Below are 72089 nucleotides of genomic sequence, written 5' to 3'. Positions count from 1 at the left end.
TCAAAAATATAATCCCCTTCAAGCGTGCTCTCTGAATTCAAGCCAAGTAAATTTAGAGACATCTTGCTGAGACTGTGAGAAAAAGATACCACAAGTTTTCAGAGGAGACAGGATGGTAAATGAAATTAATTATAAGCTTCCTGCTATCATAAATTTGTGATGTGTAAGAGGCCAATGCCTTTGTCCCTGGTTTACTGTATTGAGAATTTTTTAATGTATAAATATGCAAATGCCCTCAGCCCTCACCCCAATTTTTCTTAAAAGCATCCCAAAAGGGGTTTTCAGGAAAATCACCTCTAGGGCTATGCACAGATTGCAAGCTCTGTGTTGTTAAGATGGCGTGCCCAGCCATTGAACTACACATGGTTTGGCAATTGCACTATTGTCTTGCACCACAGTGAGGGGGAATGTGGAGATGGGAGACTTCCAGACACAGCATTGTGTAGCTCTGTAAGTAAACATTGTAAGTTCATCCTTGAAGTGTTATCTTTCCACCCGACTCCCACTCTTTCCCAGCCAGGATGCCCTCTTAGAGAGAAATCTCCCAGATCCCCATGCACTGTCTATCATCCAAGCTCTTGGGCTGAGGAAGGGGAACTCGGACCCAGCAGGACTTACTTAGCTCTGGGATGAGCTCACACAGTTTGAATGTCGATGAGAAAGTGGACTAGCCCTCCACCACCACTGGGTGGTAAGTAAATTCCACAAGAAAGATAATGGAATGACTTGCTTGATGGGGAATGGCACATAGTCTCACCTACCGCACAGTCTCAGGAATCAAAGCAGGTTCCCAGCCCTGATGCATGGCCACGGAACCTCTCCCAGTCACTCCCTTTCAGCGCATTGGCTTATTATGAGTATAGTGACCAGTAGGAGATGGATGCGGACTTTGAGCAGGTTGTCCAGGAGCTGACAGCGATTTCATAATTACATAGGTCTGAGCGAGAAGCTGTCTACCTGGAGGCTTCCCTGGGAATCCTTGCTGGTGCTACACACTACATACAACATACATACCCTAATGATAGGCACTTTTGGTTCTTAGAGTCATGACAAGAATATACCAACATAGCATTATCTTAGACTCTCAGCTCAAACTTTCAGCTTTTGTGGGTCTGATGCATACAAGGAAGTAGAAGAGACTATATCATAGCACCTACATGGGCCATGCAATCCTTCACCCTCTCTTTGGCATTCCGAGATTGACGTGGGCTCCTCTAGGCACTGTGACTCCAGACACCCCGGTGGTCTTCCCTCAGCTCCTCCAGCATTCTAAAGGCTTCCCTCCCTCAGGCATTTACACGTACTCTTCCTCCCACCTCTCCTATGCCCATTATCTTTAGTAGTATTATTATTAATTTATTTTACATACAGACCACAGTTTCCCCTCCCTCCTCTCCTCCTGTTCCCTCTCCCTACCTCCTTTCCATCCCCATTCAAAAAGGGCAGGCCTGCCATGGGAGTGAACAAAGCAAGCCTGTCTTATCAGCTGCTCCACTCTTTAAGATTCTGCCATGATGACCCAAAGTTTTATCTCTTTGTTTCACAACCAAATCTGTTGTTCCTAAAGTTGTGCCTGCTCTGTGGGAGTTACCCAGGGTATGTAAGGAGTAAGGTTTTTTCCGCCCGCCACTGAGTCTTGTCCCGCCGCCGCACCAGCCCCAAATAATGCACAGAGACTCTTTATTTGATATAATTCTGTTGGCCCATTACTAGTTTCTTATTGGCTAGCTCTGCCTTAAATATTAACCCATTTCTATGTATTTCCACGTGGTCTTACCGAGAGCGGAGGAATGGCGGTTCTGTTCTCTCCAGACTCTCCATCTTGACCCTCCTTTCTACTTCCTTTTTCCTCCTTGTCTCCTAGTCCCTCCTATCTTCCTTTCATATTGGCCAACAGTGCTTTATTCATTAACCAGTATGAGAAACATATATACATAATGGCATCTCCCATCAAGGGTAACTACCTGTTAGTTAAGAAAACTATGAAATGGATATGTCAGAACAGAGTGGATTCCAATCAGTGTGGCTTAGTAATACCATTATTAATTGCTTTTGTGTCATTGTGACCATGCTACCTGAACGAAGCAACTTACAGAAGCAAAGATGTACTTCTTCTGGCTCACAGTTCCTTTGTGGGGTGGTTGAGAAACACAGAAGAGTCCATGAGGAGGGAGAATGTGGGAGACCCCTCACATCACCTACATAACAGCAAACCAGAATCAGACACCATGCTGTCATAGTGTACTAGCTAACCACCTCTTAAAGGCTCCACAGCTTCCCCAAATAATGTCACCCACACACAAAACATGAGAATATGGGGGATATTTCTAATGCAAGCCATGACACCTCTTAAGGGAAATTGTGGTGGGTGTAGCCTGTTACTTTCACATTTCATTCTACTGACCACAGGCATGCTCAAGTCTTCCTTGAAGCTAAGGAGGTTCCAGCCACTGCAGTATTTAGAGCTCAGGGTGTTGAGCCAAACTGGCTCCCTTTGATTTCCTTCAATGCCTTCATGGCAGCCATGCTCACTGCTGTATTCCCAATTGACCACCGAGGACCAGCGCTTCAGGACATTAGGAAATGTGCTTAGTGGCTCAGTTCTTATAAATTGCACACTTAGGTTCAGACTCTAAAACCAGCACTTGATCTTTTATGTCCCAGCACCTCATAACTCTGGGGTGCCCCTGGAATGTCACCCAGGCGCTGGTGACAACAGCCCCTCATGGGGCGCCTTCCTGGAAGACCATAGGTTGATGACAAGCCTCTATGAAATGACCTGTGAAGCTACTTACGGGTGTAGGCAGAGCCAGCAACTCAGGCCCATAGCTCTGAACCATCAAGAGTGGGTCACCTTGGGCTAGACAACTGGCCTCCCCTGATCCCAGCAACCTCATTTCCAGGCGGGAGTGGATGGCAACTGAAGTTTGCTGACAGCTTCAGAGTGCTGGGAGAATTAACTACTAAATGATGGGGAAGCACTCAGCAATGTAAAGTGCTATATAAATGCTTAATAGTAACAACCACCCTGTCAGGCATCCAGGGCCGTTTCTGAGCTCTGTGGTCCCTGTGTAATGATACCGAACCCTATAAAGTGCTTTACAAATAGTGAATAATTCATTCTCAGGGCACCCCAGGGAAGTGAGAAAGTACTCCTCTTACTTCAGAGGAGTTCAGATCCAATATTTTCTGGGGATGCTCAGCTAGGAGGCCTTGCTAAGCCAGGTTTGGATCATTATGGCCTCTGGCTTAGGTCAGGCTGAGCCCAGCTGCTTCAAGCTAGGAGGGCCAAGATCAAACCTTGGAGCAAGCCTACACTCCCTGGGACTCTGGTCAGGCCCTTGTAGATGATGTGTGTGGCTTGGAAGAATGAGAAGCATGAGAAGTGAATGAATGTAGCCTGGACACAGGGCAGGTGCACTGGCCACCTGTCGGCCAGATACACACACAGCCTCTAGGTAAGATGTGTGCATCTGCCTGCAGAGGACAGAAGTCAAGGTGAGGAGCCTGAAGAATGAGCTGACTGGAAAGAGAATGCAAAGACTTTAGCCACCTCATGGAAGGCTGGGGTTTTTTCCCTATTAGGGACAGAGCTACTGTGTCCCTGGCCTAACATGTAGATGAACTTTGGTCAGAGTGACAGAACTGGGGGCAACAGGAGAAACGCAGCTCCCCACAGCCAGGGCAGAAGCTTGGGCTCCAAAGAGACTGAGAAACAGCAGCCAGACCTTCAAGTCCAAGATCAATGGTGCCTTGAACAGAGAAGCTGAATAAAGGCACCCTAGGGCCTAATCTGGGGGCATAGGAACTCAGGGCTCCAGGACTCTGTCTCAGAAAGGCCCAGACCTCTGCTTGGATTCCTTCTTCCTAAAACTGGGGGTCAAGACCCCTGACCACCACCACCCCCAAAAGCAGAAAGGCACTTGTAGCTACAGAGTCATATGTGGCTGTCTCCCCAGCATCCATGATGCTGAAGATGTAGACTAGGGGTCTTAGACCAGAAGATACCCAGCTTCTCTGAAGAGGGGCCCCAAGTTAACTGAAGCTATTATCTGTTTCCCTGCCAGCTCTCTGCAGCACCTGGGCAGGAGAATTTCTCAGCCTCCCTCTCAACAATAGAACAAGGATAACTTCTGCTGTCAGGTTGCCACCCCTGCAGGAAGCAGATGCCCTGACATGCAAAGGAGCGGTGAGTCACAGTGCCCTGGTGTCCCATCAGCACCTGGTTCCAGGACAGCACTCATATCCCCTTCCCAGGCCCAGCAATCCTAAGACCTCAGGCCCATCCATGGCCCATTAACAACCTTCTAGCAGATGGCATTTTTATTGTTGTCCTTCCCTTGGGGACAGGTCTGGAAAGCAGTCTTGGGGATGTGACACAGGTTCAGTCTCACATGCGTGACCTCACTTTTCCTCACAGACTTAAGGAAGCAGGTGGAGGAGTGAACTGCTGGCCCTGGGGTTGTTCAGTTAGCCAAGATGTCTAGACACTCTTCCTAGTCCAAGACTCTGCTCTGCCCTATGCCTACCAGGGTAGAGAAGCAATGAAAGAACAGGCCAGCCAGAGGTGGGATCAACAGAAGGTGAACAGCCTTGTTTAGTGGAAGTCAAGATGAAAATGGAGTTCTAGCCAGGCATTGGTGGCACACACCTTTACTCCTAACACTCGGGAGGCAGAGGCAGGCAGATCACTGTGAGTTCGAGGCCAGCCTGGTCTACAAAGCTACACAGAGAAACCCTCACTTGAAAAATCCAAAAAAGAAAAGAAGGAAGGAAGGAAAAAAGGAAGAAAGAAAGACAGAAAGAAGAAAAATGGAGTTCTTGGGCCTTCTCCTCTCCCAGGTGCCAGAAAGGGCAGAATCCCCATGTTTTTTTCAATACATCAAATGCAAATTCAAAGTTAGGAGGGGTGGCACAGACCTGTAATCCTAGTACTCCTGAGATCGAGGTTAGCCTGGGCTACATAGCAAGTTCCTGTCTCAAAAGCATAACAAGATGTAATGAGAACGTTCTGTCCCAGATGATCTCATGGCCCTTGAGCCCTAAATAAACACACAGATGCTATTAGTTATAAAGCTATTGGCCAATGACTAGGGCTTCTTATTGGCTGGCTCTGTTTTTATTATTTAACCCATTTTTATTAATCTAAGTAATTCTACATGGCCTTATCTTACTGAAGAATGCCTGACATGTCCAATCCTCCCTGTCCCTCATGGGGACTTTGTCTGCCTACATTTCCCAGAATTCTCATCTCCTAGTACTGTCTACCTTCCTGCCTTATTGGCCAACAATGTTTTATTCATCACCCAATAAGAGAAACATATATACAGAGGGAAATCCCCCATCAACAGGACAAAATAGGATGGAAAATTATTTAGCCTATCCAAGAATACTGACTATATTGACTACCTATTTATTGAATGTTGTACATATATACAGTGCTGGGCCTGACATTGGGCTGTCACACAGGAGAGAATGATGATCAAGCAAAAGATGCTGCTTTGGACAGATAAGGGAACTAGATCAGAAGAGGTCATTCCAGCCAAGGAAATCAGTAGGCTAACTGCAGATCTTCACTCTCTTTCCTCTCCTCCAAATCCAAGCCCCCAGTCTCATTCTGAGCTCTATAGCAGAATACCTGCGGTGGCCTCTCCTCCCTCTCTGACCAAGCAGATCCTGGTGGAACACCTTGCTTTTCTCCCTCCTATGGACCCTTTTAACCCCACCCCCTACTCCTAACCCATCCCCATTTCTAAGTGTCCTTTCCCAATATCTAGGAACACGTTTTATCAGAGCCCACAGTGCCCATACCTACCAGGATCCCAGAAGAATTTCCTACAGGCAACACACTCTTCTTAGAACCAGAGAGGAAACAGCAACCAAGGAACAAAACACCCACCCAACAAAAACAGGACCAAATATCAGCAGCTAGAAAACAACCTTCCCAAATCCAGATGCCAAGATCCACTGTAAAAACACAATCAATAAAACCCAGGAAAACATATCTCTACTAGAGGCTAACAACTTTACCAGAGTAGGCCTTAAGTATTGCAACATAGCTGAACACAAGACAAAGACCTTAAAATTGCCTTTAAGAGTATGATAGAGGTCTTTGAAAAGAAAATAAATATCCTTTAAAGATATTTATGAAAATACAAACAGTAGAAGGAATGAATAAAACAGTTCAAGACTTGAAAGTGAAAATTAAACAAGTAAATCTGGAAATGAAAAATTTATGAACTCAAAGAGGAACCTCAGAGGCAAGCCTTACCAACAGAATACAAGAGATAGAAGAGAGAAACCTGGGCATTGAAGACATGATAGGAAAAAAAGAAAAAGAAAAACTTAAATCTGAAAAATTCTGACACAAAACATCTAGGAAATCTGGGACACTATGAAAAGACTAAGCCTAAGAATAAAAAGAATAGAAGATAAAGAAGAAACTTAGTTCAAAGGCACAGAAATATTTCCAAATTTCCTCTAAATCATAGAGGAAAAAAAAAAGTCCTAAAAAAGCCTCTCAAAGTACATCACACAAAACACTAAATAGACTGTTCAAGAAAATAAATTCCCATAAGCACATAATGATGAAAACACCAAACTTAACAAAGAAAGAATATTCAAAGCTGCAAAGGAAAAAGACCAAGTAGCATATAAAGGGAGATCTATTAGAATAAACAAGACTTCTCAATGGAGACTCTCAAAGCCAGAAGGGCCTGAAGAGATGTGATACAAAATCTAAAGACCACAAATGCTAGCTTAGACTACTATATCCAGCAAAAATATCAATCACAATTAATGGAGAACCTAAGGCATTCCACAATAAAAACAAATTTAAGCAATATCTATCTGCAACTCCAGTCCTACAAAAAGTGCTAGAAAACCTAAGGAATAAATAATTCCAGACCAGCAGATCAAAATAGGACACACACATGCACATAAACACATACACACATACACACCACCACCACCACCATGAACAACAACAACAATAACAGTCATCAACAAACACTGCTCATTGAAACCTCACATTATAATGGTCTCAACTGTCTAATAAAAGGACACAGACTAAACAACAAGTTGTGAAAACAAGATCCATCTATCTGTTGCATCCATGCATCTGTTGCATCTAAACATCAAGAATAAACATCACTTAAAAGGTGAAGAGAGAAGATCTAAATCAACAAATCTAGAAATGAAAGGGAACATAACAACAGACACTGAAGAAATCCATACTCCACCAAATTGGAAAATCTAAAAGAAATGGATAATTTCCTCAATATATACCACTTACCAAAGTTAAAGCAAGTTCATATAACCAATTTAAACAGAACTATAGTCCCTAGTGAAATAGAAGAAATGACTAAAAGTCTTCCAACTTAAAAAAAAAATGTTACCAGACTTTCAAAGAAGAGTTAGTACCAATACTCCTCAAATTATTCCACAAACTAGAAACAGAAGGAACATTGCACAATTCATCTTAAGAGGCTACAATTACCCTGTCACCTAAACCACATAAAGAACCAGCAAAGAAAAGAAGATTAGAGACCATTTTCCCTTGCATAGATGCAAAATTTTTCAGTAAAATATTTTCAAACCAAATCCAAGAACACATTAAAAAGAACATCCACCATTATCACATAGGTTTCATTCCAGAGATGCAGGAGTAGTTCAAATATGTAAATCAATAAATACAATCCACCATATAAACAAACAAAAAGAAAAAAAATACACATGACCTTTGAGAAAATCCAACATTCCTTCATAATAAAAGTCCCAGAGAGATTAGGGACATAGGGGACATACTTCAACATAATAAAGGCAGTTTCCATCAAGCCCCTAGACAAAAATCAACTTAAATAGAGAGAAAATCAAAGCAATTCTACTAAAACCAGGAACAAGACAAGGTTGTTCATTCTCTCCATACCTGTTCAATATAGTACTTGAAATCTTGGCTAGAGAAATAAGACACCTGAAGAAGATCAAGGGAATACAAACTGGAAAGAAAGAACTCAAAGTATCTTTATTTGTAGATGATATGATAGTATACATAAGTGACCCTAAAAATTCCACTGGGAACTTCTACAGCTGATAAACACATTCAGTAAAGTGTCAGGGTACAAGATTAACCCACAAAAAGTCAGTAGCCCTCCAGCATAAAAATGACAAGTGGACTAAGAAAGAAATCTTGGAAACAACACCTTTCACAATAGCCTCAAATAACTCTAACTAAGCAAATGAAGCACTGGGTAATAAAAATTGAAGACATTGAAGAAAGAAATTGAAAATGACATCATTTCAAACAATGGAAAAGATTCATTAAAAAATGGCCATCTTACTAAAAGTAATCTACAAATCCAATGCAATCTCCATCAAAATTCCAACACAATTCTTCACAGACCTTGAAATGATAACCTTCAGCTATATGTGGAAAATACAAAAAAAAAAAAAATCCCGGATAGTTAAAACAATCCTGAATAATAAAAGGACTGCTGGAGATATTACTCTCCCTGATTCCAAGTTGTACTACAAAGCTATAGTAATACAAACAACATGGTATTAGCACAAAAACAGACACATCAGCCAATGGAATCAAATAGGATACCTAGACATAAATCCACACCCTATGGACAACTGATTTTTCATAAAGAAACCAGAAATATGCACTTGAAAAAAAAAGACAGCATCTCAAATGTTGCTGGTTTAATTGGATGACTATGTGTAGAAAAATCAAAGTAGAGTCATACTTAACACTCTGCACAAAACTCAACTCCAAGTGGATCAAAGACCTCAACATAAAACTAGATCCACTGAAACTGATAGAAGTGGGGAGTTACCTGGGACTCATTGTCACAAGAAAAGACTTTCTGAATAGAACACCATTACCACAGGAACTAAGATCAAAAATTAAGACATGGGACTTCGTGAAACTAAAAAGCTTCTGTAAGGCAAAGGGCACTGTCATTTGGGCAGAGTGCCAGCCTACAGAATGGGAAAAGATTTTTATTAACTACACATCCAAGAGAGGACTAATATCCAACATATATAAAGAACTCAAGAGCTAGGTATCAAGAAAACAAATAACATGATTAAAGATGAAGGATAGATCTAAATAGAGAATTCTAAAAAGAAGAAACTCAAATGACTGAGAAATACTTAAAATAAATGGTCAACATCCTTAGTCATCAGGAACATGCAAATCAAAACTACTTTGAGATTCCATCTTACACCTTCAGAATGGCTAAGATGAATAAAAATAAGTGACAGTTCATGCTGGCAAGAATGTGTATCAAGGGGAACATTCATCCAGTGTAAACTTGTACAGGCACTAAGGAAATCAGTGTGGTGGTTCCTTAGGAAGATGGAAATCGATCTACCTCAAGATCCAGCTATACCACTCTTGGGCATATACCCAAGGGATGTTTCATCCTACCACAAGGGCACCATGTTCATCGTTGCTCTATTCATAATAGATAGAGGTTCCTCAACAGAAAAGTGAATTTTAAAATGTGATACATTTACACAATGGAGTATTATTTTGGCCATCTAAAAATTAAATAATAAAATTCACAGGTAAATGAATAGAACTAAAAGAAAACCCATCCTGAGTGAGGTATTCCTTATCTAGTTGTCTTATATGTAGATATTAGCTGTCAAGTCAATGACAGCCAAGCCACAATCCATAGAACCACAGAGGTTAGGTATGGAGTAAGGGACTAGGGGCACAGATAGATGTACCTAGGAAAGAGAATTAGAACCAAGTGGAGAAGGAGAGGGAAGAGGGGGAATCAAGGGGAGACTATAGGGAGAGAAAGATAAAATTAAGAGCCATTTGGAGGATAGTATGGAAATCTAATAAGTAGAAACTTCGCTAAAATATATACATATATGGAGGTAATCTAAGTGAAATTGCCAAAAAAAGGGGGGGGGAGACAGAGCCCCAGCTGGCCATCTCCTGTCACCAAATGAAGCTTTTAGTACCAAGATTGGTTTATATTAATTGAGTTATTGCCCAAAGGAGTCACATGGGGATCCTCATACAACCCAGGCTGCTGCCAAGACTATAGGTTGCTCTCCACAAACTGGCCTCAAGGCCCCATTGTTGAAGACAACACCTACACAACTCTTTGAGCACAGAGGAGTTGAGCTGGTGCCTACATAGAGCCTTTACCCCTACATGCTAACGGCTTCGGTACAGGAAGTTACCCAGCATACTATCCAAGGAGAAATGTAAACACCAAACAGACCAAAGCCCTATGATCTACAATGGTGTCCTGTCTTCAGATATGCTAGTGCAATGGTGGCACCAAGTTTGTGGGAGTAACCAATATCTGATTCAACTGGAGGTCCACTCCACAAGAAGGAACCCAAATCTGACACTGCTTGGGTGACCAAGAACCTGAAACCCAGAAATCTAGGGTAAAACCAAATGCTACTATTCTTTAAAAAAAAAATGACACCTAATGATATTTTGCTATACTCATAGATCAGTGCCTTCCTCAGCCATTATCAGAGAAACTTCCTCCTGAAGCTATGGAAATAAACAGAGACTCATAACCCGACATTATGCCCAAAGTGGGAGAATTTGGAACACTCATTCTTAAAGGGATATCTCCATTAAATCCCTCCCATCAGGGCCCAGGGAACCCTGTGCAAGAGGAAGCAGAAAGAGTGTAAGAGGGGATGGAGGACACCAAGGAATTAAGGCCTCCTAAATCAGCACTATTGGTAAATGTGATAGTTTGAATGTAATTGGTTCCTATAATCCCAAAGTGAGTAGCACTATTAGGAGGTAAGGCCTTGTTGAAGTAGGTGTGGCCTTCCTGGAGGAAGTGTGTCACTGAGGGGGCAGGCTTTGAAGTCTCTTTTGCTCAAGCTTCCCTCAGTGTGACAGATAGTCTACTTCCTGTTGCCTTCTGATCAAGATGCAGTCAGCACCAACCATGCCTGCTTGCACATTGCCATGTTCCCTGTCACACTGATAATGGACTGAATCTCTGAAACTGAGCCACCATCTCAATCACATATTTCCTTTATGAGTTGCCATGGTCGTGGTATCTCCTCACAGCAGAAATCCTAAGACAATCAGCATGCACAGAGCCTGCATGGACCAGTCAGGGTCCTAGAGCTGAAAGGAGAGGTGGACACATGTTCCCATCCCTAACACAGAAGCAATATCCTCTTTGATAACCACTTGAAAATGAGGCACTAAACAAAATTAAGGGATCCAGACCCTGTGAGAACAGTCAGATTGATTCAACAGGTGAATCTTGAGCTTTACGACAAACAGAAAATACTCTTACATGAAGCAACTTGGAACAACTACATAAGAGACACAAAAACCTGAGAGGTGGATACTGTGCATTCAAGATTCTAAATTACAATAAGAAGAGACACAGCGTATATTAAAAGTGAGTTGGGAGGTCGTAACTGATTTGTGAATCATAGAACTCAGATTTGTGGGTAATATGCAGTTGACTGTGACTGTCACCAGTCTCAGGAGGCCAAAGCATTTCAGTAGAAACTCACCGAGTCAATGAAATAACCGTACGTGGTAAGGATAAGGGTTGGAAGATGTATATAGACTTCTACAGCAGTCCAGTCTCATCAGTGGTTTCAGTGAACAGAGATCAATCATGGTCCAAAAAAAAAAAAACAATCAAACAACAAAAAAATATTAAGTGGAAAATCCCTGAAATAAGAAAGGAACTTGATGGTGGAGACAGTCAGGTGACCAAGGAAAGCATAAGTTCTCAAACAACTTTCATTGAAGCATATTGTCATCATTTGTTGTAGAATATTATTTTAAAATGTGTTTGATTAAATAAAATTAACCTGGGGTTAAAAAAAAAAAGAAATCATATTTGTAACTCTAGATTCGTAGAAACATGGAATTTCAGAGATCACACAGAATGGTGAAGCAGAAAACACTTATATAATCTTTCCTTATAGCCGTATGTTGCTTATTTTCTGTTTTGTGATTAAAAAGAAAAATAGCTTACAAAAGCAACTAATGAAGAAAAGTTTTGGCTTCAGTTCCAAAGGAGGACAGACCAGTAGGTTGGGGAAGACGGATGAACAGGGAAGGTATGATAGCAGGAACCGGAGCAGAAGGCTGGATGGTCACCTGGCATCCATACTCAGCAAGTGAGGCCGGCTATGCACCCTCAAGGCCCACCCCCATTGACCTACTTCTTCCAGGCAGACTCCACCTCCTATAGGTTTTACAGCCTTCCCAAACAGCACCACCATCTGGGGTCAAGTGTTGAGACATTTGGCTATTGGGAACATGTTATAGCCAAACCACAATAATCCTTTTTCTAATTTTGCTTGTGTGTGTTGGCAGGTGTGCAGGGGGAGGCAGAGACAGAGAGACAGAGACAGAGAGATCTCACGCACATGCCATGGTGCAGATGTGGAGGCCAGAGAGCAACTTCTGGGAGGAGGTTCTCTTGTTGTCTCTGCCAGGCTGCATGCTCCAGGCTAGCTGACCTGTGAGCTTCCAGGCAGTTCTCCTGTCTCTGCCTCCCACCTGCCTTGAGTTCCATGGATTGAAATCAGGTCAGCAGGCTGTTTCAGCAAACACTTCTATCCTCTGAGCCATCTATACAAGCTTTCAACAATCCTTTTATATCGGGGCTTTAATTATAGATTTTAAAACAGAAAACTAGGGATCCAGAGCAATGGCTGAGCGGCTAAAAGCTGCACCAAACAACTTGATCTCAGGACACACCTGGGTGACTTACAAACCAACACCTATAATTCTAGCTCCAGGAGACTGTCACCTCTAGCCTCCAGGAGTACCTGCACTCATGTGCACACACCCACACACATATGCAAACACACATAATTTTAAACATCAAAAACCAATGTTAAACAAAGGCATGATTAACCAACAAAAAGCATAGGAGGAGGTAAGTAGAAACTGTCAAAATAAAAGCAGATATCAATGCCACAGGCAAAACAAACAAGTAGAAAAGAACCTCCTAGCAGGGAGTAGGTGACAGGTCTGCCTCCAGAACTCTCTGGGAAGTCTGGGGAAGAAAAGAGAGACACAAGTGAATTGAATCAGCTCCCTGCCTTGAGATGGATTGAGGAAGAGCCATTGCAGCTGTGAAACTTCACGAGGAAACCAGCTACAGCATGCAAAAGTATGTACTGAAAACTGGCAAAATTTATGAGGGAAAAAAATCAAAGTATTAAAAATCAACTTTAGAAAATTAAGAACCCCAAGTGTTGATATTCATGTCAAGTTTTTTAAGAGTCATTTTCAGAATAATCTTTCAAAAATGTCAGGCTCAGATGGTCATGCTACATGCCTCTTAAATATTTCCCAGAAACAGTACCCCTGGCAAGTAAACTCTACTGGAGGGTGGGAAGGGCACCATGTTCACTTTTTTAATTAATATAAATTTAAAACTAAAACTTGACCAATAGCCAGTCCTGTTGGGTCCTAGAAAGTCAGGATCACAGTACAATATAATCACCTCTGTCTTGATTGAAATCACTGTATTAAGAAATAAGAGAGATTAAATATCTAGTACAAACATCAAATAAATAGTACATCAAAGAGTTGGGTTAAATGTTGATATTAACAGATACTAAAAAGGCATGGTTGAAACTAAACACAAAGTCGGCGCTTACAGATTTAAAATATGAGTAAGTGGTTGGAGTATCCAGTCAGTAAAAGTGCCTGCTATGCAAACATGAGAGCGGGGATCTGTTCTCCAGCACACACATAAAAGCTGTGTGTGGTGACACATGCTTGGAATCCCAGCACTGGAGAGACAGAGAGGCAGGTCCTGACTGCTTGCTGGCCAGTCGGCCTGGCCTGATCAGTGAGCCCCAGGTCCCAGTTAAAGACCCAGCTTCGGCGCTCTGGCCTCCATACACCTGCACATGGTTTGCACGAGTGTTCATACACACACACACACACACACACACACACACACACACACACACACATACACACAAGCGTGTACAAAACAGTCAGGACTGGTTAAAAAAATAACCTTAAAACAATTCAGTAGCATACAGCGTTGTTACTTTTGGTACACAAGCATCGAGGTGCACATCTATAGTCCCAGTCGTGGGGAGGCTGGGCAGGGGGATCATTTGAGATGAACTGGGGGGGGGGGGCAGGGAACCATGTTTCAGGTGGTAAAGAGCCTAGCAAACAAGCTTGAGGACCCGAGTTTAGGTCCCCAGAAGTTACATACAAAACTGGGTATCTATAACCCTGACCCTGGAAGGGGAGAAGGGTACAGATGCCCGCAGACAGCCTAGCCAAACTGATGAGTGCAGGTTGTGTGATACTCTGTCTCAAAAATAGAAGAGGAAAACAAATGAGGACAGATGCTGGATATTGACCTTTAGTCTCCACACGCAGGCATGTACACATGCACACAGCCACACTAACAAATACAGACAACACACACACACACACACAGTATAAAAAAAGAAACATGAAGAAAGCGAAAAGAAGCCATTACCACCATGGTGACAGAACACGAATGTGTAGTCCAGGCTGGCACAGTATGGCAAGGGACATAGACACAGGGCACTTCTAGAGGACAAGCCAAACATATGTCATTACAGTCAATATAATTACAAACTACCAGGATTCAACCAGCTAATAAATTACAAATTAATAACATTGTTGAGCATAAGAACAATAAGCATAAATTAAGAATATCGTTAAACATAAACAATAATTATTTAAAAGGCATGCACGTTAGAGTTTTCATAGCTGTGGCAAAATTCATAAGGAAAGCAACTCAAAGGGAAGGATAGTCTGTTTGGGGTCAGTTTCAGAGGCTTCCTGGCTCCATTTACTTTACACCTGTGGTAACCAGCACCCTGCAAGTGCATGGCAGAGGCTCCGTGCTGCATGGCGAACGCGAGCCATGAGTCCAGCATAGCAACGAAACTCCCTCATACTAGAGTAGTAGAGTTCTGCTTTGTTTGGGGGGTTTTGCTGTTGTTTTGCTTTTGGTTTGGCCTTTTGCTTCCAAGCCATGCCCCGGCTGAACCTGAACTCTCAGTCCCCCTGCTTCAACCTCCTTACTGCTGAGTTACTGACTTGTGCTGGCCTTCCTGCTTTCAGAACGTTTTTAAAGCAGGAAAAATCACCACATCGCGTGTGTGTCGGCAACACAAATAGCTGACAAAAAGTCTGCAGAAACTATAAAATAATATTTTAATATGCGAAGAAAAATATTTCAAGAATATTGCAAAGTTGCCACATAGTCTCCTTAATAGGCACCAGTAGATGAAAATGTGAGTGAGAGCCCACTGTTCTCCAATTACACAGTTAGCAGAATCCCTACCAAATACCAGTGGAATACTTTAATGAAACAAGTATTTATAAAAATAATTCTAAACTTAGGAAAAATTAAACAAATGAGCAATGTTGGAAGCATTTTTCAAAAGCAGGGGGAATTGCTTTGCCAAATTTTAAAGTATGCTGTGAAGTTCCAACAATTAAGTGTCCTACTGGCAGGAGAATGTGCAAACAGATCAATAGAACAGGCTAAGCATGCACAAAAGGAATGTCAAAAAAATATGTGAGACTCAGAAGACGATAAAGGGAACATTGCACCCAAGGGGGAGGAGTGCATGAATCATCAAATGGTATTTTTATTTGTAAAGGAAACCTCGGGAAAGAAAGAAACACATGTCAATAATTACTGCTACTGGGGTGTGGCCAGGCTTGCAGAATCAACAACAGAAGCAGTACATGGGAAAACACTGATATACTAACCGCGGAGTCTACATATATCATGGACACAGAGATCAAAAATACATCCCTTCAAGTAAAGATGAGAGCGTGGGTCCCAGGATGAAGGTCAGTGGTACACCAGGTCAGTGTCTCACCTGTGCCACAGTAGCAATGAGGATGCGGCCATCTTTGTTCTTGTTTTTAGGGTTGAATGTGACAATTCAATAAAACATGTTCTTCTGGGATACATGCCTTTTGATCCCAGCACTCAGGAGTCAGAGGCAGGAGGATCACTATGAGTTTGCGGCCACAGAGTGTTCCAGGTCAATCAGAGCTATGTAAAGACACCCTGTCTTAAAAACAAATTGTAATGAGTGCACAAATTTAGGAGCCTCAGAACATACCTCTGAATTTAATAATTCCATTTCATCACCTCTGGGTTTTAAAAATATGAGTGCAGCCCCAAAAGATGAGAATCTGGCCACAGACAGCCCAGCACCATCGTACTCCAAATACCTACACTGTTGACAACTTAGTACAGTCTACACTGACTCGGTTTCCACTAGGCAGATGAGGAAAATAAGCTAATGTCGTCTTCCGGGGCTTGAAACCAGGACTCAGCTTGTACTATATCTTATGTCTCTTCCAGAAGTCCCAGAAGCCCCACTCCCACTCCAGCTTCCTTATGTTCACCAGCACCAGCAGACTCAGCCACCCTAGGACACAGCCCGCCGAACTAGGAACTCCATTCTTTGAAAGGCACAAAAACCCAGAGGTTGGAAGCAGATGGCTCCAGAGGTGCCGACTCCACTCAGCAGAATGCGGTGGCCAAACCCTAGACAGAAGACTCCCTGAGAAGGTAGCCACTTCCTCTGGGGCCCCTGCCCTCGGGGTTAGCCCTCTGTGAGTAATTGCTCCTTGAACAAGGGCCCAGCTGCTGCCAGATGTTCTGTGAAAGGCGGGCATGGCTTGTCCAGTGGCAGAAACAGTGGTTGTCGTCTTCACCCACCATCGTGCTGCTTTTCTTCCTAGTCCTAGCTCTGGCTTGTTCAGCCACAACTGGCCTCGCTCCCTTGCACTTCCACGGTAATCATGTAACTGATTCTGGCTGACTGAACAGAACTGAACCATTCTATGGGAATGCTGGAAAGTCCATGCAGAAGAGCAGCCATCGTGCCTGTCACCTACCTCCTTCCTTCTGCCACACCTGTGCGGCAGGCAACGGCTGGAGCTTTGTCTCCCAGCCTGAACCATAGTGTGACCCTGAAGAAAGCTATTTGAGAGGGCAAAGAAGAATGCCACAATCAGACTGTTTTTCCTATGTCCTAGGCTGCCTGACCCAGGCTTGTTCGCACCACTGAAATGTTGTTTCTCTTTTCTATTGCAGAGGAAGGAGGCTGACCCCCAAATGATCTGGTGTAAGTTGTGGAAGTCCCTACTCTCCTGAAACCGTGACTTTGGGAGACTTTGCTAAAGTAGGGAGAATCTTCTTCAGATACTGTAAACCAACCCCCAAATGTCCTGGGCATGTGGTGTTTCTCTCGGCAATGAGAATGGTGGCTGATGTTTGAGAACTTTGAGAACCTGTTGCTCACTCCATCTGCTACCCTCGGGAATAAAAAGGCGGCAAGAGTTAGTAGGTTTGGTGAGGGTGTGTTATCTGTCTGTGTGTGTGTGTGAGTGTGTGTGTGTGTGTGTGTGTGTGTGTTATGTCTGTGTGTTTGCATGTGTGTATGTGTCTGTGTGACTGTGTTTGGGTATATATGTGCTACTTGCAAGGCCAGTACTCTCCCACTGAACATTCCCAGCCTCTGAGCTTAATCTTGAAGTAAAACAGAAAAAACTAGTTAAGTAATCCTTTTACCACTGTTTGCAATTACAGAAAAATTAGCCACCATTAATTATGATAGCGATGATTATACAATACATAAAATATACTATGTCGACCAAACATGCAATTAAATAATTACCATTTTTATAAGCTCTTATGAGATAATGAGCAGGGTTAACTACAGAGGGGGATGAAAGCTGGTGTTTGGTGCTTTCTTCTTTTTATTCAGGTCAGGACCCCAGCCTATGGGCTGGTACCACCCACAGTCACGATGGGTCTTCCAGCATCAGTTAAACCTTTATGAAACATCCTTCCAGATGCCCCCAGGTCTGTCTCCTGGGTGATTCTACAGCTTTTCAAGTTGCAAATGTGTATTAACAGTCTGTGATACTTAGTTTGTGGTCAACTTGACACAAGCCAGGGTTGTCTGGGAAGAGAGAACCTGAACTGAGGAAATGTCTCTATCAGACTGGACTGTAGGCAAGTCTGTGGAGCATTGCCTTGACTGATGGTTGAAGTGGGAGGGCACAGTTCACTGTGGGTGGGTGGTTCTGGATCGTATACCAAAGCAGCCTAAGCAAGCCACAGAAGCGAACCAGCAAGCAGCGCTCCTCCCTGCCCTCTGCTTCAAGTCTTGCCTCTAGATGCCTACCTTGAGTTCCTTCTCTGACTTCTCTCCACTGGGCACTATGATCAGGACATACAAGCTAAAATAAACCCTGCCCTCCCCATGGTTTTGGTCATGGGCTTTAGAAAGTGAACTAGGACACCATCAGCTTTCCATTACTGTGACAAATGCCTCAGAGGAGTCAATTTACAAAGAGAAAAGAGATTTCCAGATAGGACAGATTCACTGTTCTCAGACCTCCAATGGGGGTGTGGGATCCCCCCACGATACACGGATCAGGGGGCGTCATAAAAGCTATTCACCTCATCGGTAGGAGGCAAAAAAAAAAAAAAAAAAAAAAAAGCATGAGGGCTGGAGTAAGACAAACTCCAAGAACTAGAAGCCCTTTCACTGTGCTCCATGTCTCAGTTTCCACTCACACACCCACAACTGTGCCAAGCTAGACACGAAAACTAACACACAGGCCTTTGGGGAGTAGTCCAGACCCAAACTGAGCATGCGCTCCAATGAGTCCCAAACTGAGCATGTGCTCCAATGAGGAAGTCGCCAGAGCCTCTGCTTCTGGGATCCTGCTATGCTGGTTTCAGAAATGAAGCCATTTCTTCTCGGATGTGGGATTTGCCTTGGACGTCTGAGAAAACGTTTGTCCCAGGACAAGAATGCCCCTGCCACTTATTTGAGCTTCCCAATGCTCTTTTCTTCCACCACTCAAAGAAACTTAAGTAATATGTCCAACATTTCATAGGTCATGGCATACATATGGTATGCCACTAAACGGGTTTACCTATGGTTGGAGGTGAACAGCTGTCCAGTGTCCTCGGTCTCTTATGACCGAGGAGAATGACACGGCAATTTCTGCCAGCCATTGCCACTTAGGACCTCCCACACTGGGAAGTGCTGGATTTGATGATCATCAAAAAGAAAGAGGAAGGGGGAGGGGAGGGAAGAGGAGAGGAGAGAAAAGAAAAAAGAAAAAGAAGAAAATAGCCAAGCACACAGACACATGCCTTTAATCCCAGCACTGAGAAACAGAGGCAGGTGGATCTCTGTGAATTTGATGTCAGCCTGATCTATATAATGAGTTCTATGACAACCAAGGGTATACAGTGACATCCTGTTTCAAAAGAAGAAGGAAGAAGAGGAAGAAGAAAAATCTCTCCCTCTTTTTTTTTTTTTTCCTTATTTATCTAGCTGTTTGCTGGCAATCTGGACACGGGATGTGGATGTCCACAGTCTCAGCCAAACCCTGGTGTGGACAGCAGGCCACTTCACTGGGTTGTCCTCAAACTCAGGGTCAAGTATAGTCAACCTGATGAAAAGCCTCATTCTTCCTCATGAGACCAATGACAATCTCCTACCACAGCGACTGAATGAGTTGGGACTTTGGAAAGGACTTGAAAGGAGCAAAGCTGTGCTGGCTTCTGTGGGATGGATGGAATGGCTGTGGCTTGTAGCAGGGATTGCGTGGCTGTCACCAGACATGTTTCCACCATTGTTTAGGCGCCAAGAAAGAGGTAAGAGGGAGGGAAAGCAGGGAGAAACCCTTCTAGTTTATTTCACATTCCAGGCTTTAATTACTTCTTCCTGTGTCAAATGGGAATATGCTATCACCATTAACAAACATCTATCACCATTAACAAATATATTAAAAACAAACACTAAAAAAAGTCAACTGCCAGCACCGTAGCAATGCTTCCTGAAGTGGATGTCACATCTCGTTCCACACAGCGTCACTTAGCGAGGCACTGCTGGGCCAGATATGCCTCAGACACTAGAGTAGATCAAGACTAAAGTCATACCAGGTAATGCTTCGGCTAGGCTAACACATAGGATCTTAGAGAACTCTAAGGTGTCAGCCACAGACTTGTACCAGCTCAGCACCCAAGGCCAGTATCTCGTGGTCACCACAGCCTCGACTCTGTTCTCCAGGCGCTCATTCTGAGGTGGTCCTCTTCATCATGGTCCTGGAGTTGTTTGCCCTCCAAGCCTGTGAGAGCTACAAGGAGAGACTACAGGTAGATGGATGCCCTGAGCAAGGGCATGTACACAGGCTCAGAGATGTGAGGGCTTCTTAGGAGGTCCTGGGAGGCCTCAGGGAGTCAACCTCGCCCACAGCCTTTCATTTCATCTCCAAGACAAAAACAAATGCTTCCAGAAACTTTGGGTGCAGTTTCAGAGCTCAGGCACTTTTGATCACTGTCAGATCAACTCTGCCATCATGAAAGCCTTGCTGGTTTTCCACATTTGTTTCTGTAAATGATCATGCACGCAACAGCACCTAGTGATTCTACCAGGGGTGTAGAGGAGTGGGTAGCGGGACCCTGACCTGTCTGGACCTTTCCATCCTGACCAGAATTAAAGCAATGACTTTTCTTAAAAGCAAGCAAACAAACAAAACCCCAAGTAGTTCATTGGGGTCAAGGAATACTGTGATGATCAAAACTTCAGAGGATACTATAGTGTTCCATCAAGGGTCCCTTGTGGAAGGACTTGCTGGCCAGGTTTTGGTGATGCTGTTGGTGAGCGGCCTGTAAGCTGCCAAGGCTCTGCCCTTTTGAAGACATCTCCATCCAGTGACTGATAAATTCAGGAATGAAAATGCGGCAACCCTCACACAACCAAGACACTCTGTAGGCTACTCCACCACATCTCCTGGGGGCATCGGCTGGTTAAGATCATAGCTGAGTTCTCCCTCTGTCCACATCTGCCCCTTGCCCTTCCTGCTATAGGGTGGGAGTGTGGTTCCAAAGGCCTTCACTAAATCCACCTCAACATCTGAAGTGAGGGAGAGATAACAAAACATTTTTAAAATTGTTCCATCGAGTTAGAGAATTCTTGGAGTGTAATTTATTTTTTAGTTGATTGGGGGATTGTTATATGCTCATAACATGTTTTGATCAACTACCTCCTATTCCCTCTCCTCCAACTCCTCCCCTACACCAACTACTACCATACCATCCCAACTTCATGTGTTCGCAGGACCCTTGAGGAAGCAAATGAGACTAAGCACTTGGCAGTATGAAACACACACACACACACACACACACACACACACACACACACACACACACAAAGTGATGGGTCTCTTTCCCTGCAAGTGGTTTGGATTGAGTCACATTGCTTGGAAAGGAGCCTCCTGGCCCCCTTCCTTCCCTAACCACAAAGTGTATTCTCAGCATGCAGCAAAGGGTGCCCACCCCAGACAGAAGCCTAGGTCCCTCTGGGGAAAAAGGGTAAAGGAACTTCAGTACCCAAAGGGACTCAGGGCTCCTGTCTACCAGTGCCTGTCACTGGTGCAAAGGCAGGGAGCCTCATGATCCCCAGGCTCAGCTGACAATGCCCCAAGTTACACTGAGCTCTCACAGACTCTGCAGAAGAACCCTTCGCTCCAAACCACTAATGAACTCCTTCCAGCTCCAGGTTTAATTAGTTTTCATTGCAATATTAATGATCCCAACAAACCATTTCAACTTTGCTGGTTCACAGCTGGAATTCCTTTATTTGGCATTTGGTCTCTTTATAAGAGAGTCCCAGGCGCCTCCTCCTCTCCGCTTGCCCCAGCAAGGGGGAGCAAGAGCACACTCATACTTTGCTTGTCCCTTGGCCAGCCCAGGGACAGTAGCTTTAATAATTTTGAAGCTGGGGGCATTAAACACATCACAAACTGCCATACAAATAACATATAATATAACTCCAGGATTTTAATTACAGTGACTAATATATGTACCAACCTTGAAATCTCTACGGTACCATTAGGCCACACACGTGGATATTATTGGGAGGCTTAAAATGTGCACAAGGTGTACCATTAGTTGATCCAAGACCTTCTAGGTCTAGAGTTTTCACCTGGGACTTGGAATTCATTTCTTGGGCAGTTTGAACCACCCACCAAAGGCAGTGTTTCTTTCATTAGCAGCGATGAAAAATGATTAAACTTTGCCTCCAGCTCAGGTCAGCTTGTGTTGAACATTGAGCATGTCTGGGCTGTACAGTGGAGCGCTGAGGCTTTCTCGGTAGGTTCCTCTGGCTCTTTATTTTCTCTGGGGGAGAAAAGTAGCAGCAAACTTATTTGGAACTGTGGCCCTCCTGAAATCTGTGGTTGGCAAGGATGAAAAGTGATTCTGGGAGAATCCACTTGGTGTTCAGTGTAGTAAGAATCCACTTGATGCTCAATGCAATGAGAATCCCCTCGGTGTTCAGTGCAGTGAGAATCCACTTGGTGTTCAGTGCAGTGAGAATTCACCACATGTTCAGTGTAGTAAGAATCCACTTGATGCTCAATGCAATGAGAATCTACTTGTTCAGTGCAGCATCCTTCCAGCCAGTCAGGAGTGTGGGTAGAGATGTGGGATGATGCCTGCCAGGACTTGAATTGGTCCATTTGGTGTTGCTGTAACAAAATGCCTGAGGCAGTTATTTTGTAAAGCGAAGGAGTTTATTCAGCTCACATTTTAGAACCTGATGGTTCAGGACAGAGTGACTCTATGCCTGGGCTCTGGTGAGGGCCCTCTGGGTACAATGTAGCACAACAGAGCAGTGGGAAGAGAAGCAGCAGAGGGGGCAAAGAGCCACTGTGACCTCGTTAGTGACAATGAACTCTCATGAATCCTGACTCACTTTTTGAAATTAGAACCAATTTTCCCAAGGGTGGACCCTATGGTCTAGTCACCAACCACCCACCAGACCCAGCTTGTAAGAACTCCACCCGTCCTCAGCACCACCCTGGGGACCAACAGACACCATATCCAAACCATGAGAACCCCCACTGGGCCTTGCCAGTAAGGCCAGCAGTCTCAGCTCAAAGTCTAAAGAGTTTAGAGAGCTCTGGCTCATTATGGCCAACATCAGCAGCCAGCAGCCATGCTGTGAGGTCAGCAGGAGGAAGCTCGCAGTGATGGTAGAGTCCAGAGGTGGGATCAGGGTAATCAGGGGAACAGAGCAAAAGAGGCAAAGCAGACACACGTAAGAGGGAATGGAAGGGGTAGTCATCAGGAAGAGTGCATGGCCAGCAGTGAAAGAGCTTTTTCCATCTACTCTTCCAGCAGAAGAAAAACACAGCTCCAGTCAGACCATTGACATGGTGACCATTGACATGGTCTTCATAGTAAGATGCCTCCGTGCCTATCATCCAGGCTGGCCATGACAAGTCTCCAAGCCAGTATCCCTACCTTGCCTAGTTTTACATGCCCCAACCTTGGAACACACATTCACTGTGACCAGAAGGTTATTCCTTAAACAGGACCCTTCCCAGAGACCACAGGAGACCCACTAGGAAGGGTCACCTGGCTCCAGAAACCATCACAAGAACTGTTTATCTTACTTCCCAGGTCTTGGAAATGGTCTCATAGCTCCTGGCAAGCTCCCAATAACAGATCAGAAAATGGAAGAAGATTAAGGAACCCATGTACAGAATGTTATAAAATATTTATAAGTAAAATAACATGAAATGCTCAAGACCAACATTATCGTATTGTTATTTTAGTATAACAAAATTATTAAGTTATGTATTTGTTTTATGTGTATAAGAGCGTTTTGCTTGCATGCATGTCTATGCACCATGTGCATGCCTGGTGCCTGTGGGGGTCAGAAATGGGTGCTAGATTCTCCAGAACTGGAGTTACAGATAACTGTGAGCCTCCATGTGTGTGCTGGGAATTGAACACAGATCCTCTGGAAGAGCCAATGCTCTTAAGCACAGACATCAAAGGAAAAGTAAAGCTATCTGACTTCATGGAAAAACAAGCCAAAGGTGGTTAGAGACTTAAATTATGAACCAAAACCATAAACATCCTTGGAATAGGACTAAGTCACTCCAATTTAAATCTACCTGACAATGTTTGACTGGATCCCTAAAGCGCCATCCATACAAAGAAAAGAAAATGATACTGTAAGCAGCATCATAATGAAAAGCTGCCCATAAAGAGCCTTAAAAGAATAAATGGACCTATGGAAAGCATTCATATACATAAGAAAGAACATAAAGCTCATATATAAATAGATTTCAACAAGAAGCAAGTATCTAAGTCAAAGATGGACAGAGGTGAGCACAGTTACTTTACCAAGAAGAATGCACCTATAGACCTGAAAATAAGGTCATGAGAAGATCTTTGATTTCAGGAGCATGAGGGATGTGCAAAGAAAACCACTACACACTGTCTGAGTGACCAAGATGATATAGTCTGTAAAAAGTGATGGAGAGGATCTGTTCCTCACATGCCACCAGGGGGCGTAGAGAGAATAAAGCCCAAATTCCATCCTTCTGCCCCTATCCAGCTGTCTATCCCTCCATTTGCCCATCAGCCTAACTGTACACTCACATAACCATCCATTTGCCTTCATCTATCCACCCACTTATCCATCCATTTATATACGCATCTCTTCACTCAACAGGTCCTTGCAGAATTCCCCACCCATCCAGCTAACCATCCATGAATGCATGCATACATGCTCCCATCAATCCATTTACCTATTTCTTCATTCAACAGGACCTTATAGAGTTCTCCATTCATCTACCCACCCTTCTACCCACCCATTCATCTGTTTATATACTTATCCCTTCATTTAGCAGGCTTTTGCTGAGTTCTGGAAGTCTACATAATCCTGAAAGATATCCATGACTGACACATCCTCTCCTCCATGCAACTCATTGACTTAGAGAGAATTGGATGCTCTACCCAAGACCCCTAGATAGTAAAGTGATCCCATTGTCCTCTCAGTGCACCCCACACTTGCTTCATTGAACAGTATCACAACTATTTATTTGGGAGCCTGCAAACTCTCTGATGGGTTAACACACATAGCACCATCTTAGAACTCGGCATGGATTAATGCACAGCCACCTGAATAAGTAGGAACTACAGAGCTGAGGAAAAAGGAGACCAGAGAGGTAAGGCAATTTACCTGAGGTCGCACAGAAAGCTCAATCTAAATACTTACGCACTTGATCATGACCTTTGTTGTCTAGTAGGAGAGCATGCTTGGGCTCTGTTTAGTGGAGAGAAAAGATCTCAGAGCCTAGAGTGGTGTCAAGCCATCCAGAGCCTCAGCAATAGGGTTATAGGAAGCCAGTCAAGTCTGAAAAATAAGTGCACAGGGCTTCAGAAGGAGGCACTATTTACAGACAGACACCAAAGCAGAGGAAGGAGGATGGGGTAAGAAGAGAAGAGGAGAGAGGGAGCAGGGACAGAGTAGGGAGTGCCTGAAGCTCATGGTCTGGGATGCATGGCTTGAAAGAGGAGCAGCAAGGCCCAGGCTACTGGGACAGGGCTGACTCTGAGGGCCCCACTCACCAACTGCAGTGCAAAATCAACACACCCAGTCCCAGGGATGTGACAGATCTAGGGCTTCCAGCTGCTACGGGGCCTGGGTGAGGCCACAGGTGGGGAAAAGTCAATACAGACATTTCCTTAAAAGGGGAGGTGGAGGTGGGAAGTGGGAAGACACCATCTGACATGATGAGGAGATGCTGCCCCCACCTGAAGCCGGAGCAACCACTGCATAGCCACTCCTGTGTGCAGGTACTGCATACCACACTGGCACCCCAACCACTACCAGGTGCAGGTGTCCACAGGCAATGTTGATGAAGGAGATAGAACAAGCCCCAGGCACCACGGGAGGACGCCCAGGTCACCTGCAGTCTGCAAAGAACAGGACGCGGTGACAGCTGATCAACGTTGTGAGCATCATGGTGGCAGAGTGCCAAGCTACAAATCACGCCACATCATCAAGAAAGCCAGGGTAGCCAGCGGGCGTCTCTGTGTGGCCTGCCGACTCCAGCTGTCTTAGCTCAACCGGATCTATTGACGATTCACTAAGCCAGCCGATAGCTGGGCAGCTGATCCACCAGACCCACTACCGTCCAGCCCAAGGTGACACCCAGCCTCCTCCCTAGCCCTGGGATTAGATGGTGTTAGTCACCATTAAAGAGCTGTCTTCAGAAGTGGCACTACCTAGGCGGCCTGGGGCCCCCTGGACAACAGGGCAGAGGCAGCCTGCACTCTGGACGGATCTGTATCTTGTGCCGTTTTTGTCAGCCTTTCTGGTGCGACTCACCTGTCAGTGACCAACTCAGTAAGTTTCACTTCTGACACGCTGCAGGAAGTTTAACTATGAATCATGCCCCCTCCCGAAATCATGCCCACTGCTTATGGCCCAGACTTGGGGACTATGACCTTATTTGGGGAAAAGGTCTCTGCAGGTGAGGTTAAGATACAGAGATGATACAACCATCCTGGCCTGCCCTAACCCCAGCGGCACATGTGAGGGACATTTAAGAGAGGCAGAAGGAAGAGACAATGTGACAGGAAGGTAGAGGTTGAAGGGACAGTGGGACCGCCACAATTGGGATAGGTAAGGATTCCTTGAGTGGGGTCATGTGACCTTGCTTGATTTCCAGCTTCCACCACCCATAATGCAAGAAAATATCATTGAGCTGGGGCATGTGGTCATTTACAGCAGCCAGCCGGCTGGTGGTTATCACACATGGCTGGCAGCATCTGACCCAGAGTGAGCTGCTATTTGCAGGAGGGCCCGCAGGAGCTGGCTGGGTCCTGCTCTGTCTGTCCTTGGCTAGGAAGGGAATCCTGACATTGCATCTGCCAGGGTGTGGAGCCCAGTGCAGGAGCAGAATGAGAAATGGGCCTATTTATAAACAAATGGAACCAGAGGGAGGGCACAGGGTCAGGAAAGGACTTCACCAAGGTCAGAGGCCTGGTCCCAGGGGACAGGGACTGTGCAGGGAAGAGTCACGCCTGAGAGCAAGGCAGAGGCGGAGTCAGGGTACTCTGTGCCACTCAGAGTGCTGGGCCATAGTTTCTCTCTGAACAAGGATGTCCAGCCCACTTCCAAGTCATGTCTGATACTGGACGACCCCAGGCTCCGCTGGGTTGAGCCTGAGTGGATTCCTTCCTGATGTCTCACTGCCTCTGTGAGGCAGGAAGCAAGAGTACCCCAGAGGAGGGTCTGTAGACCCTTGTACCTCCCCAGCCTCTGCCGTTTCAAAGGGAGTCACCATCATGGTGAGTGGATCACTGTGCCCTTAGGGTGGAGGGATTTAGTGACAGGGGTTGTGTTTGGTTTGGGGACATCACACAGAGGATCTGGTGCCAGGCAGCTTGCCCAGCCCTGGGCAAATGTGGCCCAGGAGTTGCCCTGTTCTAGAGCTCCAGGATTCCTGAGAGCTAGCTGCCGCTGTCCTCCACAGCATCAGCAACCACGGGTTGGCAAGGAGTCCTGGGTTGGCTTCCAATGAGAGTCTTCTGTCCTGGAAGCACTTCTCCCTGGAAGGCTCCCAGGCAAGAGGCACTGTGGCACAGACTTACCTGCTCAGATTCGGGGATGATGGGGTTAACAACGAATCTCAAAATCTAGCTCTGTCCCCTTCTTGGCTTTGTTACTGTGAGTAAGTCACTCAATCTCTCTGAGTCTAGTGGCCAACTTCACAGAGCTTAGGCTCTGACATCAGTAGAGGACATCTTTGGACAACGCATTTTCTGTTTAATTTTTCTCACCAAGAAAATGCTAGGGCTACTGAGATCTGCTTCACTGAACCCTCAGCAACACAGAGTGTGCCTCTGTGGGTGGAGGGGACTTGCTAAGGCTCTCAGACACCTGAAGCTCCTCCTCATGACTCTGGACCCCACCTCACTGGTCATAATCAAAAGACCTGAATTCTGGACATGAAACAAAACTGCACTGTCATCTATCAACGTCCACGGCCTCTCCAGCAGATGCTCCTGTTAAAGCAGATAGAGTGTGTGTGTGGTAGGGGTCACCTATGGACAGGACCAGCCTCTGTCACAGGGAGACATGGGATGCTGCCCCCAACCTTGTGCATAATCTTGGACAGGACCAAGAGCCATCATGTCATCACACACCCATTACAATGCTGAGGCAGTAGAAGGTCCCTTCCCAATATACATCCCAGCAGGCACAGGCATGCACACAGACCCCCACACTCAGACAGTCTGTCTCACACATCTGTACATTCTCACATACACTCTCACACATGCACACAGGGGCTCATATGCAGGAACACACAGGGACCATCTCCACAGCAATTAGAAGGGAAAGCAGAAGGGAGGACTCGTGCTGTCCAGACATGCAGCATGGAGTTTCTCAACCAATGGCTTGACAGAAGATTGTCATCCCCTCACTCACACACACACACACACACACACACACACACACACACACACACACCTCACAACCCCACAAACATCCAAGAGTGAACCTCTGGGAAGGGTTGAGTGTGGTTGCCTATACACATTGCATGGGATTGAGTAGGGTATTCTTTGTATATGGGGAGGGGCTGAGTGGTCTAGCCTGTGTATACTGGGAGGAGCAGAATGGGAAAGCCTCTGCACATTAGGAGGGGCTGAGGGAAGAAACCTGTGTGACTGGTCCTGCCTCCCATTGCTGTGCCCAGCACCTGACTAGGTAAGATGTGGTGAAGTGTCTGCTGCTCAAGTTAACCTTGAAATGTTGCCTAAGTGCTACTCAGCATGGGATAAAACATCCCATCAAGACTCAGGGAATCTTGGCACCAAGGAGGCATTGGAATAGACATGGCACTGGGCAGGAAGGGACAATACCATCTGAGCCCCGGCCACACTTTGTGGACCAGCAGTGAGAAATCCTCGACACAGAGGCAAATTCTTAAGCCTTCTCTGTGCCAGCCTATCCCAACTCCAGCAAATTGAAATTCCACATTGACAAGCCTCTCTTCCTCACAACGGATGCTGTTCAAAGTGAAAGCCAACCTGTCACCATCACACTTGGTCCTGATGCTGTTCAAGGTGAAATCCCTGCCTCTCTGCCACCATCATGGCTGACCCTAAAGGCAACACTCTATTAACTCTGCACTGAGCCATTAGGCAATGAAACCAGGATCCTGCAGTGTTGCTGCCAAGGAGACAAGGCTTGGAGCCAGGTCCCACTGTCACCCACCTGGCCTCTGTATTCCTGACTCTGACTGACGCCTGCACTGTAGGATCTGAACCTGGACCTGGATGCACACACGGCCATAAACCACAGTGAGCTGAGAGATCTGGGAATTGTGAGGAAAACCCCATCAGTCAGACCTTCAGACATCTTTCTCCAGGAGAGGCAGTACCTATCCTCCTGAGCTCTTCAGAACTGCAGAGGAGTGAACTGGACAGAACACTATCACTCTGGGAAGTGGAGTTGCCGGAATGCACAAGCCACTGTCTCTCTGGCACCCCGTGACTCTCAGACGCTCTGGTCTCAGAGGGAGATCATGTACTTACTGTAGAGACCATGGGGGTAGCACCCATGGACCAAGGTGGTGGAAGACGCTGGCAGCCCTCCTCAGGAACACAGGGACCTTCTCTAGCAAAGAGAAGCCTGAGGCAGGCAGGGTAAGGCCGGGGGAGGTGGATAATGGACAGGAATGGCGGGAATAAGAAGGAATGGAAGTATCGGCACCCTGTTGGGACTGAATCGGCTGGTAGAGTGTGAGGACTGCAGGGCCAGCCTACAATGGGCCTGGAGGAATAGATGATAGAGAATCAGTGCCCTCCAACAGTGTGATGAAGCCAATCATGAACCAGTGATTTCCATGCACGTGCAAGATGTTTGGACAAGTTAAACACCCTAAGGCCAGATGCCTGGGTTGGGCTTCACCACCTACATCCTTGTGAACTTGATCAAACATCCCACTTTCCTGGTTGATGTGGGTAAAAGTGTGGCCAAAAGATATACCCCAGTTCAGCACCATGATCCTGGGAAGGCACTCACTCGGGAAAGGAATGTTCAGATGTTACTACATCAGGAAACTTGAAATGAGTAGCTCCCAATTATCAGAAGCTTGTCCTAAATCCCATGACAATGGCCTTACAGAAGAGGGGAACACTAGGAAGAAGGCACATGCAGACAGACATGCAAATGGTGTGAGTCTGGATCCTCCCTGCCTCAGAGTGCTTAGGGGGACCACAACCCTGCTGAAAGTCTGATTTCAGGCCTCTGGCCTCCAGCACTGTGAGGGAATGAACTGCTGTGGCTTTAAGCCCCCTAGCTTTGGCAATTGTTATAGCAGCCACCAAAGACTCAAATAAATAAATAAATAAATAAATAAATAAATAAATAAATAAATACGGGGGAGGTTTTGTTTTTGTGTGTTGTGTGTGTGTTGTGTGTGTGTGTTGTGTTGTTTGTTTTTACATGTTTATAAGAAGAAGAGCATATAGATGCCTCCCTGGAACCTGGAATGCAGCAGAGAAGAACCTCCTTGTTATTTTCTCTGTTTACAAGTTCTTCTCAATGAGTATGTTACTTTCATTGTGAGGGGGAAATAAATAGAACTGTCCTTAAAAACATCATCTTCCTGTGGTTGTCATAAGTGTAGAAGTCCAATTCCTTCCCATCGGGCATCTTCATCTCCATAGCATTCCCCACCCCAGGGAGGTCTCTCTGCCCTCCTGTGTCATAGGAGTTTCCATGGGGCAGCTAGCACATCTGAGGACAGGCCTGGAAATGGATACAGACTGTGCTGGAGCCCAGAGGAGGAGGCCACGTCCTCCACCCAGTAGGCAGGTTTCTCTGCAGATGCCATCACCACCCTCCTCCCTCCTGACCACGCCTAGTGCCTGGCTGTGTCCTTCAAGTCAGATGGTGAGTAAATGTCTCAAGTGCCCTCCAGGCAGAGATAAATATCAGACAGCAGGATCCTGGAATTCGGTTTCCGATTTTCAGATGGGATGGAGGATAAATCATTTCTGCTGACTGCCTTTACCTGGCTGCAGGAAATGATGCATCACCATTTTTTAAAAGAAAATTAAGCCTTTAATTCCATGACATGTGTAATAAAATGGTACTTCAGCTCTCTGCTCTGAATATATGGCCCATCGTGTCCTAATTTACTATTCTGACACTACCTAAAATGTTCTGAAGTTATTAATGTGGCAATATATCCAAGCACAAAACCCAGCCTTCATAGGCTGTTGAAGCACTTAATTAACGCAATAGATGGTTGTGCAGGAGCAGAACAGGGTAACAGCAAGAGGTGCTGGGTTTGTTCTAGCCCTGCCATTGATGCTGAGGTCAGCTGGGGCCTGGGTTTCTTACCCTGGAATGCAGAGACGATGGCACCTAATGGACGTGGCTGGCCTCTTCAGGCCCAAGGTGCCATTATCTCTCTTTCTCCACTAAGAATTCCTTTATACCATGCCTTTTTTTCTGACAAGGAATGTTGCAGATGCTTACACACAGAGAGAGATGCCTAGCACATGCACAAGTACGTGTGGGTGGGTGTGCACACACGCGTGCATGCGAGCACACGCATGTGCACGCATGCATAAATGTATGTGTGCACATGTGTACACACACAATCATGGAGCAGTTCATCCCAAGGCTCGGACTTGTCATATATAATGTGTTTTGGAGTCTAGCCTTATGGCTACAGACCTGACCATACAAAAGCATTAGGCACAATGTCATCATAAGACCAAGGGCAGGGGACCATGGGATTCTAAACCTATGCTTATTGTATGCAACTTTCTCTTCTCCTGCTTGTTTTTATGTATGGCTACATACAGTAGTATGTAGCAGTATGGCCAGAGTCAATATCGACTAGTATGGCCAGATCCATTATCAACTGACCTCACAACCACCTGCCCCTTAGCAATGGGAACACCCATTGCATTGGTACCTATGGATGTATCCATGGGATCACTTGGAGTGGCAGCCCTTCTCTACCACCAAACCATCTGAATGAACTCACAGACACCACTGGGATCTCCATGGTCAGTCAGCCCCCAGACAAAGTAAAATCCCATCTTATCTCATTCAAGGGTCAATTAACTGAAATAGTTAATTTAACTTTTAGAAGACTTGTACATAAATTTCAATGTACATGCTATATATTCTTAGCAACAGGCATGAGCAAGGTTCCTGCTGGTGACTAGAGTCAGTTGCCTGAGACTGGAATAATAGCTATTGCTGCGAGTAACCTTCTGAAGGAGACATGATGCCTAAGTTATAGACAGACAGCCTTAAGCAAATTCTATAGCTAACGAGAGTAGTTCCCTCATAGGGATGCTGTGGTTATTCAAATTCCCCCCAGACTCAGATCCACACCTGACACATAGACTCAGTCACTATGTGTGAGCTGTGGAGTATCCCCACACATTACACAGTGGCTTCCAGAGTTTCTCCAGAACTTGAATGATTTCCCATGTCCACACAGTGAGTGAGCATCAAGCGTGATAAGGCTCATGAGTGCCTACAGTTCCTTGTCCCTCACATTCAAGCCTTCAGCAAGGGCACACACTCGCTAAGAAGGACAATTCTACTCCCAGTGTCTCCGACACTCTCCTTCCTACATCTCTTTCTCAGCCAGCTTCTCAATAACTGTCTCGCCCTACTTTCAGAGTTTTCCACTCAATGGCTGGAGCTTCTCTCTGGCTGTGCTAACTCACAGTAGGTTCTATAGGCCCTTATTTAAGCCCACTATCTGTTTCCTGTGAAACTAAATATATGCATAGCCCTCAAGACTCCGGGAGATCTGGTCCTGTCTGCCCCCAGCTCTCCTTTCACATTGATTTCAGACCCTGAGTTTAAGCCCCATGCAATCAAGGACTCTGACTGTCTCCTTGTCAGCCTGTGGTAGTTAGAAAACAAACACTTATTAGAAGTAACGAATGATCAGATCCCTGCCAACTACACGCATACACCACGCACCAGCAGGAAAATATGCTAACAAAACACGTCACTTTAATTAACCTTTTATCAATCCCTGCACAAAGCAGGTGGAAATGAGAAAGGGAGGCCAGCTGGTATAAGCCCAGGCTGCATCTCTAAGAATCAAAATGACCCAGGAAAGACCACTGCATGAAGCTGCACAGGTTCCAGACTGCACAAATCGGAGCATCCTTAACATAGAAGAGCACTATCAATGTTTTAGAGAGGGTAGTGCAAAAGGGCTACATCCCCAGCCTGCTCCATCAGAGTGAGCCCACACTAAACTTCCTTCCTGGGTGTTGCGCAGCCTCAGCTGTGTTTCCACACCCTCGGCTGGTTTCTTTCTTCAGATGCCCAAGCCGGGAACCAGAAAGCATAACTGGAACATTATGTGAGGATGGAATGAGGATGGGAAGAGGACACATGTCAATGCCCCGTCCTCTGCTGTTCTCCAGCTGTGTGTCCTTGAACCACCGTGTTTTAGAGTCTTAGGCTTCCAGCACCTGGAGAGCCTGGAACATTTGGCCTTAATTCAACCCCATATCTGCATGGAAGGCTGATAGGGAGACCCTTAAGCAGGCCCGTGCATTGACTGTGTGTGAATTCTGCCTGTAGGAGGCTCTCCGCTTCACTGAGATGCCCTCCTTTTACCATGGTGGGAAGTGTAAACACCATCATTCCTTCCCCCATGTGAGGCCAAAGAGGTTCAGTGACTGCCTACCCATGATCCTATGCTAGGGTGTGGGAGCAGCAGCTCCCACCAGAAAGGGCTACTACCTGAGGCTGGTAGGGGTGGAAGAACCAAGGGCTCTGATCTTTAAGACAGCCACAGACAGCATCGTGGCCATCTCCAAGCCAGTTCTCCACTCCCTCATCTCCATCTCTCCCTAGTCTCGCCTGCCTCATGGGGTCTAAGGAGACAAGATTCCTAAGAACAAATCCCCACCCTATGAATGGGTTTGACCAAGTCAAAGGCTGCCATAATACTAAGACCAAAACCTGAGGACAGTGCTGCTGACAGCCTTGATGACAGCCCAGCTGGGAGGACAGCTATATTTAGCACATGCTTGACCTAAGATGCTATCTACCAGGAGCAGAAGCACACTGAGGAGGCAGAGGGGAGTGGAGGAGAGGCCCCATGCACCCACAGGGCCCCAGTCATGCAGCTTCAATTAGCTACTCAGGCAAGTGTCGGCTTTCCAAACACAATTTTGTTTGCAGTGTTAGGGAGGCCTTGTGACTCTCCAGGAGGCCTGATAGAAGCCACTGAGCATAGCGACCTTGTTAGGAATGGAAGCTAAAAGCAGCTGGCTCTGTTTGCAGCAGGAGGAATTTCACAAGGGAGTTCATCAGTTTCCTGGGGGGATAGCTCTCTCTCTCTCTCTCTCTCTCTCTCTCTCTCTCTCTCTCTCTCTCTCTCTCTCTCTGTGTGTGTGTGTGTGTGTGTGTGTGTGTGTGTGTGTGTGTCTCAGGTGGGGGGTTCCAGGTGAGTTGGCCTTGACTGAGTTCTTTGGAAGGAGATTAAAATCCACCAATCAGTTGGGCAGTGGTGCACACCTTTAATCCCACCACTTGGGAGGCAGAGGCAGGCAGATCTTTGTGAGTTAGAGGCCAGCCTGGTCTATAAAACAAGGTCCAGGACAGCCAGGACTGTTACACAGAGAAACCCTGTGTTGAAAAACAAAAAGAAAAATCTACCATTTTTTCAAGTGGTAATTCTGGGTTCATCCCCATTCTACAAATATACTGAAGGTGTTTTGCAGAAGTTTCTCCAAGGGCTTCAGAAATACTTGTGCTACAGACATAATAACATTTCCCACCTCTGGAGGGAACCCAGGAAAATCAAGGCTGAGGTAGGGGCCTAATTTCCCAGAAACAATCTTAACCTCTGCCCTTTGAAGTGCCTGAAATTGGCCTGAGATTTTCCCTGACAGCACCCTACAGGGAGGCTACTGTTAGAGCCCGATCAAAAAAGAGGCTTCTCTTCCAACCTGCATCTCATGAGCTCATCCCAAAGACAGAGTCATGGGTAGCTCACCCTGAAGACTCAACCCCAGAAAGAGCTCTGTGTGTGTGTGTGTGTGTGTGTGTGTGTGTGTGTGTGTGTGTATGTCTGGAGTCACCTACATGTGGGTACCAGTACCGTAGACAAGGCCAGGGAAGGGCGGGTAGAGTTGTCCTGAAACAAACATGCTTGCCTTTGGGGCTCCAGACCTTACTGCATGAGTTAGCTATGCACTGCTGTGACTAAATACCTGAGAAAAGCATCTTAAAGGAGGAAGGAATTGTTGTGGCCAATGGCTTCAGAGAATTGAGTCCACAGTCACTTGGACAAGCCAGTAGACATTCAAGTGTCACATGTCACCATGGGTAGACATTACTTAACAGGCTGAGAAGATGGCTTAGTTGATAATGTGCTTGCTGTCAAGCATGAGGACCAGAGTTCAATTCCCCAACATATACATAAAAAGCCATGTGTGGAGGTACATTTTTATTCTCAGTGCTGGGGCAGAGGGGTGGGCAGAGACAGGTGGTTCTCTAGAGCTCACTGGCCAGCCAGCTTAGCTGATTGATGAACTCCAGGTTCAGTGAGAGACTCTGCCTCTAAATAAACAATAAACAAATAAACAAATAAATAAATAAGGTATAAAGTGACTGAGCAATATCCCTGACTACCTCTGGTTCACACACACACACACACCACATGCAAATACGCAAAAAAAAAAAAAAAAGTTTGTCTTTTTCTAAGTAATTGTTTTTAGAGTAGTTTTAAATTTGTAGGAAAATTGAATGGAAGCTCTTTTTTTTTTAAGTGAGTTGGCATAATGGGCATTGGTGTCCTACACCTTTAATCCCATCACTGGGGAGGCAGAGGCAGGCGGATCTCTGTGAGTTTAAGGCCAGCCTGGTCTTCAAAGAGAGTTCAGAACAGTCTCCAAAACCTACAGAGAAACCCTGTCTTGAAAAAATAAAAAACAAACAAAAAAGTTTTATTTAAAGGAAACTACCTCAAAATCTAACCATAGACTAGGCAGCTTGAATAGTGGCATATTCACTGGAGGCAAAAAGACTTTATTCTCTGTCACTAAAACCACCTGCCTACACTAAATGGGTGACATCTGACAAAAAAAAAATACAAGTCCCTCTAATACAGGCTGCTTTCCCCTGAATCACCTGCCTATTGGTGGGGAAGATAATGACTTCACACCTACTGGCTTAGTCTATGCAAAGGCTTTGCATTGGCATCACGATACCCACTTTACAGACAGTCAAGACAAAGGACGGAGAAAGAGCTTCATCACACCCATGGGTCTAAGCTGGAAATGGAAGGCAGAATCAGGCCTCTTTTCTCTGCCTCCTCTCAGTGGATACTGGTCAGTGTCACTGTCACAGAGTTGAGAAGGGGGAACAAAGAGGTAGCTAATAGTCCCAGAAGTCGCCACTCTGTGTCTCTGTGGTTTCAGCCCAGTTACTTGCTTCATTTAAGAGATCTCCTGTGTGCTCTGGACTGACGCAGCATCTCTATAGCAATAGCTATTAAAATTGTCCTCCGGGGTGTGACTTGGCCTTTGTGGCTTTATCTTCCTCCAAATAAAACTATGGTCACTGGCAGTCCATTTTCTGGTGGACATCCTTCTCACAGATGCCCTTGGTGCCGGTGATGCCGGTGACATCAGATCTATATCTGACTTTCCTCCTTGTGCAAGTCCTTTGCCTTAAAGCCCTCTTCTTGTGTATTGCCACTGAGAACTCCCCACCCCAGTGGGTGGAGCTTCCTTGGGTGTGGTGACTTTAGGTGGGGGTTGTCTGTGCATCTGCATGAAATGTCTTTCATCACTCCCATTCCTAGCTCTCCACATGCCTTCCAGCAAAGTCAGAACCAGGATCAAGACCCTTATGAATGTCCTCAACCTCAAGCCTCTCTCTCCATAAAGTGTGTCCATTGGAAAGGAGGTCTTGGGAGCTTTTTTCCTGGGAACTGTTCTATCTGGACTTGACTTCCTGTTCTGCTCCTCATTTGCTCTCTAGCTTTGGTAGGGTCCTGACATTCTAGACCTCAGTTTTCCCATCTATTCATCACGAGGGTTGAAGGAGATGACGTATGAAAATGCTTGGTTCAGCTTAGTTACTATAGGACAATCAGTCCCCTGCAGGGCTCATTGAAGCAGGGTTCTCTGACACATTGAGCCTGAGAGCCTGCATTTCCAGCCTGCTCCAAGTTCCTATAGAGAACTGGTTGAGCATACACAGTGCCCCGTGCTGAGAGGCATCCTTTCTTGCAGTGCAGGACAGCGGGCAGCCAGCCACCGGAGGAAGCCACCCAAATATCCCCACTTCACCCAGGTAGTGTTTCCTGACCCCAGATAAGCACCAGCTCCAGCACTTGTTTAAAAACAAACGAGAGCAGATGATTAGGCCTCAATCCAGACTCAGGCAACTGGGCATCCCAAGGGAGATAGCTGGTAATCCTCATGGTGATGGGCCTCCGGGATAGAGTGTCCATCAGCCAGCCATGAAAGGAACACCGCAGGCCCACACATCTCACACAGAGGAACACCGCAGGCCCACACATCACACACAGGGATACCGCAGGCCCACCCCTCACACAGAGGGACACTGCAGGCCCACACCTCACACAGAGGAACACCGCAGGCCCACACCTCACACAGAAGAACACTGCAGGCCCACACCTCACACACAGAGGGACACTGAAAGCCCACACCTCATTCTGTTGGCAACAACTGTATGTGGAAGGAAGCAACCCATCTCCTTTCCACATAGGAATGTGACTAAGGAACCACAACAGGGTTTACCTGAGGAAGAGTACCTGTGAATGAAGACCTCCTGAGGCTGGAAGCAAGATTTCTCTAGAATGTTTATGGTGAAATCAAGGAAAGTATCTAAGAAATAAGCAGGCCTGAGGTGGACTTCCTTGGGTAACTTCACTGCCAGCACAGGAGAAACTGCCCAAAGCCAAGCTAATTCATAGTACCTCTCACGGAAGAAACTAGGAACATTCACCAGACTCAGCTGGGAGGCTTCATAAGGCTGAGCATCAGCTCTCACCCATTCCCCAGAAACACAAGGCTGAATACAACATCTGCAGAGGTCCAACACTCCATGGACAATCACTGTGCACAACCTGGCTAAGAAGTCAGGCCCCACACCAAAAGGAGGGACTCGCATCCCAGGTCACCCGATGCCTCCCATCAGCACAGAGCAAGGCAAGCCACATTTCCACAAGAACTGTCACTTTAAATGAAACTATTAAGTCATGTTTGGCTGCATCGTTAAAACCTGTTTTGGAAAGCGGCTCAGCACCACTAATGATTAAGAGGATACAAATCAAAACCACAGTGAGATACCACCTCAGTCCCATTAGGATGGAAAATAACAGAGATGGAAAAATGTAAGCCCCCATGCAATGTTGGTGGGATGGAAAGTGGGGCCATGTCTACAGAAAATAGATAGTATCTCAACAAGTTAAACATAGAAACAAATCAAACTAGCAATTTTACCATTCATTTTCCCATGTGCTCAGGTGTGTGTGTGTGTGTGTGTGTGGTAATTTTTAAAATGCTGTGAAGAAAAGTCACGCCATACAACAGGACTCACATATGAGGTTTATTGGAAGAGGAGAGAGAAGGGGCAGAAAAGGGGACAGAGACTGGTCCCTGGGGATAGCATGGTGGAAGAGAAAGAGAGAGAGGGAAAAGGGGAAAAGAGAGAGAGAAAAGATGAGAGGTGGGCAGGGCCTGTTAAAAAGGGAACATAATGAGTGTGCACAGGTGGTGCTCTTAGTGGCTGCAGCTGAGGGTGTATCCTGTCAGAACCCCAAGGGCAGGCTAGTACAGATGCCTGAATTCTCTCTCTCTCTCTCTCTCTCTCTCTCTCTCTCTCTCTCTCTCTGTGTGTGTGTGTGTGTGTGTGTGTGTGTGTGTGTGTGTGTGTGTGAAAACAGGCCCTTGGGTATTTGTAGCACTATTATTCCCAGCAGCCCAAAGGCAGCCCACCCACAGATGAGTGGATGAACACTATGTAGACGCACAAGCAATGAAGCACTCTTCTGCTTGTAAGCAGAGGGAAATTCTGGCACATGCTATGATGTGAACATATCTTATAGGAATTACGCAAATGAAATACAAAAGACACTGTATTATCACACTTGTAGGAGGAAAAGAAAGGGGAAGTAAAATCCATAAAAAAACAAAAAAAGAAGAATGGAAGTTTCCCAGATATTGAGCAGAAAGTGAAGGGATGGAAAGTTACTGTTGGATAGATTAATAGTTCAGATTTGCAAGATGAGAAACTCTGGAATCCAGCTCCACAACACTGGGAATGTGTGTTAACATTGCACCATGCTCGGAGTATGGCTAAGATGGTACATTTTATATTGTGTGTATTTTATCAGAATTCATGAAGAGAAGCACAGCACTAAAATATAAACTTGGTAGAGTGTGGAAATGGTTAGATTCTCCCACAATGCGGGGTTTTTGTTGTTGTTTTGTTTTTCTGAACCAAATGTTTAAGACAGGAAGGTGATGAGAGACACCGGGCCTTTGTGTGTCAGTTTTCAAAACAGCTCCTACCAAGGGTGCAGAGACTCCAGGGGACATCTCATTCTCTTCCCAAACACAGAAATAACCTACTAGGGGATCATTGCAAGCAAAGAAGTGGGCACAGAGCGTTGGGGTGCGCATGAGACACTGCTCTCACAGAGCTCTCATGCATGCCTTTACTTGTTCTCTTTGTCTCTCCTGACAGCAGTCAGGCTCTGGGCTATGGAAGGGCAGCACGGGCATGGGCCCAGGAGATAGAAGAAGCATAGAAAGAGAAAAGTAAGGGGCAGAGTGACTGCGCATCCCCAGGGCTGGTGAAGGAGGCACTAGACCGGACAAACTTCTGTTTGGGCCTGGGGCTGGGAGCTGCTTTTCTGCCTTCCGGAGACCCTGGCTGTAACTGCCCTGCCCCTGACACAGTAGGGAACAAACAAATGGCAGTTGGCAACATACTACAGTGGGGCTACTTTTCCAAGAAGGGTATCTCCACCCTGGCCTGATCATCACTCAGCTGGCCTCCAGGGAAGTCTAGCTCCCTGTCTGAGGCCATTTTGGGAGATAGTGTCTTCCCATTTGCTTGTCTCTTCTAAGCCAACTATGGACCGTTTTTTGTTCTGAAAAGACTAAACCAGGCCCAATTTCTGATCCAATTAATTTTTCAGACTCACTCAGGGAAGACAAAATCCATTAAACCCCCCCTGGTCCCCCGTGAGAGGCAGCGAACCCCCATACCAGTGAGATGGGAGCTCTTGAGGGGATACACTCGTTTTATGTGGATCAGTGTCTGGCTTACTGAAGGTGCTTAATAAATATTCGATCATAACAATCTTAATTACTGGATTACATCATGTCTGTCTTAGGGTAGGATATAAATAAATAATGCCACCATAATAACAAGGCACTCACAGGGGGCTGCGCAGTTTGAACTCCCACCACGACGCAGGAGGTTTCAATAAATTTGGGTGGATTTCATATTTCATGAAGGGGTCTCTGCTCACCACATTGAACATTTCTGAAGATAAGACTTATTTAGCATTAATATGTGCACAGTGCTTCCTGGTTGCCTGTTTTACATATTCACGTTCAACTCAACATAGGTCAGAGGCGTTCGCAGCCAATGCCAAAGAGGATGATAAGTACGGTGCCACAGGGTCCATACTGCAGAGGGGCAAAGGTGAACAAATGACATTGTAGCCTAAGCTGGGCCCTCTTGAGACAGAGAAGGAATGGAGCAATGGCCAGCAGTAGAGGCAGACCCTGCCTGAAGGGGTACCCTCACAAAGCTCCAGCCACTGTCCTGAGAGCCAGCACTGTTCCTTCTGTGGACACCAGGAGCAGTCCAGGGTAGAGAAGATCTTGGCCTAGAGTCACCCACCCCGGGGTGGGATGGCACCAGCCATCACCTACTTACACTCACCATGGAATTGCCCATCGTCTCTGCTGCTCCTCTGCTTCAAGTGGGGTGCTGATGAGGCTGCGGGGGCTCTTCTGGGGAACCAGGAAGTGCTGCAATGACAGGAAGCCATCTGTATGCTCACCAGCATCACATTAAAAGTTATAGACATCTCTGGAAGATTTCAGAAGCAGAGCTAGTCTTCAGGAACATGGATCTGAATGCTAGATATCAGCTCTGGAGGCAAAAGCCCCTCCTTCTAAGAACACACATTCTGACTTTGCCCAACTTCATACTGCAGCTGAGCCACATCTAGTTTTCTGTGAGCAGAACCAGTCAGGAGAATGAGAAGGAAGTTCATGGAGCAGGGCAGGCTTGATATCCTCCATGCCCCTACAGGAAGCCCTGCATCCCTGACAGCAAAGTGGATGGATGCTCTGAGCATGTGAACCTGAGCACTCACCTTCCTCCTGGAGTCCCAGGATCCCCTGCACCAGAGGAATCCTTGACTGGCCCTTGAGAACAAGCATGGGGCTCTTTCATCACACCCCACCATGCCACACCTCCATTCTACGAGACTTTGCTTTTCACCGTGACATTAGCCACCAGCCCTATGTGGTTTCAGCCCAGGGAAGCACATAGGGTAAAGATTGCAAAGAGCCTGTTAAGAGTAGGACCTGTCTTAATTACCTTGCTTCAAGTCACCTGCATGACATATACAACACTAAACACACACCTACACAAGTATGAACACATGTGTTTGCCCAGCTTACAGAGCAGTATCTGCTGGTTTCAGGTTATCTTTTTATTTAATACAAGACAGCTGAGTACTTGAGACAATTTTTGTATTTTGTTGTATGTGTGTGTGTGCTTTCTTTCTTTACATGCATAATGCATATGTAGAATTCATATTAGCACGTGTAGTCCATTTTTACATGGTTACATAACAATCCACACTAATGATTTTCTCGCATTTCAGTTTTCTAATTTGGAAGGACAGCCTCAGACAGCCTCACTCTCAGCTTGGACATGTAACTGTTTCTGATGTTTGTGGACTTGCCAATATTTGTAGAGCTGTTGGCCTCCCTGAAGCCACTTAGTATCAGATAACCCTAAGTGAGGTTACCAGACAGCCTGGAGTCTGCCGGACGGGCCAGGCTGGCCCAGGTGCCACCGTCTCTGCCATGTGGCGAGAGAAACAGACACAGCTCTGCCCCATCAAGGTCTGCCTGTGTTTCTGGTTGCCTGATTGCCTCTCCTTCCCTGGGCCCTCAGTCCCCTCCCATTTACTCAGATCATGTCTTTTCTGTTCTCACCACCTTGGGGATTTTTTCTTTTCTTCTTGATTTGGAGCGTTTCAAATGAATGTATACAAATCTCCGAAGACAAGCAAACAAATGACCAAATTCAGATCACCCGTACCCCAGGCCCGATATGACTTTGAAGTCCCAGATATCACGAAGTTCCGTTCACGGATGCTTCTGCGATTCCACCTGCGCGCTTCCTGCAACTTCATGCTAGTATCATGCTTAAAGATTCACAGCAATTCTTTCATATCAAGTCTCCGAGCAGTGTCATTAGTCCCCTGTTTTAGAAGTCTGGGAGTCTGGTATCTAGTGGTGTATACATGGTACATGGTTATTGTCCGTCTGGTACCTTTTAATCCAGGCAACCTGACTGCTTTGCTCTAATACTTTGTTATATAAGTCTGCTGCCTTTTCTCGCCCCATCTCAGATGTCTTGCTTTCTCAAACTCATCTTGTTGGCTGCAGCTTCATGGTTGTACTTAGTAGTTCTCTCTACCTGTACCCACCATGGAGAGGGGACTAGACTTAGGGGCTTTTTCTAATGAAGAAAAGAATCCTCACTGTGTTTCTACAGGCAGCCTCCTCCTGAGCAGAGGTTTCGTTGGTGTTTGACAATCTGTAAGACTCCCTTTCCACCCCCATCCTTAGGGAAGCATTCCTTCACTCATCCCTTGTTGCTTCGGACTATTTGGTACAGTTCATGGTGCAGGTTAGGCTACGTCTGCTGTCTTGTCCTGTTTTTTAGAAGGGTAAGTTGCTCCATGTGTCTTCAAGCGCACAGAGGGCTGTATGGATAGCCCTTTTCCTTCCAGTCATCCTGAACTGATCGCTTTAAATGCAATTGATGTGCTTTTTATTCGCCGACCATTTCATTCTTAACAGTATACATGCTGCTGCTTCCTGCCCCAGTGACAGCCTCTTCGAGCCAATGCCTTGGCTCTTTCATGTGATCCTGGAGGATTTTTGATGGTCTTCCTGTCTTTCTGACAAAAGTGTTCCAGGATCTGCTTACATGACTTCTTGTTCTTTTTTTTTTTTTTTTTTTTTTTTTTTGCCTATTTTTTCCTTTTTAAATAAGAAAGGGAGCTTGAAGCCAAATCGGCATAGATAGCGAGCACTGCCATTATGTCAGCTGAAAGATACTTTGCTTTCTTAAAAGACAGTAATTAAGAATCATTGCTGATATTCCACAGCAGGAAGTCAGGACTTTGCTCACTCTTACCGTGTTCCTCTCCTTTCTCCACTACCAAAAAGGAAGGCAGCCTTACATCCCAATGGCATCTTCATGCCTACTGGTGTGCTAGTGTACTTAACCTTTACGTACATGCATGTGTCGAAGAACAGCCTAAGATTTTATTTTTATGTTTGATTTGATAGGTTGATCCTCATACATACTAAGTCAAATCACTGTATCTTAAAACCACTTGTTGTCTGTCCCCCAATGTGCTACCTATACATTAAGCTCTTTTGTTTTGATTTTGGTATGTTTGTTTATTTGGCTACTGAGGTTAGGAACAAACCCAGGGCCTATTCATACGAAGTTAGCTCCCTACTTCTAGGCTAAGTCCTGAGCTCTACCATGTGTTTCACTTCACTGAAACACAGTTCCCTCAGTTTTGCAGATCTGTTGTTTACAAAATAAAAACAAAACATAACTTAGAGTATAATTCCATAAAGTATTTTCATGGCTCCAAACCCAAGGGACCCAAGAAAGGGCAGATTCGATCCTCCCCACACAGCCTGCTCCAATTCTCCACCATAGGCAACCGTTTCTGGTTGTTGTCCATTTAAGGCTTCCTCTTAGAACAACAACAACAAAAATGTGCATTCATTTGCAGCCCCTCCTTGAATAGAGAGTAAACATACTGTACCTGCATCTGTCTCCCTTGTCCTCAGAACTACAAGGACAGAGAAGAGGCCCCTTTCTCTCTCTACACCTGTGTAGTACTCCACTGCAAGGAGGCATGTCGCTTCTTGATAATTCCCCAGCACAGACTCCTAAGGTTGTCGATTACTGCTGATCCTCTGTCACCCTAACTAGGACATAGCTGAAGCAGCCTTATTATAACAAAATAATGTCATGATCTGACTTCCATAGCCATGATTTTATGCCAGTGTAAGCCCATGTCCCTTCTCATTAAAGACTTGCAGAGTTTTGGAGGTACCAAGTTGAGAAGAAATCAAAACATAGATCTGTCAGCAGTTGGTGTCCTGGGAAGAAATGTCTTAATTTTCTGAGGCCAAAACCTACAATGCTAGTAGCTTGACTATTAACACTCCTGGGAGCTTCCCAAGGGCTCTGCAAAGACTATAAAGATGAGCAGAGGAAAGATCAGGGCAAATGTCTCTAAGCAGAGAACTACTGGGCACAAAGATTCCAAGGCAAGACAGAGGTTAAAGCAATCCTGTCAGCAGGGTGGTGGTGGCGCAAGCCTTTAATCACAGCACTAGGGAGACAGAGGCAGGCGAATCCCAGTGAGTTCAAGGCCAGCCTGGTCTACAGAGCTATACAGAGAAACCCTGTCTCAAAAAAAATTTAAAAAAAAAAATCCTGTTGCCATAGAAATGGGTGAAGGACAGCTACACAGTGGCTTTTCCCTCCCTACAGCTGTTTTGGCCGAACAGAGCTGGAATGCCTGTGGGAACAGTCAGTGCTCCCCAGTGTTTTCCATTCCATTCTTCAACCCCAGCAGCCAGGCTGCTTTATCGCTCTCTCCATAGCCTCTGCATTGGAAGAATGATCATTTATTCTAGGAAGGCCCTGAGTCCATGGGTGCAAGAGCAATGCACCCCTGGGGAAGTAGGGTTCTTGATTGAAGCCTGGAATTAGAACCATTGCTGTCTGGGCAAACCAAGACATTAACCATATCTTAGCACCACACCCCATGTTGAGTCGGCTGGATGGGGCCAGTGGAAAGTCTGTGACCCAGAGACCAGCTGGCCAAGCACTGAGCAACACAAATACAGTGCAAGTCATAAGGGTCATTTGAAATCTCCAGTGAGCCTAACAAGTGAAAAAAATATGTGCAAAAGCAATTATTAAATGACTTTTATTAAAGTTGTTGTTTGATAGCTGCATACATGTAGATGGTGCATTCTGGTTATTGTCGCCTTGACCCCCGTCTTATTTCCCCCACCCCTATTGCTGTCCACCTCCTCTTCCCTGCAGTTCCCTTTCCCTCAGTTATGTCTTAGTTTCAGATTCACAGAGTTTGCCCAAAGCCAGCTATGTGGCCATGGAGTCAAAGCTACCCACTCAAGCCTGACCCAGCCATTCATATGCAGCTTAAGTCAGGGGCTGCCCCTCTCCCAGAATCTGTCAGTAGCCAGTAGTTCAGCAGAGAGGAACCGAATTCCATGAACCCTCCATTTCCATGATTGACTGTTGTCGGGCCCAGTCTTGTGCAGGCAGCCTTGGATGCTGTAGGATCAGGTTTGTACTGGCTGCATGGAAACAAATCTAATGATAGCTTTTATTAAGATGCAATATTCAAAGTATGATGCTCCCCAACTTACAATGAAGTAATGGTCCAACTAATGTGTGGTAAGTTGAAAATTCATCAGATGCAAAAGCACAAGCAAGCTTAGCAAGGCATTGTCATGTGGATTGATCCCTTCATGGCTGGCTGAGAGGTGCAGCTTCTGGTCCCTGCCCAGAACCTCCAGAATTATGAGACCAGATACTGCCAGCCTGGAAAAGATCAGCATTCATACCATGAGACTGACCACCAGATACATACCTCATTATCACAGATATAAGATGGAAAATCCCAAGCAGGGCCACTGGAAGTTGTAAATCATCTATACAATCGTCCCAACACATGATCAATACAGGGCATAACTGAAGTGTTTCCATGTCACGCACACATCTCACAAATTTTCATTGTGAAATCTTTACCAAGAAACCCTGGAGGTTAAGCCCCAGGGAGACCGTCTCACCCTCAAGCCAGGATGTCCCTCCATCACTGATGACAAGCCCCAACTGTGTCCATACAAGAAAAGCAGCAGCCACATGGAAGTGTCCCTGGCCACATGGGTCTTCTGTTTCCAGACTGAGCTACTAATGGAGCATCCCTCTTGAGTTTAGCAAAGTGCTGAACTAACATCAGCAGTTAGCACCCCTCTACATACACACAAATGCCATGTTCTGATAGACTGTTACAGTCTGGATCTGAAATGCTCCACAGAGGCTCACATTTTGAGCATCCTATCCCAGCTGTTTAGTGTGTCTTGACCCTGACCCTGTGCTAGGGATTGAACCTACAGCCTCATACATGCTTTTCTTTGTTTTTATTTTATTTTAACTTTAAGACAGCTGCTCACAGAGTTGCCTCAGCTAGCCTTGAACTTACTCTGTAGCCCAGGCAGGCCTTAAACTTGTGAACTTACCGCCCCAGCTTTATAGATGTACACTCCCAAGCCTGCTGTGGGACAGCTCTGAAGGCTATGGAGCTTTAGGAGGTGTTGTCCAGCTATAGTTCCTAGAGGTGGTGCCCATGTCTATTTCTCTTACCTCCCTCCTCCTGAAGCTCTGGGATATCGAACTCATTGAAGTGGAATGAGAGGCTAGTAGGCTCACTAGCGTAAGGATAACGAATGAATGAATGATACACCATGTAAGTGTTCTGTATGTGATAGCTAGCTTTTTTTTTTTTTTTTTTTTTTTTTTTTTTTTTTTTTTCTTATTGTCAAGCAAAGAAGATGTATCAGGCTCCTGAAGACACTGACAAAAATGACTCCCAAGGAAATCTTGGTTCTGGCAAAGCAATATCACCTATGTTCAGGTCACAAGGGTAGAAGAATCGGGTGAGTTACCTCATGATCTTTGCAGGAATGTGAGCTTCAAATAACCAGAGTCAGAAACCAGCTAAGGAGCCATTGTGCGCTCACTGCCCTCATTCCCAGCTTTTTAACTTGTTCAGTTATACAGATGTAGCACAGATTAAAGCTGATGTAAAATGAAGCTAGTAATCATCACACGCAAGGCCACAGTTCAGCCATTTTTGCTCCTGCCATTAAGCAGGCACTCTGCCCTGCTATGTTCCAAACGCCGCTGAGAGTTGTCATTGCAGGGATGGGACACGGTAACGCACTGCCTGAGGACAGCTTTATTTATGTTCCTGCTGAACGGACAAGCAGGCCTTGTTTTTCTAGACCATTCAGAGCACTGTGGCTCACATAGCACCCATGAGTCTACATTTAGAATCGTGTCTTCATTCACATTCTTTCCATGCAGCTCATGGCTCTGGGCTGGAAGACAGTGGTCACTTTTGCTTGGCTAGACCCCAGGAACCATGCTGGCTCTGGGCTCTGTAGACCCTGTGTTCTTGATCCAAAGCCCAACTGTTGTCTTTGCTGGGGGTGGTCTGTGTCAGTGTGCCCACGGTAACTAATGCAGATGTGGGATCTGTGGCTTGTGGAAGGAGGAAGCCTTCCCTGCAGGCAGCTGGATTCTGGGGTGCTGTGGTCTGGTTAGCTTGCTCAGAGGTTCCTGCCAGGCAGACGCTTATTGTTCTCTCCCACTACTGTTGACAAAGCTGCCTGTCACCCCTCGGCCCCCTGAAGATTCCCCTGGTCTCTTGTCAGTCAGCCACAGTATCAGCTTTTGCCTCGGAGCACAGATCGCCGTTCTATGATCCCAAACCAGACATGAGGTCATGCTTGCCACCTGTGAGGCATTAAGGGTAAGCTGGGAAGAGCGACACTGAGGAGGACAGCAAAGAGAGTTAGGAAATCAGAAGCCCCGCTGAATGGTTCAGCTCTTGTTACTCACCCAAAGCAAATTCCACGATAATGAGGTTTAGCAATGAGGGGCTGTCTAAAGTTGGAATGAAGTGACGCTGGCCACACACAGGTGACACGTGTGACCTTGTTTACACGTGTAATAGGGGAAAACAATCACTAAAATAGCAACTCTATGATTTCTTGGGTATTGTTTAATAGAAAGTTGTTTTGGTTTTTTTAAAGTAAGCTGGCTTAAGTTTTATTTAAAGGAAACTAATAAATAATTTAGATGGCTGAAGATATCACAAAAAATTGTGCAAAAATAATAAATAAATGGCTAGCATTTGGGAACCCTGACAATATATATAAATATATATATGGTCAGTCCACTGACCTTCAATCCCACAGAGCAATGGGTACTCTTCCAGTTACATAGGTTAACTGAGGGTCAGCCAGGAAGAGTGATTTGGCTGGTGTCAGAGAGCTAGGAATTAATGGGAACAGGGCTCCCAGGGTCTGTGTAATGTTTTCACTCCCATTTCAAGTTGTTATTTGTCTTGGGTGGGTTAGGTAACACTGAAAAGCTCATTTTTGAGTCTTCTTCAAACCATCTCTAAATGCTGAACCAGGAAAAGCACAGCCCCATCCACCTCCAGGGCCTGATGTTCACAGACTAAGGTTCAAGGCTGGGGCAGAGGTGGCTGCCCTTGAGGTGCCCACAGAGTCAGGACAGGCAGTCCACAAATAGATCCAGAGGTATAGTGCTGTGCAGGGCTCCCCAGGGCACCGAGCCCTGTACAGAGCCAGGTATCTGACAGGACTGTACAGTTGAAATCCCTCGGGCCACAGCCCGAGGGAACCTGGAATGGGGGCTTTATGAAAAAGAGGAGAACTTCTTGTATTGAACCGTGGGAGTAAGAGAGCTTTCACAGGACCCCGCTGGGGAGGATGAGGAGGGCAAGGAGCTAGCACTGCCTAGGCTGAGAGGAAGAAAGTGGTTGAGGCCATTTAGGGGTAGGGCAGATGACCTGAGGCCAATCTAGGATGCATCCATAGAGAGGGCGCGTGTGAACTCATCTTAGGACTTTGGGGTAGGGGTCTTAGAGAAGAGGAGGGGAGCCCTAGGCTGACGGAAAAGATTTGCCATGGGTACCCAGGTTTTGCAAACACGAGAGCCAAATTGTTGAGTAGACACTTACCTTGCTTCTTCCCAGGTTACTTCGCCTCCTTCTGCACCTCTCCCCTTTAAGCCCAGCCCAGCCTTCCCCCAGTCTGTGGCTGGCCAGATTATTTTGCTCCCAAAGTGTGGCAGAGTATGGTTCCTTACTCGAGGAATGCAGGCCGGGTTGTCCAGAGCCGATGATGAAACAGGCTATTTCTGCTCTGGGACATCAGCAGGCCACCGTCGCTGGCTCCAAGGCACACGCTATCATGTTCTTAACATTTCTTGAGAGAAACGCTTTCCTTCCCACCTTGAGATATTTTTATTTGAATCTAGGTTCTGGGGTAGCTTTAGAACTCATTCTGGACTGAAACTGAAAGCGTGAGGAGGGTCCAGCTAATCGGCAAACAATTTTCACTCCCCAAGTTATCTATTACTCGTGGCTGATCTGGATGTAAAAATAGCCTCTGAGGCTGTTTGTTTAATCTGACTGTTACTTGACACCACGCGGGTGTTGCAGAGCGGACTGTTTGCCTCTTCCCCACCAAGAACACCATTTGGTTTCCCCAGGCCAGTCTCTGCTTGGGGAAGCCTCTGGACCTTCCGTGTCTGGCAGCTTCTGGCCACTGATTTTGCTCAAGTGGGCAATTTGGTGTGAGACGCAGGCAGCCTGGGTTTTGAATCCTCTTTCCTCTCCTCTCTGGGCAGCCTGGTCAAAGGGGAAGAAGTCTGGGCAACTAGGCAGAGCCCGGTACCCTCCAGATCCTGGGAAGGCCTGTGGAACAAGCAGCTGGGACGCACGTGGAGAACGGAAGGTACAGTCTGCATGCTTGCTTGCCCCTTGACAGTCCAGGGAGTCTCAGGCTGATAGTAGAAGGGGTGTCTGCTCCGGGGACCGGAGGGGGCTGTAAGCATTGAGATGTGTAGGATGTGTCTACAGGGTGAGAGCACACTGTGCTTGGGCTCTCGGGGGCTGAGTGTGCTTTGTGGACCATGAACAGAAGATTTAGAGCATGTATGTGACTCTGCCTTCCCCGTACCTGTCAGGTTGCTCAGCTCTACATGGCAGGGTGAGCACATGTTTGTGAGTAAGTCTGATCCTTGCATTGCGGAATGGGACCAGGTTTTACGCAAGAGTTGAAAGAGATGACTTTTTTTTTTTTTTTTTTTTTTTTTTGTCACTCCCAGCTCTAACAGAAAGAGATACTGGCTATGGGACACTTTCTGGCATTCTGACTTAAGGGCTTTGGAAACACGTGGGACTCCAACACAAAGCCCTCAGCAGACTGCCTGTCCTCATGCACCCCAGGGAGCCCAACCAGATTCCCTACAGTCAGGCTTACCCAATGGAAAGCCATCTGGTTTTTGTTTGTATGTATGTTTGTTTGTTTTGTTTTGTTTTTAATGTTGTTGGGTTTTTTTTTTCCTCTGATGGAAAAGAATTGGTGATGAAAACACTTTTGAATATATGAAAATTTAATAGAACTAAGAAATAGTACTTAGTCTTAAAAATGCCTCTGTAAATACAGGAATCAGATGTGCATGTTAAAGGATGTCTGCTTTTCCAGCATTTGGAAACAGCGGTGATTGAAGGCCCTGTGACTGGGAGCCTGGATTTGTAAATAAAGCTTTTTTGGCACACGGCCCAGCGCATTCATTTGCATATAGCCAGGCTGCTTTTACACACCTGCCCAGACCGTGCAACTTGAAAAAATTAAATCAGCCGTGTGAGCTTTTACAGAAAAAGGTTGCTGACTGTCCACTGGGGCACGTGCTCCTGGGGCTAAGTAGAATTTTAATCTACGTACACCCACAATGGTGATGCAGTTCATGCAAGCAAGTCTGAATTCAGTGGGTCCCCTGAAAACAAAAGGAACAAAAAGTTATGCAAGTAGGAGAAGTTTGAGGCTTGAAGGTGGAAAGGGATCAGCTGGGATGGAAGAGAAATGACATAGGATAATGGAGGAGGAGGAAGAAATCAAAGGATAAAAAAAATAAAAACAAGTTTAGAAAGAATGAATAAAGAAAGGCCTGGAAGGAAGTTGGTCAGGGCCAGCAGCTGGCGGCCTGTTTGTCAGTTCTGGGTCACACCGGAAATGTTCAGTTTTGCCCTGTGGGGCTGAGGGTTACCTTAGCCTTAGAGTAACCAGTCGTGTGGAGTGTCCATGTGGCCAGCTGACCAGAGTGGATTATGCTTATTGGGGAGTTTATAAATAGCCATCTCCGGGCGACCCAAGTCCAATCCGCATCTGCCCCTGGGTCTTTGTGCTGAGAACAAGCTTGCCTGCTTTCTTGGTGACCAGAATCTGGTAGGGATGGGTACAAATGCTCACATTAAAGAGGAAGTGGGAAGGGGGCTGATGGGATGCTGGGCCATTGAGACAGAGGGACCAGAGTCCACCAGGACACACAGGCAGAGGGAGCTGTGAGGAGGTGACAGGAAAGGCCAGAGGCAGCCTTGTGGCCTCAGAGGGACAGTCCATGTCTCTGGCTGGCTGCCTTTCCTCAGCAAGTGTCTGTGCTTCCTGCCTCTCTGCTCTTGACCCTAACAGGGGGAAGCCCCACGTTCTAAAATAGCTTACTCCTCCAGTCATAGGCAGTGTCAGTAACTGAGCCCTGCCCATGACACCAAGGCGAGGCTGCCTTGCTTGTTTTTTTTGGGGTTTTAGTCTACCTGCTCAGGGTCACTGAATGGGTGTTGGAGGGGCTTTAAGGGAATGTCCCTGGGAGAAGGTGCACAGGGTGCAAGCAGGTCCAAGAAGGTTAGAGTGCCTGGGCCTTGTTTCTATTGGTGGATTTAACCACATTTCACAAAGTCTAGCCAATCCACATCCTTGTAACTCCATGGGTTTTCATTTCTTTGTTATTTCTGCCTTTTTTTGTGTTTAAACACAGGCTGGCCTTGAACTTTCCATCCTCTGTCTCTGTATCCAAAGTGCCAAGTTCTGAAGGTAAAGGAGCGTGTCACTCCTTTCATGTAGTTAAGAAAGCTCTAAGTTCTTCTTGGCCTCTGCTTGGTTCCCAGGGGCTTACATGACTTGAGCTGGTGGCAATGGCTGGAGGGGAAGCCAAAGATCAATAGAGGTCAGAGGACCCAACAGGGAACCTGTGGAGTGCTTGCTTGCCAGCGCTAAGGCACATCACACAATGTGTAAGCCACAGGGTCTGTGTAGGCTGTAGCTGCTTTTGGGACTAGTGCAGTATGGGTAACACATGGGCTTCTGGAGTCAGGGGAAGGTAGAGCATGTTCTTGGCTGGAGGACCAGCCTCAAGTGGCAGATGGAGCTGAGATGGGACAAAACATGTTGTGACCTGGGCCTGTGTAAGTTGACCTTTGAGGAATCTGACAGCAAAAGAGTTTGAAGAACCCCAACAAGTACGAGCGGCTTCTCTAAGGACTTGGGAGAGTGTTCTCACCCAGTTCTCTAAGGCCAGGCTCAGACAGGAAGTGAGGAGAGGGCAGCACCCAGGAAGGGCTCCCCAAAAAAGTCCCCAGAGCTCACACTCAGCTTCAGTGGGAGCCCCAGGCCCTTGCCAGACTCAGGCAGTCCCTTTTTTCCGAGAGGGACCTTTCTTCAGGAACTGTCTGGCTAGATGGATAGACAGATTGGCCTCAGACTTTGCCCAAAGGCAGGAAGGGGTGTTGGGATTCAGTAGGTGCATCTAGGATCGGGGTTTCTGATACTCCCCCAGCCTCTCTGCCATGATTGGATTGGAACCTGCTCTCATACTCAGTACTGCTAAGCCCCACCTTTGAGGAGCAGGTCACATTGGAGCAGCCCCTTGGCTGGGTCTGAGACTACCAGGTCCCATGCAGTGTTGTGTTTTGGGGATCAAAACCTGGGCCTTGGCAGCTCTAACTAGCTAGGCCTGACCATCCATCCTCAATAGGCCAACTAGAGAGACAAGTACAGAGATTTAACTCATGTGACCACACTAGAAAGAGGAACACAGAGTCCCAGTGATCCCCAAAGCCATCTCTTGGAGGTCCTGATGTGAAGTTTAAGTTTAAATTTTATGTGCATGCCCCACTAGCTCATTCAGTAGAATAAGAGACGCCTACATTTAAAGATGAAGATAAAAATCATTGACCATTATTGTCTAGCTCTGTCCTCTAAGGCAGTCTAAGTTGTCACACTGTGAACTCTCCCTGAGAGACCAGACCCTTCTTTGGCTGGAACCAGGCTTCAGCTCTTCTCTTCTGCTAGCATGAGATTTCTGGGGAAATTTCACCCTAGGGACCTTTGTTTCATTATTCTGATAGCCAAAGAAAGAGCAGAGGTGCCTTTCTCTTTAGAATATCTTCGCTCCTGCTGGGGTCATTACAGCACCATCAACCCTGCGCCCAGTCTGGCCTTGTCTGACTTTCACAGGAGGAAGACCCAAGTGCTCCAGAAGTCAGAGGCAGAGCTCAAAGACACAGGGCTACAACCTGTCCTCATTCCCACACCCCAGCCTCCATGCAGTGGCTAGCTACGCTACATGCTGCCAATAGACAAGACCTTAGCATGTCTGGGTTTATGGTTAAGGTCACCCAGCACGAAAAGTCCTGGGATCTCCTTCATGGATGCAGATAGAGAGATTAAGTAACTTGTCCAAGCATGTACAGCTGATGAAGGGCACAGCAATCAGGCCAGAGAAGGCCAACAGAGAACGTCACCTCAAGACCAGGCTAGCCTCAGGAGCTGTGGTCAGCCCCAAGTCAGTGGAGGATCTCTCTGTCACCCTTTATGTTGGGGAAATGCAAAGCCCTCCCGGTGACTAATGATTGACGGTAGGCCTGTATTAACCAAGTTACCTGGTAGGAATGACTATGCCATCTCTGCTTCACAGACCCAAGAATCTACTTCATCTTCGCAGTAACCACAGGAGACAGGCATATTTCATGTATCAGATATGAAGAAACAGCAGCACAAAGAATGGTTTGTTTACTTATTTTTATGATTGGTTGAGGGTCACACACAGCTAGTTCAGCCAGGATCCAAGACCAAGGGCATGTGGCTTCCATCCATGCTCTTTCTTTCAGGTTATACTGCCCCTATCTGGGGATTGGCAGTATTGGGAGCAACACTAAGTGAGCACCTACTATGTGCTTGATGGATATGAGCTCCTCTGGCACCCTTGGCCTTCTGCGGGTGGATGTCATTGCTACCATTGAATAAGGATTTCTTCCTGGCACTGTCTGCTTCAAAACCTCAAGGTCCCTGTTTATAAGCACAAATGGCTTATAAACAACACAGTTCTGGTGGCTGTGAAATCTGAGTTCAAAGCACTAACCCAGCCCAAGAACCAAATCCTCACATGTGACACCTCCCTGCTATGCATTCACTAGGTAGGAAGAGATCAAGGAAGCTATAGGGTACTTACATAAAAAAAAAAAATCCCATGTACAGGGCTCCACACACGTGACCTACTCACCTCCCAGACCCTGATCCATGGCATTCAGGATTAAGGTTAGACACACAAACATGGGATGCACATGCAGGTCATGTTTGTATCTTGTGATAAGAATCCCCATGTACTGAATCCTCACTCCATGGAAGTCCGACCATGTTCTTGCAGTTTCTGCCAAGTCTACCCATGGTCTTTCAGTTCCCCCATTCTTCCCACATCCTCCCAGGGAGCTACCAGACCCTGCAGCTGGCCAGGCAGAGGTTCAAAGTGGAGAGGCCAGGTAACTCGTCAAGTTCTCCCAGGACTGAGGGATGGAAACACAGATGGAGCTTTGGGTCACATCTTCCCCTCTACTTCCTGGCCATGACCTTAAGGGAGTTCTCCAACCTCTCTGGGCCTCAGTTTCTCCATCTCTGAAAGTCACTGACACCAAACCTACCTAACCTTCCAATTGGAAATCCAAGCCAGGTCAAATACACGGCATGTGTGGTGAGGATCAGAAGTTAAATGGACAAGTTCAAGGACAGATGGCCTTGATGTGCTCCCTTGGAGTGCTGGCGCTCAGTGAGCATCCTGGGGTATGGATGTGCAATGACGGCTGGCTCTCTCACCTGTGATTCTCTGATGTGCCACCCAGCCCAAGGGCACCACTTCCTGGGTGAAGCCCTTGTCCTCCAAAAGGGTTTGGAAGACTGAGGCTGGCTCCCCTTTGCTTCCATGAAGAGGTACTGCCTGAGCTGGCTTCTCTATCGGACCTGGAACACTCTTGATTCTTTCTGGGGTCCCACCCTATCTTGTCTGGCTGCCGTCTGGGGAGCTAGAGGGAGGATAGTTGCTGGGTAGCAACCAACTCCCAACAGGCCTCTCCTGAGGGACCATCCCCATTTGCATCAACATATGGCTGTGCTGGGGAACAGCACCTGGGTGGACAAGATTCTGTCATATGGGACCCCCTCTGTACAACCTCTGCAGAGCCACAAGTGCTTCCCATGAGTGCCAGGATGCTGGCTGGGGTTGCCAGCAAGCCAGCACCAGATAAGGACTAGAGAAACAGCAGTTTGTCCAAATCTGTTGTACTCTGAATCTGTAATCCAGAGAGGTAGTATCGTTGTCTCTATGGGATGCTAGAGGGTTTCAGGGTCATTGCATGTCATGTTTTCGAGTCTGGAGGGTGACTGCAAGGAACAGAAGGACATCTAGTGCCCAGAGGTCCTAAAATCAGCTCCTGGGAGACTGGAGTGTGAAACCCAGAGCATGAAGCCATGAGGGGCTATACAGCATTGAGTAAAGGTGCTTGCCTAAGTGGGCATCCCGGAAGTTGCTGGAGACGTTCACATGCATAAGGCATGTGGCAGGAGCCTCCCTGTCAGCAATGTCAGGTCCAGACCCCACACTGCCAGGTGCTAAGCCCTAGACAACACAATGCTTCCCCGTAAATAAGAGGAATTCCTGTTGTTGTTGTTAAATGACAATAAATATTGATGATAGTGGGCCATACAGTGTTAATCCTATGCTAGGTGCACAGCAAGTGGGAATGTCTCATCCATTCATTCCATGGACAAGTAAGTGCCTTGTCCCTGTCCTAGCACATACACTGTGGGGACTGTGAGCACACAGACCCGTCCCTAGACTACCACCCCGGAGGAAGCCAGCACCTTCCCCGTGAATCCTGTCTGACCTTGTCAGTTATGGAACTCAGAACTTGGGTTTCCAGGCCCCACTCAGATGAAAATCCCTTTAAACAGGGTTGGTTTGAACTGTTTTACCGTGATAGCTAAGAGACATGTCCAGAATGACACTATTCTAGAACCTGGCTTCTAGCTCTTCCTATGGCCAAGAACTGCCTCTGCAGCTCAATGACAATTCCTGGATTTTCTGAGTCCAGGGAAGGGTATCTATGTAGAAGGTAGAAGGGAATTTAGAGAAATGTGGAATGAATACATTAACAGAGCTGGAAGCCACCCTCAGGGGACTTCAGCAGCATCTGCCATGGCCAGAGTCTGCTAGGAATGCCTCTACAATGCACCACGGAGAAGCCCAAGGCTCTTGACAGTGGTTCTCAACCTTCCTAATACTGCAGCCCTTTTATACAGTTCCTCACGCTATAGTGACCCCCCCAGACATACAATATTTCATTGCTACTTCATAACTCTAATTTTGATCCTGTTGTGAATTGTAATGTCAATATCTGTGTTTTCTGATGGTCTTAGGTGACCTCTGTGAAAGGGTCACTTGACCCCAAAGGGGCCATGACCCACAGGTTGGGAACCGCTGCTCTAAGGCTTGCCATCTTTTAGTCACAGTTACATTGATATGCAGCCTTACATAACATCAGCCTTACGTAACATGGGATCTTGGTGAGAGCCAAGGTCCTATGCAGAGGCCTGTACTCCTGGACCTGGTGTGGCCCTCCCCTGGTGGCTTCCCTGGCATCAGGAGTGGCCCTGCGGTTTGGGTGAGTGGCAAGGTGATCAGGTCCTCTTTGGAAAGTACCGGTTGACCAGCACTCACCCAAGTTCTGACGAAAGAACAGGGAAGAGGGGCAGAGAAGGTCCAGAGGCCTTTTGTTCCCACTCTGGTGCTAGCACCACTACTCCTGTAAGGCAGACAGGGTACCACTGACTGGGAAGTGAATGGGAGCCCCTAATGCTTGGCATCTGCATCTGCAGGGATGTCTGGGGGAGAACTGCCAGTATACTGGTCATGCCAGTCATGAGCCCCTCCCCAGTGCAGGAAGAATACAGAGACTGCTCTGGCCAAGTTTACCAGGCACTCAGAGGAGTGATGTCTACTGCTGCCCTTCTGAGGTGGGCAAGAGGAGCGTACACGTGCAGCTGCTAGCTGGAGGGCAAGCTTTTGCAAGGGAGACTTTTCACTCAAAAGCAAGCACAGCTGGAGCCTGCTGGGACTCAGAAGTATTTTAGAGTCCCCTGCACCTTGCAAAGCCTGCTGTGCACACCTGGTCCCAACTCTACCTTGGGGACATCAGGCTGGCATCAGGCAATGAGCCAGTGCATGCACCCTAGAGGGCCAGTTGATAAACACTGCTTGGCCTGCCATGGTCGCCATGGTCGTCCGGGATCTAGAGCAGGAAACCCCTCCAGCAACAGCCTCGGGCTGCAGGAGAGACCACACACTTAGAGCCTGGAGTCTGGCAAATTCTGGTCAACTGCTATCTTCATCTAAAATCCCCGCAGTGTGTTAGATTCTTACCTGCTGCAGGACGGAGAGACCCCTTCATGGGCGATGTAGTTAGTGGAAGAGTCAAACTTGAGCCAAGCCAGTGCTGCCAGCCGGACCTGGTACAAAGGGCTTTCCCCGGGGCTGGGGAAAGCAGCTCTGTACTCTACCTGGGTCAGTTTTGAGAGCTCTTGACTTTCCCTATCAATCTCCTAGTTTAAGGATTACTGAAATCAGACCGGGGGCCCTTGGGTATTGTAATTAGTTTGGTTTCTATTGTTGTGATAATTAGCACAATTCAAAGCAACTTAAAGAGGAAAGGGATTGTTTCATCTTACAACTCTCAGGTCACCTTCTATCACTGGGGCAAGTCAGTGCAGAAACCCACGGCAGGAACCTGGAGACTGGGACTGAAGCACAGAGGGACTCTGCTTAATGGCTTGCTCAGACTACTTTCTTATACATCTCAGGACCACCTGCCTGGGGTGGCACTGCCCACACTCCCGCATAAATCATTAGTAAATCATTCAAGCCAGTCTGATGGAGGCCTTTTCTCACCTGAGGCTGTCTCCTCCCAGATGACTCAAATGTGTGTCTAGCTGACAAAACAAAAAACAAAAAACCCAGCACCTCTAACAGGGAGCTAAAATGGCTAAACCAAGTATACAATGACTTCTACAATCAAAGCTGTGCTTTCACACATGTAAGTGACAATCCATCCAGAGTGCAAAGCAATGCCTCCCTTGATGCCCTGTTCCACAGGGAAAGGACTCTGGTCTCAGATCAGCCCTGCACAGGTGTTATCTCCAGTACCAGTTAGGGAGCACAGAGCAAGTCTCAAACAGCACTAAGGGGATGGATACACGGAAAAGCTGAGGTCCCACTCACGGTTTCTCTGCAGAGTCTAAATCTCTGGTCTTCAAAAGTTGAAAGGGATGACAAGGACACAACCATTGTGACGTTTAGGCTGGTAGTGGAGGAGAATCGCCATGGCTCCAGAGAGAAAGACCCCAAAGCTAAAGACAAGGTGTGACTCAGCTCCAGAACCCAGGAGCCTTAAGCGAGGGACAAGTAAGAACCCTGGAAGCCTCAGTCTGCCCAGTGTAAGCTGGAGGGGCAGTCCACCCTGCCGAGGCCTATTGGTGACTTGGTGAATATAGGTATGTACAGAGATGCCCTAGGCCTCTACCTGTGAACACCCTGTGTGCCCCCATCTTCTCCCCAATCCCTGAAGGGGAACCCACCCAAAGAAGCTGTTTGTTATTTCATCATTCTTTACTTTAGACTAGATGTTTGCTTCCTCTAAATATATATGTTGAAACCCTAATTCCCTATGGGCTAGTGTTCAGAGGCAGGCCTGCAAGAGATAATTTAGTTAGGAGGGCAGAGTCCTTATGGGTGCCCTTAAAACAGGAGACTACAGCGACCTTTCTATCCCCACCCCCATCCCTGTGTGTATAGACGGGATAACAGGATATCCATTCAACAGCCAAGAACAGAACCTTCCCAGACAACATGGCTTCCAGTACCTTGAACCTGAACTTCCCAGACATGAGAGCTTCAGAGTTAGTACTTACACCACCCATGTGGGGCTTCCACCCTAACAGCCAAGCCAACTAAGACTGCCCCTCCAAACATGTAGAACATAGACAAAGACCTCTGAAGAAGTCGGGCTGCCGAGTATTGCAGAGACTCCAAGAGCCTGGCCAAAGGCTGAGCGGCAAGCCATGGCCCAGAGTGAGGGTCGGAGATGGGATGGTAGAGGCTGTGTACTCACAGTTGGAATGAAGGAGGCTTCTGGGCTGGGCACAGATGAGGGAACTGTCACAGTTCACTTCTCTAAATGACTCCTTATGGTACGTGTGAGCCAATACCTCCAAAAAAGCCCAGCAAGAGGCATCAATTCCAATTTCCTAGGGCCTTCTGGGTGTGATAAAGTCAACCTGTCATCTCTTCTCTCTTCCTGCTTCCCCTCACTCAGAACAGAAAACATCATTCAATTAAGGCGATTACATCCTCCCCAAGACGTTGGTTGGGGCCTGAAAACCACACCACAGGCAAGCGGTCAAACCGGTGGTAGGACAAACCCCAGAGGCCTCCTGTGGCAAGCAGCAAGCAGCAAGCCTGGAGAGCAGAAGAGAGTAGTACCACACTGGCTCTGGGCCAACAGAATCAGCCCCAGCCCCAGCTGGACAGAGTACAACACCAAGGTCCCATAATACTGAGCCTTCGCCAAACAAATGGAAGGACCCATGTCCCCAGCCCTATCAGAAGTTCCATTCACGTGGCTTCCACAAAAAAAAAAAAAAAAAAGCTGAGATGGTCAGAAAAGTGAAAATCCCACCCTGACCCTTTCCTCCATCCATGCCTTCAGCTCTCCCATGAATCCTACATATCCCAGGAGCTGGAAGTAGCGAGGAAAATCCCAGGACACATCTACTAGAGCCTGAGCCCCATGCTCTGAGGTCTGTATCTCAGAAAACACAGAGGAGTCCAGTGTAGACGGAGCTGAATCCCAGCCTGAATTCTTCCTTTGCTTTCCATGCTGTGCTATAGTTAGCTGTATTCTGCACCTCCCTGATCCTTCTTTCTCCACCTACAAAGTGGCGACAAGGTCTACTCAAGCCTCCTCAAAATAATCATAAGAATCAAACAAGATAATGGGTGCCAAAGAGAGCCAAGAACAGCACGATGATGGGCAGGAGTGGTCCATGCCTTCTCTGTGTCATCTTAGGACTGACGCCACACTGGCTCCCTCTGATTGTCATCCATTTTGGGAGCTAAGAGCTGTAAGACCCCAAGTTGCCAGACTGAAAAGTCTAGAGGGCAGTGGAATTTGAATTTCAGAGTGATTTTAGCTAGAACTATTTCCCACGTGGACATACTTGCACTTTAGAAGGAGTTTACCAGTGGTCTGAAATTCACATTTCACCAGTCATACTTTACTTTCAATTTGCTTGTTTCCCAGCCTGAGCATGTCAGACCTGCTGCTATGCACCCCACCCCGGGTCACGTGACCCAGCCTATTCCTATCACTCACCAGCTGGGAGACACAGAATGTCTGTGCTGCCTCACTCAGGCTCTGTCATCTCAGAAGTGATATTGATAATTCCTGTCAGTGACAAAGGCCCAAGCTGGGATCCCACCAAGTCGCCCATCAGGGCTCGGATTAATGGGACAGTGGTGCTCCTCCTTATGTGGGGGTGAAAGAGTGGCTAGCTGTACGTGGAGCTTCTGGAACTAAAGGTTGACCCACTCAAGCTTGGCCACCTCTTATGTTCCCCATCTGGGATTCGGGGAGGTCAGGGCACACCACAGAGCTGTGCTGTGTGGTACTCCCAGTCCTGAGTTAGCAGCCGGCCTGATCCCATAAGGAGATAGGGAGAGCATGAGGTATCTAAGCTCTCAGCCTGCCCCCTATCTGTGTACCACACACTGCAGTGCACTTGTCATCACATCCTTGTGGCCCCGGCCATGCTCCCCACCACAGCAGCTGACAGCTTTTGCACAAGGTAAACAGGCACTGGACCTAGGGTAGGCAAATTGGACTCACTCCAGAGATCTCAAAATGATGTAGCTGGAGGCTCAAACTCATACAGAAAATATAGAATAAAGCAGTACATGTAACAAAAAAGAAAAGATCCAACAAGGAGTAGGTCAGTTGCGGACATGGTAAGCAGTGTGGCCAGGGAGAGAGAGGCATTCTCTGCAGAGGGACTACCACTCAGACAAACCCATCTAGGACGCCTGTCTGAAGATTCCTCAGCCAGTGGGTGGCAGGCCAGAGCAGGCAGAGGCACATAGGAGAGAAGTCACACTTGTCCTTCCAGTGGGTGCAAGGGGTCCGGCAGGAGGCAACAAGCCCATCTTCAGAATGCCATGACAACTCACCTTGAGCCAAGGTGAAGAGCATCCTATACTTAAGATGCACTATGACCGCAGAGAGTATCTTGACGCTCAGCTCCAGAGAAGGCTGGTCCAGCGTGTGCTTGTTTTATACATTCTAATTCAAAGAGACAACCTGACAAAAGGAAAAGACAAAATACGCCCTTGAATGTGCTTCTCGCTGTCTAGACTTGGTACATTACTCACTTGTACCCGTACTGGCCAGGGGTATGTCATCAATGTGCCGATGTGTGCCTGGGGACCCTGTTTCCCCAGTGTGCTCTGGGATTTCTCAGGGTTGGCTGTGCTGGGCAGGACAGATGTCCCACTGTGTATTCTGATAGCCACCATCACGTCAGTACCACTGGATGACCATCAGCAATGTGACTGTCAAATGTATTCAAAGGGAGTTGCCAGACACTGGCTACCCCCAAGGACATCAAAGCTACCCCAGCTTGGAGCACTGGAAGCAGAGATAAGTAGAGAGTTGGTGAGATTAGGGGTTTCTTCTAATTCAATCCTGACATATACATTGTGAATTGGTGCCTGAAAACCAGCCAGCCTGTGAATGACCTCTAAGAATAACACAGATAACCTTCTGTCTTTGGCCACAAATAAACTTTGTACACTTGGGGGCTTGAAGTAAAAACAAACAAACAAAAGAGCCCACTTGGATTTAAAATCCTCTGGTTTGGGACTTTGGAGATTCTCTGCCTATCCGTGAGTCACTGAGAGAAATCCATCCAAGTCAGTTGGCAGTATACTGAGTCGTGGTGAGAGCGGGAAACCTGCTCGCTTGATTAGCCCACAGCTTGCACAGTTGATGTGAGGGTGACATCTAAGGAAACTAGACAGAGGTGGTGAGAAGCACACAGACTAACAGGACAGACACATGTTAACTAACAGCTCGTGAGAGCCAGCCATTGCATCTAGGACAGTGCTGTAACAGAGACACACAGCCTGTCTCAGGAGTTTATGGCATGGGGCATGAAATAGCCTGGAGAAACTGACTTGTTGAAGGGACACATAATCCTGGACTCTGAGGCATGTGCATGAGCAAGCACCAGAAGAAAGAAAATAATTCAAGGTACAGAGCAAAGTCGTTGGAGTAGAGCATCATGTGGTGTGGGGAAGCTGAGGAAAGGTGGGGCGGCGGGGGGGGGGGGGTGGAGAGTCCAGCATGAGAATTCCTGGGAACTTGATAGCCTCACTAAACAGGAGGCTGACATATCAGACTTAAACCCTAGAAGCTGGGTGGAGTGTGGGGATATCTATTTTCTCCTACAGTCACCCACAAGAGCCATGATAGCACCTGGAGCCAGGTAGTAACATGGGGATAGACAAATGGGGACAAATGGGGGAAGATCTTTAAAAGGACTCTCAGGGGTTGGGGAGCTAGCACAGTGGGTAAGGAGGATCTGAGTTCAAGTCCCCAGAACCTGCAGAAGATGAGGTGTGGTTCCATTGTGCCTACATTACTGTTGGGGAAGTAATGATATGATAATCCCCAGGAGTTCTGAGGCTGACCACTCTGACACACACACAAACAGTAGCAAACAAGAGACCCTTGGCAGGAAGTGAGAACTCACTCCTGAGGGTGTCCTCCTATGTTGTGGCCATGAGAGCTCTGTGGTAAGCACACACCTGCACTCACACACTTAAATCTACATATTCACACTACAGACACAGACACACACATGAATCTCGGGGCTGAGAAATGCAGAGGCTGAGGAACTGGGAAGAAGGAGAGAAGGAAGTTGCCTATGTTCTGTGTTTCTGAGGTTATCCCAAGAGACAGCATCGGCCTCAGACTTCACCCAGGTGCTTTCGGAAACTTGTGAGTTTGCAGGCAGGGATAAGACACGAGCATGGAGCTGAATGTCAGGTGGCTGGAAACTTGGGCTGGGGCCACTCAGCTGGGCCTGGACACGGTACTGGTATGTAGATGCTTAGGTGTGAGCAAAGTCACAGACACCAAACTTCGAGGGTCATACCCTGTGTCCCAACAAGCCAAGTTCAGCCACCCATCCTCAATAAGTCAATCAAAGGAACCATATCAATAGTGAAAATGAAGAAAAGAGAGCTTTATCCAATGTAGCACAAAAATCCAGCAACTTCCCCAAGTCCATCTTCGGGGGGTTGTGACATGAAGGTAGGATTTCCACACAAAGCAAGAGATAGGCATGACTAAACAGTGTGACCAGGTGTGACCCTGCCTGCCATCACTTCAGGTGCAAGCCTCTCCTGCAAGGCCATTTAATAAGTCATAAAATCTGTCTCCAGGGGACAAGCTTCTCCTCTGCCTGACCCCGGGCTTTCAGCCATTTCCTCTTCCTCCAGGAGACTTCTGGACAAACTTGGGGCCCATTCTTTCAATAGTCTGATAGCCAAAGAGTATCTCTTTAGAATATATTCAACCCTGCCAGACAGGTGTGTTACAGCCTATGTCCACAGAGTGAAGAGAGAAGCCGTAGCTAGAAGAAACGCCACAGTGAGGAAGGGAAGGTAAAAGACTTGTCAGAGGACGATGAGAGGGGGAAGGAGCCAAGGACACGTGCCAGAGGCTAAAAGTCTTCACTGTAGCCAGAAGTTCAGAGAAGCAGTACCAAGCCCTTGGAAGATTCAGCCAGGAGCTACGGAGAAGATGCAAAGGCAAAGCAAGTGGCTAAAAGGCACTCCTGGAGAAAAGGGTATACAGGAATCGTGTAGGGAAACAGAGCTTCTTTGGAAGGTCAGAGATGTGGAGGAATCCACCCTACCCCGATATACACATCCACTTACGTTCCCCGTGTGTTGGTCAGTTCCTATTCTAAGGCCGGTTTCTAACGTGGCTCAGCCCTGCACAAAGTGTCCTGTCAGCTAAGCCACGTGCCAAAGGACTCAGGAGCCTAGGTGGCCTTCTTTCAAATGGTGCATAGGCGTGAGGAAGGTGCTGCCGAAATGACCCAGGGAGACCATCCCAAACAGCAATGACTCCGTGAGGCAAGTGGGTAGAGGGAGGGCCTGGGCACAGAGTGGCGGATCCTCAAGAGCCTCAAGATAAATGCCACCATGTCCTCCTCGCCTAGGCGGTGTCTTTGGTTGGCACCCCTGGCCCTACTGCCCAGCCCTGTGGTGTTTCAGGAGAGCTGCTGCAGATGGGATGCTTTTTATTTGGTGGTACAAACTGGTCGATCTAAACTTTTAAGATGACCTCACGGCCAAAAGTCAGGGCCTTTTGTCACCAAACTTTCTCCCATCTTGCTCCTCCAACCGTTGGTGTGTGTGTGTGTGTGTACCTTGGTTTGCCTTTGGTGGGCCTGGGTGGGGGTGTAAGTCATGACGAAGATTCTTAGCTGGAGCCCTTGCCACATCACCATTGACATGCTCAGCATGCAGGCACTTGTATAAGACCCTCTTCCCGGGTTCAAGGAGCCTTCGGGTTTGTGAGAGAAAGAATCAATCATCAATTTGTAGAACATATGGGTCCTGATATCTGATCTGTGGCAGCGCAGTGTGCTCTGGGAAAAGTCATGGCAGCATGCTGTGGGGACAGGAGGGAGACCCATCAAAGCCAGCTGGGGGGACGGGATGGGCCTCGCCGTATGGCAGCAGTTACAAAGCTCCCCTCGGAGTCTCTAAAGAAATACACTCCCAAATTTGAGTTATTGTGATTATTAATATTATTAATAAACTAGCTTAAGCTAGATTAATATCCAGGAGCTACAATCTGGAGAAGGTCTGGAGGAAGCCCCATGGGTCTGCCTTTAAGATTTGCATAGTGGCTTTATTTTAATTAGTTTACCTTCATCCTGAGCTGTCTGGAAACCCTCCTGGGCAGCTTTGGGGTTCTTTTAGCTGTCAAAATAGATACTCACACCTCCTGCCAACAATAAATCGAACACCACAGCTGTCTGCTGAGTGGACTTGAATTGCCAATTCCACTCTACTGCAAAAACTAAGGTGCTGATTTAGTTAGGAAGGGGTCCTTGCTCAGACTTTACTAGGAAAGAAAAAGTTTGTCTCTGGTCCATCCCTGTTAGAAATCCCTCCCACCAGCTTACCAGGGGTACTGGGAGATTCCCCAGACCATCAGCAAATCCATGAATATTAGGAAGGATATAAATTAACTTTTGTGTTGTTTTTTTACTGAAAGTGTCTATATTTGCATTTCGGTGCACTGAAGAATGAATTTAGGAAAGAGATTGTCAGTCAGCCACCTTACAACTGTACTATTGACATTTGAAGAGTTTCACTGAAAATATGTTTTCCTCTTCGTTCTAGATGGGCAGTGATGACGCCAAATCTCAGCATGAAAAAATGTTTGAAAAACACAGGTCCTAAAAGCCAGCCTCCTGCAGCCCCCACTGCCATAACAAGTAGGTGTGTAAATCAGCTTTCCATTGCCGTAACAAACACCTGAGATGATTTCCATAAAGAGGAAAATGTCTGCTTTGGTTCATCTGAATGCACAAACACAGTGGGCTCCAGAGGTTTAGCTTGTAGAGAGGAGTGTATCATGGAGAAGTACATGGTAGAAGTAGATGCTCATCTCATAGCAGCCTGTAAGAAATACGGAAAATGACAGCCAAGCCTTCAGCCTACTGTGAACATCCTCTGTTAGTCTCTAACATAACATCTCCCCAGAAGTTTCAGACTGGGGACTTTGCCTATCAGAGGATCTCAGAGGGACACTCCAGACCCAAATCAGACCCCAGTGGAACCAACCGGAGAGCCAATTTCGGGAAATATTTTCTGTAGTTGATGAATGGGCCAAAGGAATTACTGGGGAGGATTGGGCTGAGGCTAATGTTATGACTATTCCATTTGACTCCAGGCATCATATAGAATTGAAGAAATTATCTGAATGAAGTTGGTAGGCAGAAGTCATGTGGTTATTTTCTGACCATCAGTGAGCATCTCCCCTGTCTGTTTGGAACTACTCGGAACTCAAGATCAGGTAGGGTTACCTGCAGCAGGACCTGAACACATACACAGAAATGGTTCGGTGTGATAAGGAGATTCATGTCTCTGTGGTGATGCATGCCTGTAATCCCAGCGTTTAGTGGGTCAAGGCAGGAGGTTTAAGGTTATCCTGGGCTATATGAGACCCAGTCTCAAAAAAAGCAGAGCAAGGTGCTCAGCGTGGAGGCTGAAGTTCATGGAGAGCATCTGGAGCTTTGCCCACTGAGAACTCCTTGCACATCTCATCACCTGCACAGCTACAGGACAAACTACGATAGATGCTTGTCCCTAGAGGAGCTCAGCAGTCACCTTGACTGTGCCAACCTCAAGGGCATTAAGCTAAATGAAATAATCTCATCTCAAACAAATGAATCAGAAAAACAAAGTAAAACAGAGGATGTGGGAACTAGGAGAGAGATGAGTGCAAGGCTGGTGTTTAATGGACAGTCTCACTTATAAGCAACCCATGCTGGAGAAGGAGGGTGATAGGGTTGCACAGTAAGTGTGTGCTAGAAATGGTTTAGATGGAAAACTTTGCTTTCTGAGAGAGGCTTTCTCTGTATAGTCTTGGCTCTCCTAGTACTAGCTCTGTAGACCAGGCTGGCCTCGAACTCACAGTTACCCCTGCCTCTGTCTCTGCCTCCCAACAGTGGGTTAAAGGCATGCACCACCACTGCCCAACTAAAACGGTGAACTTTATATTGTGTATGTTTCACCACAGTCTTTAAAGAAGAGAATATAATCAGGGTATAGTGGGGGGACAGGCAGGATGAGGGAGAGCCAGGAAACATGGAGTCACTCAGAAAAGAACAGAAGACAGTCTCCTGACAGCAGTGGGAACCAATGCTTTTGGAGCCCAGGGAGGAGCCAGAGTTTCAGAGGGCATCAGGGCTGTGAGGACTCCTGCAGGGTCTAGGCAGGAAGGAGGAGTGCCTTCTGGGTGGGGTTCTGGGATGAGTAGCACTGCTGTGTTTCTAAGCTCCAGGAGCATACAATGTCCATGTGGACAAGAAACAAGGAAGTAAAGAAGGGACATGCCAGCGGAAGGTCAGAGAAGGGCACTGCAGACACACGACCGACCCTCCCGAACTTCTGGTGCCTGATTCCTCAGGCTCTCCAGAACAGAAGCAGTAAGGTTCCAAATGATAGAAGCACCACCAAAGAGCCACCCTCAGCACGTTTTGAAGCACAACATTGTTCACTATCAGCACCATGCTCCACCGGACAGCGCCAGGCCTTAGCTACCTTACAAAAAAATCAGAGCTTCGAAGGCTGACAAGATGGTTCAGTAGGTAAAGGTGCTTGCCACCAAGCCTGGCTGACAACCTGAGTTTGATCCCCCATACCCATGTAACACAAGGAAAGAAAAGACTCCTGCAAGCTTGTTCTCTAGTCCCCACACATTCACGGTGGCATCTAGGTGCTTACGCGCGCGCGCGCGCGCGCGCACACACACACACACACACACACACACACACTAATTAATTAATTAAAATCAAAACTTTGAATTATTTGTCATCACCTTTTTGTCACCCTTCTTTAGCCCAGTCCCTGGTGCCTACCATTCTACCCTCTATCTCAAGGAGCTTGACTTTTATAAATGATATCACACTCCATTTATTCTTCTGTGACTGATTTATTACACTTAGCATGATGTCCTCTAGATTCACTCATATCATCACCAGCAACAGACTTTCCTTTGTTTTCAAACACAAACAACATTCTGCTGTGTACGTATCATATTTCTCTTTTCATTCATCTGCCTGTACATGTCTAGGCTGCTTCCGTGATTAGGCTGTTGACGGGAGCGCTGCCAAGAACACCAGAGAGCAGTGTCTCTCTGGTCTGGCTGCATTGCACTGGTTAACGTGCACATGACTGGATTGATGAGGTTTTATACTAGCTAGTGATTGTGGTGGTTATAGTGCTGGTAACGAGTCATTTATATTCGAATGTATTTATTTTTTGTGTATGAGTGAGTGTTTTGCCTGCTTGCATGTCTGCATCTGTCAATGCCTGGTGCCTGCAGAGGTCAGAAGAGGGCATCCGATCCCTAAACTGGAGTTACAGGCAGTTGTGTACCCTGTGAGTACAACCTATACTCTTAACCACTGAGCCATCTCTCCAGCCCCTACTTTACACTTTCAACAACAGTGTGCCTGTGCTTTCTTTCTCTCAGTTGCATTGTTTCACATTTTGTTTATTTGGCGCACTGTGTACGTAGAGGTATGTGCATGTGATGGTTTGAGTGTGGCGGTCAGAGGATTACTAGTGAGAGTCAGGACTCTTCTTTCACCATGTGGGCCCTGGGGACCAAACTCAAGGTTGTCAGGCTTGCCAACATGTCATTTTACCTGTTGAGCCATTTCCCCACGGGCCCCCCATTGTTACTGTTGGTTTGGTTTTTAGGAGTTAACCTGACAAACATGGTCTCTCATTGTGGCCTTAATTTGTACTTCCCAGACAGTTAGTGATATCAAGCACCTGTTCTCATACCCGGTCACCATTTGAGTGCCGTCTTTGGAAGAAATACCTTATAATTACTTTCCTTTTGTTTATTTATTTTATTTTTTGTAAGAACTGACTATGTAAACCAGGCTGGCCTTGAACTTACAGAGATCTGCCTGCCTCTGCCTCCCAAGTTCTGGGATTAAAAGTGTGCACCTCCATGCCCAGCTTTCCCAATTTTTAAATTGAATTCTTTGGTTTCATATTTGGGGTTTTAATGTTTTGAAGTTTTGGATTTTGCTATTTAGTTACAGGTGTTCCTTACATATTTTAGATGCTGACCCTCTGAGATACACAGCTGCCTTTTCATTTGTTGACTATTTCCTCTGTTGTCATACTCAGTCATTTTAGCATTTGTTACCTGTCACCTCAATCATATTTGCCATAAGACCTCATACTGATTAGAGAGCATTCACTTGCATTGCACAAGATAATCTACTTTGCCCAAAGTCTACTGATTTTAGTGCTAATCACATCTAACAAATGCTGTCATGGCTACCTCTAGACTAGTGACCAGAAATAGTACACTCAGTTAGCCATGTTGACACATGAAATTAACCACATACAGACACTATTGACCACTAAAATGGACATGTCACTTACATAGATTGATTAAGCTGGGCATTTTATTTATACCATATTCTTCTTCCTTTTACAGAGAAAAAAAAATCCTCACTTTGCTATTGCAACTGGTCCACCTTGTGACAGGTGGGTCTCTCTTACCCCTTGCCAGAATCTCATCAAAACACACCAAGCAGCTGAAGGGGGTCCTACTAAAGCCAACAGACTATGCAGGGAAACAAAAAGTGCACAGATGGGTTCAGTGACACCTCCAGCATCGGCAGTGTGATGGATGATGCAGACAGGGAGGTGAGCAACCTCACAGATCGGGCATTCCGGAGTTTGTGCATCTCAGAGGACACATCCTTCCATGACTCTGACCTGGCTCTGTCTCCAGACATCACCAGCCAGGGGTTTGGGACTTTTCATCAGGAAACAGTGAGCCACACCAATAGGAAAAGTGGGATTTGGAGCCAGCTTCCATCTCAAGGCACAGAACATTCTGGCTGGGCAGCCACCTTCCAACAGCAACCCAAATATGTTCAGGGGGAGGAAAAGTACCCCAAAAACAGTCCCCCGACCACGCCAGCCCAGAGGAGACTGGAGGTGCCCATTTCTGGCCTGAGAAGCAGCGGCAAGCCCATCTCCAAGGTCTCATCACTAATCAGATCTTTTGACAGGACAGAGAATCGACCATGTGACAGCCGACCTCCTCCCAGCAAGCCTCCCGCGCTCAAAAATCCCAAGTTTGCACCTCCCCCAGAAGGTGGTGTCAATTTCTGCTTCGATTCTGCCTTTCTGACTGTGAGAAGGGTGCCTGCTGAAGCCTCCAGCACCCATCAGAGCAGCCACCAGCCTGGCAGGGTTTCTGGAGAACAGGAGTCTCCCAGTAACCCGGAAGTAGCCTGCCACAGCTCAGACAGCCTCCTCCGGACACCCGACCATGTGACTGACTCATTTGAGCCACAGTTTCCCTCTCCACCTCTCAAGCCAGCCACTGCTGAGCCTGGAAGAGGCGAGGAATGGGTCCCCAGGGGGACTTTCCTGCACAGTGAAAGCAGTGCTTTTGAGTCATGGACTAGCCACCAACCGAAGCTCCTGGAGAGAAAGGACATTGCTCAAACAACCCCAGAAAGCAAAGCTCTCAAACACTATGAGGACATGCCTTTGTTAAAGGAGTCCCACCCTTCGGAGTCCAAAGTCTCCTCCCCCTGCCAAGGCCAGGTTAATTGTGCCCAGGAAGAGACCAGGTCAGCATTCAGGCTTCAGTCCACATCTGGAGCCTGGGGGTCCAGGGAGTCAGGATCCCAGGCATTCCCTGTGGAGGGAAATGCTTCACAGATTGACCCTCAGATGAAGCGGAGCCAGCCCCCCTGGAGGAAGCCAAAGATGGGCAAAGGAAGAACAAATGGTCCATGTGATGCTTTGGAAGACAAGATACAGCACAATAGGAGAGGCCTACCTCTATATTCAAAGCTCAGCCCTCAGGGTCAACTTCCAGAAAATGGTGTTCTGGACTTGCCAGAGGACCCCAATGACCATTACAGTCCCCCCTTTAACATCAGTAAACTCCTTACCCCAATTATACCTACCAAGCATGTCCTAGAGTCTTCAGACACCCAACCAGTGGAGATCAGCCCGTCCCCTCCAGGACAGCTAAATGGATACCAGGAGAAGGAGCCCAATGAGGCTCAGTCTCGGGATAGCTACAAGTCCAAAGCACCCAGCCTGCTGTTCAACCTCAAGGATGTTAGGAAGCATGTCAAGAGTACGTACAGTCCCTTGCCTCTCTTAAAAAGCATTGATGAGAAAACCAGAGGCAAGCAAGAACCTGTGAGCAATGGGGTCACCCTTCCCAATGGGCTTGAAGAAAACCCTCCTGCCAAGCTTTTGAAGGAGATGCCAGCTGATGCCCCCAGCTTCTTGCACAGCAGTACCCAGAAGGATCCTGATACCAACTCCAGTGAGTCCTTTGCCGACAGCCACACGACCCTTGGTTCGCCTTCAGCTAGCTCCAAAACCCACTTCAGCATCAATGGGGAGGCTGCAGAAATGAGTAGTAACGAGAAGGAAGATGCCAATGGAGGTTCAAAGCAGGGTCCTTCCCAGTGCGGCTGGCATCCAGACGCCAGAGAACGCCTTCCCCGGAAACATCTCTCTCTGAAACTCCACAACAGGGAGTCTGAAACAGGACAGGGTACAGAGAAAATGAAGCCTCACCAGCCAGAGAAGGGGCTCTCAAGATCCACCTCCCAAGAGACAGAGCCTGAGCAAGAAATGGGGCTCCAGAACCTACCCTTGAACCAGAAGTTCTCCCCAGGGCCCCTTTCCCCCGAGGAGGAGGATGTGTTTTACAGCGACAGTCAATCTGATTTTACTCCGTGCCTCCAAACCAAGGCTAAATTCAGCACCAGCTCTTCAGACCAATCCTTTGCTTCTTTTGATGATCAGCAGAAGATATGGTTTACAGAAGGCCCCCGGGAAGACAGGAAGAGTCGTGTGAGTGCAGGTGACGATCAAAAGGACGAGAAGGAGACCATGATGGAGAAAGACGAGCCACAGCAATGTGCCTTAAGTAATGGACGTACAGATAT

At 46.8% G+C, this 72089-nt stretch overlaps 1 protein-coding gene and 1 long non-coding RNA gene across 2 annotated transcripts in view; both read left to right on the top strand.

Moving 5' to 3' along the window:
- Positions 1 to 49261: 49261 nt before the first annotated feature.
- On the top strand, positions 49262 to 66421 carry LOC127235278 (uncharacterized). Its single transcript, XR_007835694.1, has 3 exons — positions 49262 to 49838; positions 65746 to 65844; positions 66299 to 66421. It is a non-coding gene; the product is annotated as an uncharacterized LOC127235278 (long non-coding RNA).
- A 3285-nt stretch (positions 66422 to 69706) lies between these two features.
- The window catches only part of CUNH10orf71 (chromosome unknown C10orf71 homolog), a 4289-nt gene continuing 1906 nt past the window's right edge, over positions 69707 to 72089 (top strand). The window contains exon 1 of the mRNA XM_051202538.1: positions 69707 to 72089. This exon is cut by the window's right edge and continues 1906 nt beyond it. Within this exon, the coding sequence (XP_051058495.1) occupies positions 69724 to 72089 (2366 nt within the window). The 5' untranslated portion in view covers positions 69707 to 69723.

This window comes from Phodopus roborovskii, unplaced genomic scaffold (genome assembly GCF_943737965.1).
Source record: "Phodopus roborovskii unplaced genomic scaffold, PHOROB, whole genome shotgun sequence".
NCBI lineage: Eukaryota > Metazoa > Chordata > Mammalia > Rodentia > Cricetidae > Phodopus > Phodopus roborovskii.
Note: the sequence above shows the minus strand (reverse complement) of the source record. Positions and strands in the feature narration are given on the sequence as shown.